Consider the following 72,089-nt stretch of genomic DNA (forward strand, 5'->3'; position numbering starts at 1 on the left):
CAACCTGTATCTAATACCCAAGAAGTTGAATTAGCAAGTATACAGTCTATAACGAAAATACCCGAAGATGGAACGACTGTTCCGTTCTTCCTTTAGCTTCAAGCAATCTCTCTTCCAATGCCCCTTCTTCTTGCAGTAGAAGCATTCGGATTCAGAAGTGGGTTGACTGACCTTCCTCTTTACAGATTTGGCGCCAGTTTGCTTAGTTGGGCTGGCCTTGTTGCCACCTTTCTTAGTATTCCTCTTCTTTCCAGATTTCTTGAACTTGCCCCCACGCACCATAAGCACATCCTGCTTATCACTTTTGAGCGTCTTTTCAACGGTCTTCAGCATACCGTGAAGCTCAGTGAGCGTTTTGTCCAGACTATTCATACTGTAGTTCAGTTTGAACTGATCATACCCGCTATGAAGAGAATGGAGGATGGTGTCTATAGCCATTTCCTGAGAAAATTGCTGATCCAGCCGACTCATATTCTCAATGAGTCCAATCATTTTGAGAACATGTGGACTTACGAGCTCGCCTTTCTTAAGCTTGGTCTCAAGAATTTGCCTATGAGTCTCGAATCTTTCGACTCGAGCCAGATCTTGGAACATGTTCTTCAACTCACTGATGATTGTGAAAGCATCTGAGTTGATGAACGTTTTCTGCAGATCCGCACTCATGGTGGCGAGCATTAGACATTTCACATCCTTGTTGGCATCAATCCAACGATTGAGGGCTGCCTGAGTGACCCCGTCGCCTGCGGCTTCGGGCATCGCCTCATCTAGGACATACTCCTTTTCTTCCTGCATAAGAACTATTTGCAAGTTCCTTTGCCAGTCAAGGAAGTTTTTCCCGTTCAACTTCTCCTTTTCGAGAATTGATCGAATGTTGAATGAATTGTTGTTTGCCATATTAAAAACTTCAATTGAAAAGAATAAACAAATAAATAACCATTCACAGTTTCTCTTAATAAACTTAAATTCTAGCATACATGCATAATTCAATGTTTATTAAGCATTTTATTCAAGTTATGTGTTCCGGCAGGTGTGAATAAAATGATTCCAAGATCCTAAAATCATTGAAGAACTAAGCACAGTTTGTCGACTTAATCCTAAAACATCTTAGGTAAGCAAAAGCCTTTTGCTAATAGTCTAGAAACTATTCTTGGTTGATAGGTACGTCTAAGAACTTATTAGGTAAACCTATCGATTTTGCCACGACATAAAAGGACTCCTTACTTATATCGTTGAGTTCCACCAAAACTAACATGTACTCACAATTATTTGTGTACCTTGCCCCTTTAGGACCAATAAGTAACACCTCGCTGAGCGAAAACTATTACTAGATTGATGTAAAGGATATCCAAGCAAGTGTATATTTTGGCATGGCACCTTTTAACTCAATTTTTAAGTTTGGAACTTAAGGCTCTTACTATGTTGGTTAGATTTTAAGTGAACAAAAATCCTTAATCATGCAATATAATCAAGCCACAATCTTATGCATAATTAAGACATATTTAAAGCAATAAATAACTTAAAGCATGCATAAGATAAAAGTGATCTAGTATGGCCCGACTTCATCTTGAAGCTTTGACTTCAAAGTCCGTCTTGAAAATCTCTGTGGGAGGCACCATTTTCTTCAAATAGGATAAGCTATAATTAAAACTAATTACAACTATTTGATGGTACGCAGACCATATTTGAATTGAAAAACAACTTTGGTACTTTAGACCAATTACATTCAAATTAATGGTACGCAGACCATATTTTCTATCCTATTTGGGCCATACTAGTCACTTCATAACCTAAAAGACAGTACATATACAATATATACCATTCACCCATTCATTATCATGAATGGCCCACATAGCTGGTTAGTAAAACACATTATGCATCACGTAAACATTTGCAGCAATTAATCAAGGGCACCAATAATCTATCAATTATTCAGTCCTTATTAATTCTAATCAAGTTGTTTTAACCTTAAGGATTCGTAGACCTAATCAAGAGTTTATGACTAAAAAGCGCTCCCACTTAAACCAATAAATTCATATGCTTTACTAATTTTAAACATAAAAATGTATTTCAAGTCTAACCGGAAACATACAAATTTAATTAAAATTTAAAGCCCATATAAATTTATAATTGAATCCAAAAATTATAATTTGATTTCAGTCGTATTTAAATTAATTCATGATTTTAATTTTAGTAAAATAATTAGAATAAATAAAATTTATTATAATTACAATATTCAAAATTAAAATCCAAGAAAATAATTTAAATTATAAATTTTAAAATTAATTAAAATTACGTAAACTGAAAATTTCAAATTAAACATTCAAAACGATCTAATCGCAATGCAAACACCCTACGCATTGCACGCCCATGGGCCACACGCACACAGCCATCGCTGGCCATGTGCGCGCAGCCCATGCGCTCGTCGCATAGCTGCTGCATCTACCCATCGCAAGCCATCGCACAAGTTGGTGCTCGCTGCGCGCGCGCCAGCGCTTGCTGCGCGCGCTCCAGCGCTCGATGCACGCGAGCCATCGCTCGCTGTGCGCGAGCAATTGCTCGCTGCGCGCGATCGACGCTGGGCGCAGCGCTCGTGGCACGCGAGCTTGCGCTCGCTGCGCGCGAGGCTGCGCCCGCTTGCGCGAGGCAGTGCGCGTTGTGGCGCAGCTCGCTTGCTGCCCACACGCGACTGCCGTGCCTTGCCTTCGCCCATGCCCATTCATCCATAGCTCGTGGCCCACGACACAAGGCAGGGCTGCTGCCTTGTGCTCGTGCACCATGCCCTTGCTCATTGCATTCGTGCCGCACGGGCGACGAGCTCCCTTGCTCGTCGTTGCATGCCCGCACTATACAACACCCCTTAAGGGTAACACGAAGCGTCCGTTGCTTTGTGCGTGCAAGTTATATGAACGAATCGCATAAAAATTTAAAATTTATATTTAAAATTAATGACAAATTAATAAATTAATATTAATTTCATAATTTTAGGGCGAAAAATCGAAAATTTATTATTCAATTGATTTCCGATTATCATGGATTCAAGCCTAGGTCATAAAAATTTAAAATTTATCATATATTTACAATTTTTATGGTGGTTTTTAATCATAGGTTTCTAATTAAATTATAATTCATTATGAAAATCAAATTAATTCTAAATTATTCTAATTTTCAACTAATTAATCATAATTACAAATTAGATTGCATAATTAACAAGGCTAGGCATTCATACTTGTTAAACATATACAGTAGGTCAATCAAAAATTCAAGATTTATCAACAAGAATCGCAAATATTTAATTTAACATCTTAAATTTACGAAATTTTGCATTCGAAAAACTAAAACCTTCGAAAAGTCATAGTTAGGCTACGAATTTGAGAATTCTAGGTTCGGCAGAAAAATAATATTTTTGTCAAAATTTTAGAATGCCTTTTACATGCGGAATTGACACAAAAATCACTCGATTTGGATGAGTAACGAAGAAACTGCCGAAAAACTGCGTACGTATAATTAAATAAACGCAATTTGCAATTAATTAACAATTACGAAAATTAATCACCCCTTTTAATTCTTGCAAATTTGTAATATTTAACCATGTTCATGCAATTTAGATTATGAAAATAATAAGAGGCTCGTGATACCACTGTTAGGTTATGATACATATGACAATTCATAAATCATGCGGAAACAACCATTAAGCCAGGAATACATATTATTTACACATAATCATATAGCATAATTTAGATGCATACTCTTTGTTGCGTGCCTTCCCTAGCTGCGCCCGAACCGAACAAGAACAAGTCTTTAGGACTCCAAGTTTCGTCCCTCCGTAGATAGTCCACAGCACGTCCGGATCCGCCTTAAGATTGACCAACTAGAATCGCCCCTAAGGTACTATAAATTTTCGGCACTTTTGAGCAAGATGTGTGACTGAATTTTCTCTCAAAAACTCACTTTGAATACTTGAAAACTCGTTATAAATTGTGAACCCAGGCCACATATTTATAGGGGTATGGAAAGAGAATTGGAATCCTATTAGGATACGAATTAATTAAATTAGAATTATAATAAAACTCTTATTTAATTAATTTATCAAATAGAATTAGGAATTTAATCATTAAACGAATTTTGCACGTTTTAGGTTTCGTATGCGAACACAAACACTTACGCGAGCATGACCCGCAAGCGTGCAGCCATGCCCGTGCACAGCCCACACGGCCGCACGGCCCACGCGAGCTACAAGCCCACGCGAGCTGCAGCAATGCTCGCAGCCCACTGCTCGCAGCTGCGCGCGCTGCGCGCGCTGCCACGACCTGCTGGGCCTGGCCTTGCGCTGGGCCTGGCGTGGCCTTGGCTGTTCGTGTGGCGCGCTTGGCTTGCTGGGCGATGGCCTGGCTTCGTGCTGGGCCCTCGTCCGGCAGGCCTCGTCCGATGCTTATTCGTACGATACGCTTCCGATTAAATTCCCGATTCCGGAATATATTTCCGATACGAACAATATTTAATATTTTCGATTCCGGAATTAATTTCCGTTTCGAACAAATATTTAATATTTCCGTTTTCGGAATTATTTTCCGATTCCGATAATATTTCCGATTCAGACAATATTTCCGTTTCCGGCAATATTTCCGATTCCGCCAATATTTCTATTTCCGATAATATTTTCCGATACGTACCATGTTTCCGTTTCCGGCAACATCTACGACTTGGATAATATTTATATTTCCGATACGATCCATATTTCCGCTTCCGGCAACATCATCGTTTCCGGAGTATTCATTTCTTGCCTGTGACGATCTCAGCTCCCACTGAAACCAAGATCCGTCGATTCCGAATATCCATAGTTGGAGTATTTAATGCCATTAAATACTTGATCCGTTTACGTACTATTTGTGTGACCCTACGGGTTCAGTCAAGAGTAAGCTGTGGATTAATATCATTAATTCCACTTGAACTGAAGCGGCCTCTAGCTAGGAATTCAGCTCACTTGATCTCACTGAATTATTAACTTGTTAATTAATACTGAACCGCATTTATTAGACTTATCATTGAATGCATACTTGGACCAAGGGCATTATTTCCTTCAATTTCAGAGTGAAGTAGAGAATCAATTAGGCAAGAAGATTAAGGCACTGCGGTCTGATAGAGGCGGTGAATATCTGAGCTATGAATTTGATGACCATCTGAAAGAATGTGGAATTCTATCAGAATTGACTCCTCCTGGAACACCACAATGGAACGGTGTGTCGGAACGGAGGAACAGAACCTTGCTAGACATGGTCAGGTCAATGATGGGTCAGGCCAAACTTCCATTAGAATTTTGGGGACATGCACTAAATACAGCTGCACTCACTATAAATAAAGCTCCGTCTAAAGCTGTCGAAAAGACTCCATACGAATTATGGTTTGGAAAGCCTCCAAATGTGTCTTTTCTTAAGATTCGGGGATGTGAAGTATACGTCAAACGATTAATTTCAGACAAACTTCATCCAAAATCTGACAAATGTATCCTTGTGGGCTATCCAAAGGAAACAAAGGGGTATTACTTCTACAATACATCTGAGAACAAGTTGTTTGTTGCTCGAGATGGTGTCTTTTTGGAGAAAGATCACATTTCCAAAATGACAAGTGGGAGAAAAGTAGACCTCGAAGAAATTCGAGTCGAACAACAAACTCTAGAGAATGCTCAAGATGACATTCAGGATGAAACTCAGAGATCTTTAGAAGAATCTGGTGAGAATCATGGTCAATCTAGAAATGTTACCCCGCGTAGATCGCAAAGATATAGATCTCAACGGGAAAGGTACTTAGGTATTTTGATGAACGAGAGCTATGACATTCTATTACTTGAAAGTGATGAACCTGCGACTTACAAACAAGCTATGACGAGCCCTAGCTCCAAGCAATGGCAAGAAGCCATGCAATCTGAATTAGACTCCATGTTTGAAAACCAAGTATGGGATTTGGTCGATTTGCCAGATGGCTACCAAGCCATTGGAAGCAAATGGGTTTTCAAACTGAAAAAGGACAAGGATGGGAAACTTGAAGTTTTCAAAGCTAGATTGGTTGCAAAAGGTTACAGGCAAGTCCACGGTGTGGATTACGATGAAACCTTTTCACCAGTTGCAATGCTAAAGTCTATTCGGATAATGTTAGCAATCGCTGCATATTACGATTACGAAATATGGCAGATGGATGTCAAAACTACTTTCTTAAACGGTGTTTTAACAGAAATTGTGTTTATGACACAGCCTGAAGGTTTTGAGGATCCAAAGAATGCTAAAAAGATATGCAAGCTAAAGAAGTCAATCTACGGATTGAAGCAGGCATCCAGGAGCTGGAATATACGTTTTGATGAAGCAGTCAGTGACTTTGGTTTCATCAAGAACGCAGACGAATCTTGTGTATACAAGAAGGTCAGTGGGAGCAAAATTGCTTTCCTAGTATTATATGTCGATGACATATTACTTATCGGAAATGACATTCCTATGTTGAACTCTGTCAAGATTTGGCTTGGGAAATGTTTTTCGATGAAAGATCTAGGAGAAGCACAGTACATATTGGACATCAAGATTTACAGAGATAGATCTAAAAAGATGATTGGACTTAGTCAAAGCACTTATATCAATAAGGTGCTTGATAGGTTCAAGATGGCAGACTCTAAGCGAGGCTACCTACCCATGTCTCATGGAATAACTCTAAGCAAGACTCAGTGCCCAAAAACACTTGATGAGCGTAGACGAATGAATGGGATTCCATATGCATCATTGATTGGTTCAATAACGTATGCTATGATATGTACACGCCCGGATGTTGCGTACGCTCATCAAAGCTACGAGCAGATACCAGTCAGACCCAGGAGAGGCACATTGGACTGCTGCCAAGAATATTCTGAAGTACCTGAAAAGGCACAAAGATGACTTCCTGGTCTATGGTGGAGATGATGAATTAATTGTTAAAGGCTATACGGACGCAAGTTTCCAAACCGACAAAGATGATTTCAGATTACAGTCTGGAAATATTATCGGAATCGGAAAATAATTCCGGAAACGGAAATATTAAATATTTGTTCGAAACGGAAATTAATTCCGGAATCGGAAATATTAAATATTGTTCGTATCGGAAATAAATTCCGGAATCGGGAATTTAATCGAAAGCGTATCGTACGAATTAGCATCGGACGAGGCTCGCTAGACGAAGGCCCAGAACGAAGCCAGGCCATCGCCCAGCAAGCCACACGCATCACTAACACACGCCAAAGCCTCGACCAGGCCCAGCGCAAGCCAGGCCCAGCCGAAGCCATGGGCGCGCGCGGACAGTAGCATGGGCCGAGCGCTGTGCGCTCAGCATGGGCCGCAAGGCCTGCGCGGGTGTACGGTGCTCGTGCGATGCTCGTGTGCGAATCCTAAAGCTATCGGGATTCGATAAAAGATTAAATCCTAAACCTATTAGATAAAGTTTATTTAAATAGAGTCCTAGCAGGATTCTAATTAAATAAATTAGTATCCTAATAGGATTCAAATTCCTTTTCCATACCTCTATAAATAAGGGCCTAGGGTCATTATTTATACACAAGTTTTCAAGTATTCAAAGCTAGGATTTTTAAGCAGAAAAATCAGCCATAACTCTTGCCCATTTAGCCGAAAATAAGTAGTACCTTAAGGGCGATTCTAGTTGGTCAATCTTAAGGCGGATCCGGACGTGCTGTGGACTATCTACGGAGGGACGACACTTGGAGTCCTAAAGACTTGTTCTTGTTCGGTTCGGGCGCAGCTAGGGAAGGCACGCAACAAAGAGTATGCATCTAAACTATGCTAAATGATTATGTGTAAATAATATGTTTTCCTGGCTTTATGGTTTTTTTCCGCATGATTTATGAATTGTCATATGTATCATAACCTAACATTAGAAGCTTCTGGTAAGATCATCTAGTTGAAACAGAATATTCAACATAACATAAATGGAAAGAACCTTGTTGGAGTGACATTGGACATGTCTAACAAAATATAAAAGTCAACACTAGAGAATTCAATTCTTAAGGCTATAAGAAAGGGTACAAGAAATAGGAAAACGAGGAACAAATGAAAGGAATTTACAATTCCGTTTCTACCTATAAGTTTATGTTTAAAGAAAAGTGACCTAGCAATCAAACTTCCTTGGTATCATATACCGCTTGAGGTTCTTACTTCGGTAATAACTCAAACAATGGAAGCTAGGCTACACTAATGGCCTACAGGTGGGAAATGAAGCATGACAATGCTACATTAGTTGTAGGGTCATCTAGTTTGTTTTAAGTCCTTTCAAGGCTGGAACTTAATGGCTATTTTGTTCCATAATCAGCATACCTAAATTTCTGCTTCAAACACAGAAAGACTCACATTCAGAAGAACAAAAACAATGCTTGTTTGTTTGTTTATTTGAATAAAATGGTCATTTACGGGTTGGGTCAATATGCTTGATTAAAACAAACAACTCTTTAAAGAACTTTACTAGGTTCAAATCAACCCCTTGATTTGAGTTCCACTAATCTTTGGCATTGTTGCTTAGACCATATCAATAAGTTAACATTCAAAAGCTCTATTTTGATGGACTTTTGAAAGTTCATTGATTTCTAAATCAATTTAAGACAACTAGTCTTACTTGTTGAAAGTAACAAAAGATATGAACTATTGTTAGAACGCCTAGACAATAGAGTTCAAAGCTAAAGAAAGATTTTATGACTTTATTATTTCACATGGATTTGAGTGAATATAGGTTTATTGACTCAAATGTGGTATAAGTTGAATCTGTTTGGGTAGTTCCAAGATTCAGAAGTATAAAATCCACTTGGCAAGAAATCATATAGATCTAGGTTAGATCATGTTGATGATTACTTGAGACCAAATATGATCATCAATGGTTGTGTGTTGTAATTTCACAATCTAGGTCCATAAGATATGGCATATCTTAGTTGGAATAATCGAAGTCAATTAGTACTTGATTCGATTAATGATGAATCATAAGGACTTTTCCTATAATTTCTAAAACAAAATGCTCAACTACCACCAAACTAAACCAAATTCGTCAAAGCTATTGAAAAGTAATTTCAGAATAACTTTTCATAAAATATATCTAGAGAGTTGCAAAACTCAGTGGGAGCTTAGTGTTTGTCATTCGACAAACTAAGGCCCAAGTATAGATATATGTTTCATTATGATTTATTCAAATGAGACACAAGGGTATTGTTTCTACCACGAATTTTTGAGAACATAATGTTTGTTTGCTCGAAATGATGTCCTTTTGGAGATTCGTTTCCAAAATGACAAGTGGGAGAAAATAGACCCCGAAAGTCTTCGAGGCGAACAACAAACATAAACGGACATTCCGGAGGCTTTTCGAAGTGCTTCAGAAAACCCGAACTTATTCTTTAAGGACTTTAGAAGTGGCTTTAAAGAATAGACTTCTCTTAGAAGACTTTACAAGTGCTTCAAGGAGAACATAATATTCAAAGGACTTTCAAGTGGCTATTGATATTCTATTGTTTGATGTTCTATACCCAAGTAGGCATAGAATTCAAATCACTGAAACTATAAAATTCTTCTATTAGATAGTGAAGAAACATGGAGTTCAGGTCACTGAAACTATGCAATTCTTCTATTAGATAGTGAAGAAACCTACAACTTACAGTCAAACTATTATCATGTAGATTAATGAGTTTGTGACCTGTAAGACAGCTATGACGAAACCCAGATTCCCTAAAATGGTTAGAGGCCATATATAGACTCAAATGTTTTAAATGGTTAGAGGCCATAAAACATACTTAATGTTTTGATGACAAAATTGAAATTTTGTTGATTTGCAAGAATAGTTTCACACCTATTGGTTGCAAGTTTGTTTTAAGGATAAAAACCATCAAACATGAAATTGTGTTCACACACAAAGCTAGATTAGTTGCTAAAGGTTACAAGCAAATTCACGATTTGGAACCTCATGCAAAATCGTAATGCTTAAGTCTATAATTCAAGCAATAATTGCATATTGGTACATATGGCAATTGGATGACAAAACATCTTCCTCAGTCAAATGTTGGAAGAAACTATGTACATGGTATGTCATAGGATTTGTGGATCCAAATAAATGCTTGAAAACGAATGCTAACTTATGAAATCTAAGTACAGATTTAAGCAAGCAATTGGGAATTGGAACTGTATTTTAGTGAAGCTAATAAGAATTTTAGTTTCATAAAATATACATGATTCTTATAGATATATAAGAAGTTTAGTGGGAGTACATAAAAACTTAATTGGTCCTATGTGTATCACACACATATCTCTCTATTGTAAAATAACATTCAAATGCTAATGACTTAGATTTGAGATTATTCATCAATGATGGACCATGGCGAAACTTAGTACATACTGGGTATTAAGATCTATTTACAAAGATCTTATGATATTGTTTTGGATTAAGTAATGGCATTTACTAAATCAAACACGAAAGTCTCCATTGGAGATATTCGACCCATGTGAATAAATCTAAGTAAAGGATGTTTGAACTATGTATAAGCATTTACTAAATTAAACATCAAAGAGTCTAAATGAGATTCTTAACCTATATTATATGTCAAAGAATTTAGCTGAATTTAGCTGAATTTAGTATCTACTGAAACTAGATAAGCTAAAGTTACATGAATAGAATTCAATTGGGAATTATTCTGCAAAAGAATTTATCATGTATGATATAATATGAGGATCGCCAAAAACGTATCGTATGACTTTAGGCATGACGAACATATACCAATCTCTATTGATCTAAGTGAAGATCAACTAGATTGAGATCAAGAATACTTATGGTACTTGAAAAGGTACATAGGAATAGTTCTTGATTCAAGGAAATAAAGATATGCTAAATATTGATGCTACACGCATAAACACTGGCAAAGGATCAAGCAAGACCCTTTGGAGTTAACCATTGATAAGGACGAGCTATAGAGCATCGTGTTTTGAAATGGCAACATGGATTGGAGACCATGAGTTGTTGCGTGGGATATTAAAATATTAATTTCTATGTTCTAAGATACAGCTGGAAAGTATTCCACATATCTGTGAACTGCTTGGATAAGTAATTCCAAACAAAGCATCACTAGCAACCTATAAAGTTGAAGTAGAAGTACTTATTGCCTAAGAAGCAATAAAACTGAGTTGTTTACATTAAAAGTTCTTCACTGAACTTGGCTGGATCACATGTCTGCTGACTTGATGGTTCTTCATTGCAAAATGCGTAGAACCACTATTTAAGTAAGAAAGACTAGATCACATAATAAACAAACTCAAAAGATCTTATCATCCTATCTCGAAAAACATTCGATGAAAGGGATATTAAGATTGGCAAAGCATGATAACTAAACCTATGCAACAAGTGAGAAGCAACACTCACGTTGTAGCACTGGAAATCAAGCATAGCTTTGAATTCCATTAACTGTTTTAGAAGATGGGTTTGAGGCCCATGGTTGTAAAACAATGGGGTTGAACAATTATCATATATGAAATGTATTTTCATATTCCATTTAATCTTGGTTTAGTATTAAATGATGAGTCCCTTCAATTTGACGATATATTCAAGATAGACTGTCAGGACCAGTCCTGTGACTAAGAAATGTCTATCAAGTGAACTTGAATGTCAAAGGTTGAAAATGGTCCCTAGTCGGAGTTTTCTATAAAATTGGACGCATAGAAAACGTTAGACGACTAGAATGCAAGATGACTAGTAGTTCTGTTTCTTGAACTATGTGGACATGGCAATGTCATAATCATTTGCATAGATACTTACTTTGGGAAGACTAGTATCGGACAAGACCTATGAAACTTTACTGTAAGAGATGAAAATCTGTCATAAGTAAATTTCATTAAAATTATTAGACACTAAATCCTCAATACCTGAGTGATTTGAGATTACTTGTTTGAGAACTGGTTGCTTTGACGTTGACCAACCGTCGCACCGTAAAAGGAGGCTATAAAGGCATCGCTCAGGTAATCACCTATCAAACGAAGTCTAATCTCAAGATTGCAAGATTGGGATTGTCCTCCCATAAATCGGGATGAGATGCTTAAAAGTTGTACAAGGCCACTCCGAGAGCTAGAAACTGTGAAATGCATGGCCGTGCTCGGATGAATCATAGGCTATGATTATCTGTTTATTTGATCAGTTGAACTCTGAAACCGAGGAACACCTCTGGACATAATAAGGATGACAACTCTTACCTTATGTTCAAGAGCAAGCATCGAGCGACAAAGGAATTAGGAAATGCACACTTGTCCCTAAGGACAAGTGGGAGACTGAAGGAAATAATGCCCTTGGTCCAAGTATGCATTCTATATTAAGTCTAATAATTGCGGTTCAGTATTAATTAACAAGTTAATAATTCAGTGAGATCAAGCGAGCTGAATGCCTAGCTAGAGGCCGCTTCAGTTCAAGTGGAATTAATGATATTAATCCACAGCTTACTCTTGACTGAACCAGTAGGGTCACACAAATAGTACGTAAACGGATCAAGTATTTAATGGCATTAAATACTCTATCTATGGATATTCGGAATCGACGGATCTTGGTTTCAGTGGGAGCTGAGATCGTCACAGGCAAGAAATGAATACTCCGGAAACGATGATATTGCCGGAAACGGAAATATGGATCGTATCGGAAATATAAATATTATCCAAGTCGTAGATGTTGCCGGAAACGGAAACATGGTACGTATCGGAAAATATTATCGGAAATGGAAATATTGCCGGAATCGGAAATATTGCCGGAAACGGAAATATTGTCAGAAACGGAAATATTATCGGAATCGGAAAATAATTCCGGAAACGGAAATATTAAATATTTTTTCGAAACGGAAATTAATTCCGGAATCGGAAATATTAAATATTGTTCGTATCGTAAATAAATTCCGGAATCGGGAATTTAATCGAAAGCGTATCGTACGAATTAGCATCGGACGAGGCTCGTTAGACGAAGGCCCAGCACGAAGCCAGGCCATCGCCCAGCAAGCCACACGCATCACCAACACACGCCAAAGCCTCGACCAGGCCCAGCGCAAGCCAGGCACAACCGAAGCCATGGGCGCGCGCGGACAGTAGCATGGGCCGAGCGCTGTGCGCTCAGCGTGGGCCGCAAGGCCTGCGCGGGTGTACGGTGCTCGTGCGATGCTCGTGTGCGAATCCTAAAGCTATCGGGATTCGATAAAAGATTAAATCCTAAACCTATTAGATAAAGTTTATTTAAATAGAGTCCTAGCAGGATTCTAATTAAATAAATTAGTATCCTAATAGGATTCCAATTCCTTTTCCATACCTCTATAAATAAGGGCCTAGGGTCATTATTTATATATAACTTTTCAAGTATTCAAAGCTAGGATTTTTAAGCAGAAAAATCAGCCATAACTCTTGCCCATTTAGCCGAAAATAAGTAGTACCTTAAGGGCGATTCTAGTTGGTCAATCTTAAGGCGGATCCGGACGTGCTGTGGACTATCTACGGAGGGACGACACTTGGAGTCCTAAAGACTTGTTCTTGTTCGGTTCGGGCGCAGCTAGGGAAGGCACGCAACAAAGAGTATGCATCTAAGCTATGCTAAATGATTATGTGTAAATAATATGTTTTCCTGGCTTTATGGTTTTTCCGCATGATTTATGAATTGTCATATGTATCATAACCTAACAGTATCTAGCTCGAGTAGAGTAATAAATATTGAGAAAAATCACATGAAAAATGGAATATATCAGTGAATGAATAGTGAGTTAGTTAACTGGGTGTCGATGGTATTCGGGTTTTTTATCTCTCTGTTTGTGATGTCGACTCTTTATTCATGGATTTGTCAATTAGCTGATCTCAATCGTATTTCTGTTCCTGTCAAACATTGATATGGTCATCAATCTCACTAATAATAATTTATTTTGCATACCTTGTTCGCATATGCTTTATGGTGTGGTTTCTTGTTGGTAGTTCAAGAATTCCATATTGTTCAGCCTGTTGGAAACCTAGAATTACTGTTTCGATATCATTTGAGGTTATACATAGGATGTATACAGACTTGTGAGGCCATATAAACTCGTTGTACTAAAAAAAGTGAATTATGTGATCTTTATTTGTCTTGTTAATCCACATGAGATCAATTCTAGTATAACCGAGCACCAATAAATCTACGAAGCTTAGAGAGAGTTTGCTTGTAGTTTTATGTATGGTGTTAGGTACTCTCATGCTTGTAGTTTATGATTGATTTCATAGATGTGTTGGTTTGTGTATTCTATATTGTTTGCCTAAATAATTAACTATATTAGAGAGTTCTATCATGTAATTAGATATTCCATAATATTTATTAGCACATGGTGATTGTTTAGGCCCGAAAGATCGAATCGTACCGAAACATGTAACTTGTTTCCGTAAAATTACCCTAGATTTGTGCAGATGCGAAACATAGATAGCTTTTTTTTGGCACTGTTTCTATTCATTGATTTTTGTGGTCTCGTGGTAAAGCATTGGTTCTGTATTTTAGGAAAGCATTGATTTTTCATTTTTGTGGTCTCTTATGGATGATTTTCAATTGAAATAAATAGATTTTCTCGTTCTAGTTTTGTCCGAAAATCTATCTTATTGCGTTCAAAGAGTTTGGGTTTTTGTAGATTCTAATGGTTGTTTGATCAATGCAGTCATGGCAGGAGTTGCACCTGAAGGTTCCCAGTATGATGCTCGCCAGTATGACAGCAAAATGAGTGAATTGTAAGTTGACTAGTTTGCTGTAATACATAATCTGCGAAAGTTTTATTGTTTTATCACTGATTTTCATTTACTCCATGACAATGAAGGCTTTCTGAGGAAGGAAGTGATTTCTTCACTTCATATGACGAGGTTTATGAAAGCTTCGATAAAATGGGTTTGGCAGAGAATCTTCTTAGAGGAATCTATGCTTATGGTAAATTTCAATCCTACATTCTTTTTTATTGTTTTTGTTTTAGTTATTTGAAAATGGAACTCTATACGTTATCAGGTTTCGAGAAACCTTCTGCTATTCAACAGAGGGGAATAGTCCCATTCTGCAAGGGTCTTGATGTTATTCAGCAAGCCCAGTCTGGTACAGGAAAAGTTTTTCCATATCAGAACTCGTCTGAACTTATAAAAGAATAAAGCCTAGAAATTTGTCCTTCTTTTGGAAATGAAAACTGGAAAATGACATCTTTAACGACAAATTTTATCTGATTTCCACAGGTTTTGGATCTGATCACGAGAAGGACTTTGTTACAGCACTCCAAGCTGCTATTCGATGCATCAAGTCCCCCCAGGAGTACTTGGAACAGGTAGTTAGCTCGTTCATATTTTGATAATCTAGCCTCAAGTGTTTGTCGCAGCACTCCAAGCTGCTATTCTGGACTTCTGGTAGAGATTGATCTTATGGCTATTTGTTTAACTATGTAGGTGGGTACTGTAGTGGAGTCAGCATCAGATTATTTTTCTAGTAGGCTCAATAAAAAGGAGAGGAAGAGCAGAATTGCCGATGAGGTGCTTGCTGATGGCTCCCTTGCTCAATACCTGGTAAGTCACCAAAATTTTACTCCGCTCAAAACTTGAATCTTATTAGTTTGCTGATACATTATACATTATACATACCATTTTGTTCTTACTTTGTTATTCTTGTTTAGTTGTTGTCTTTCAGGCTGGGCTCTCTAAGAATTGTTTCTGTTTTTCTTTATTTCTGCATTATTTGGAAATTAAGTGGTTTCTTACTTGGAGAGTTAGAGTATGAATGATCTTAAACACTGCCTTTTCCAGGTACTTTGTGTGCTCATTTTCTTAAATAACGGCTTCGTTTTTCGGAAAGGATACAAATGTTGCCTTTCAAGCCTTTGTCCATGAATCTTCTTAACACTCCCTCAATCCCTGAATAATGTGACACATATTTGATTTGCGGTCACTATTAAGGAATCAAAAAATTACCATTATTGTCCTTCAGTTTTTAATTTTTTCTAATCTTCACCTTACCAATGTTGTCTTTATGAAATTTGTAGTTATGTCTATCATTAAGGTATTATGGTGCAGTTCAAATTTTATCCACCAGAACTAGATATAGAAACTCTAGAAAGTGGGCTTTTCTTTTTCCCCTTCTTCTCGGAATGTACTAAAATAGGAATGTTATTATTCTAGGACGGATAAAAAATTACCATTATTGTCCTTCAGTTTTTAATTTTTTCTAATCTTCACCTTACCCAATGTTGTCTTTATGAAATTTGTAGTTATGTCTATCATTAAGGTATTATGGTGCAGTTCAAATTTTATCCACCAGAACTAGATATAGAAACTCTAGAAAGTGGGCTTTTCTTTTTCCCCTTCTTCTCGGAATGTACTAAAATAGGAATGTTATTATTCTAGGACGGATATAGTACATGTTTCATTCTATTAGAATCTTCTAGATATCAACCCTTTGTTGTTTACCTCGTTTCTTGTTTTCATAGGTCTTCTCTGCCGTTTTTATGGCTTATAATCTCTTTACATGATTTCTTATTTATGGAAATTTTGATCTATATTGTACATGTCAATCTTAGGTTGATTTCTCCATTGAAATTTCCCATGCATTGGGAGATAAACCAGTGAACAACCATTTTTTGTTATAAAACAGACAAGTACATCTATTGCCGGAAGGGACATTATTTAAAAACTACGCTCTTAAAATTCCTAATGGTTTGTTTTCTTTGGATTCATAAAGGTTCTTGTTTTATTTTGACCTGTGCAGTTTTCAGTGCTGAACCTCTTGCTTGTGATCCATCAACGCTTCCAAAATATCCACCAACCAAGGAGATGGATGCCAAACGACGTGGTGACGAAGCACGAAGGTCAGTAGCAAGCATTATTTATATGTTGTATGATTGGCCCAAGTGTCATGAGAAACTATGTATTTAGCATGTCAATCATCATATCTCTTCTTTTCACTTTCTTATTGGAAGAATGGTCTTAAGTTCTTCTGTTCAGTTCATTCTAAAATTTTGAAAAAGGGATATTTAGTACGAAGTATATATTTTTTGTCAATTTCAAATTAATCTGACTTGTATTCACACCTTGAAAAAATAGAACAGTTTTCTGCCTCTGGCCGGACTTGTAATCAGTCTTCTTTTGTAGATAATTTGTAATGTTATGTTGTTGCAAGTAGCAATGCATTCTTGAGGCCTAAATCAATATGGAATTTGTAGGACGGATATTGTTTCAGCGATGCATGGTGACAAATCCGCTAACTTAAGTGTGGTTGGAAAATGCCTAGAGAAGATTTTAGAGGAGTCTCGTTTTGCGAATAAGTTTGTGCTACCATATAAGGAAGTCCATGAAGACTCCAGTAACACTTTTTTTGGGATGGGTCCTTACATGGATTTCCCCTATAGAATATTATAACCGTAAGGTCTAGATGTTGGTGCTCCGGTATATCTTTCCGGCTTCGATACCATATTTTTGTTTTTTGATAATTTCTGTAACTTTTAACATTATGGAATTTTGTTTAAATTGAATGTCACTATATTTGCATTTTGTGTTTTGGTAGTATTAAAAGCTGCTTATTTTATTTAATCTGTAGATTAAATAAAATCAGCAGCAATTTTTTTAAAATATCCAAAAAGTCATTTGCGTCGCTCTTTTAGTAAAACAGCGACGCAAATGACTTTTCAACATTTTTTCAAAAATGTCATTTGCGTCGCACTTTTAGCTATTGTGCGTGGCAAATGACTTACTTTTTTGGCGCTCAAATTGTCATTTGCGTCGCACATTTAGCTATTGTGCGTGGCAAATGACTTATTTTTTTGGCGCATGAAAAGTCATTTGCGTCGCATATTAAGCTAATGTGCGTGGCAAATGACTTTTCAACATGGTGCCTGAAAAGTCATTTGCCTCGCACATTTTCTTAATGTGCGACGCAAATAAGGGTCATTTGCAACGCACAAATGTGCGACGCAAATGACTTTTAGTCATTTGCGTCGAGAGCTTTTGCCACGCACAATGTGCGACGCAAATGCACTTAAATGTGCGATGCAAATGACCCTTTTTCCACTAGTGGTTACTGAGTCTTCGGCTCACCGTTTTTTGTTTTCTGTTTTAGGTACTGCAGGGATCAATGGAGACGAGTAGTGGCGAGGAATTTCACTTTAATATTATCCACCTAGCTTATGCTTACAGTTTTAATGGTTTAATAGTTTTAATTAAAGACTTTTTAGGTACTTTCATTTTGATAATATAAAGGATTATATATATATTTTGGAGTATTTAATAGCATATGATTGATGTTTGCCTTGTAATTTCCAAAAAGGAAGTTACGGCAGGTAATGCCCCGACCGAATTAGGTTAATTCCGCTGCTAATTATGCTTTAATAATTGAATTAGAGGTCGGGGTGTTACAATTTGGTATCAGAGCCAGTTTCTGGACCATAAGTGCTAAACCTTACGGGTTTTCGCACGAATAGAATTCATTAGGCTTTAAGTAAAGAATTTTAAGGAATGAGTTAAAAAGAATGTTCTAAAATCCTGCTAATTTAAAATGAATATGAGCGTGAGTGTAAGAACGGGATCAAAGGGTTTATTTTATATTATTATTTCGCTTCAATCTGATAAGATATGTTATGCAGAATGTCGACCATTGATGCTATCAACGGAGCTCGCAACGAGCATCATGTTCACGATGATAACGACATTACTCACGAGGAGTATGTCCATGTTAATGGCCACGAGGAAAGGATGGAACGATTGGAAAATGTGAGTGCAATGTTGGCCGAATTAGTCCATGATTCTCGGAAAAAGAAAGATGTTAGTGGGAACTAGAGCGCAACGATGCTCAAGAAATTTTCGTCGCTCAACCCACCGTCCTATGATGGAAAGCCCGATCCAGTTGAGTTCGAGGATTGGATAAGTCGCATTGATCAGTTGTTTGAAACCCTGCAATGCCCTGAGAAATGGAGAGTTGATTTCGCAGTATTTTACTTGACGGGTCAAGCAGGATTATGGTGGAAAATTAACAAGGAACGAAAGAATGGGCCTGGATTTGGTTGGAACGAACTACATAAGTTAATGAGAGACAAGTTTTATCCACCATCCTTGAGGAAACAAAAAGAAGATGAATTTCTACACTTGCAACAAGGAACAATGAGCGTGTTGGAATACGCAAATAAGTTTATGGAGTTGTCAAGGTTCGCGCCAGACTTGGTGTCGACAGAGCAGTCCAAGATGAACCGTTTCGAACGAGGTCTGCACCTTAAGTACCAGGATAGGTTGTCCACTCAGAGGTTTACTTCATACCAGGATATGGTTGATATTGCAGCTAATGTGGAGCGAGTGGTACTACTTCGAGAAGCGAAGAATGTTGGGTATAAAAGGAGAAATGATAACCAGAGCCAAGGAGGAGCAAAGAAGCCTAACCAAAGTTACCAGGGAAATCAAAGGAGGAATGATGGTAATCAAGGAAATAATAGGGGACAAGGATTTCAAGGAAGGAACAATCGGTCGCAAAGATGTGCCAAATGTGGGAAAAGGAGTCATGTTGAGAGTGAATGTCGTGTTGGCACAAATGCTTGTTACCGATGTGGAAGTCATGATCATTACGTCAGAGATTTCCCAAATCAAGTGACGTCAACCATAAGAGGACCAGTTCCAACTAACAACGATCGTGGTCGTAACAACAACAACGCCTCAGGTTCAAACCGCAACCCACCTCGACCACCGCCAACTGGAAGAGTTTTTGTGATGAGACAAGATGAAGCAGATGAGGATGATAATGTTATCACCGGTACCTTTTCTATCCATTCGTTACCTGCCCATGTTCTTTTTGGTTCTGGAGCTTCACATTCCTTTATTTCACCATTGTTTGCTAAATGTTTAAGTTTGAAACCATGTTGTGACTTTCATGCTATTAGTGTTTCCCTACCTAGTGGAGAAATTGTGAAATGTAGAACCATGTATAAGGATTGCCCTATTGTAATAGAGAAAGTTGAGTTTCGAGCAGACTTAATAGCTTTTGACCTATCTGAATTTGATGTAATCATGGGAATGAATTGGTTGACTAAGTATGAAGCTAACCTTAATTGTTCGAGGCAAAGGGTGACCCTTAAAACGCCAAATGGAGATAGAGTTTCATTCCATAAGTTAGTAATAAAACCAACGATTCAAATTGTCCATGCTTTGAGAGCACGTAAAATGATCGAGAGTGGTTTATCGGGTTATCTGTGTAGTGTTATTGACTTAAATACCTCCGGACCTACCATTACCGACATACCTGTTGTTTGTGAGTACCCACGTGTTTTTCCAGAAGAAATACCTAATATGCCCCCACCAAGAGAATTAGATTTCAGCATTGAATTAATTCCAGGATCCACCCCTATTTCTAAGGCACCATATAGAATGGCACCAGCCGAGTTACAAGAATTAAAGAAACAATTAGATGAGTTACTTGAAAAAGGATATATTCGACCTAGTGTTTCACCTTGGGGAGCCCCTGTCTTGTTTGTGAAGAAAAAGGACGGAACTATGAGGTTATGCATAGATTATCGAGAGTTAAACAAGATTACCATTAAGAATAAGTATCCTTTACCCCGTATTGATGATTTGTTTGACCAACTTCGAGGTGCAAAAGTGTTTTCTAAGATTGATTTGAGGTCAGGTTACCATCAACTTCGAATTAAATCTGAGGATATTCCAAAGACAGCCTTTAGAACTAGCTATGGTCACTATGAGTTTGTTGTGATGCCTTTTGGGTTAACCAATGCGCCAGCTGTATTTATGGATTTGATGAACCGTATTTTTAAACCATACCTTGATAAGTTTGTAGTTGTTTTCATTGATGATATTTTGGTATATTCTAAGAGTAATGAGGAACACGAGGAGCATCTGAGAAAAGTGTTAGATATGTTGATTGAAAACTAGTTATATGCTAAGCTGTCAAAATGTGAATTATGGCTTAAGGAAATATCATTTTTAGGTCATATTATCTCTGAGAAAGGTGTATCTGTTGATCCTGAGAAAATAAAAGCAATTGTGGAATGGCCTAGACCAACTAATGTATCTGAAGTACGAAGTTTTATGGGTTTAGCTGGATATTATCGAAGATTCGTTCAAGACTTTTCTAAGGTTGCCTTACCCATAACCCGATTAGTTAGAAAGAATACCAAATTTGTGTGGAATGATGATTGTGAATGTGCATTTCAAGAACTTAAGAAACGTCTCACCACTGCCCCTATTCTTACCCTTCCATCTGGAACTGACGGATTTGTAATTTATAATGATGCTTCTAAGAATGGGTTAGGATGTGTCTTGATGCAAAACGGAAAAGTTATAGCTTATGCTTCACGCCAACTCAAAATTCATGAACAAAATTACCCTACCCATGACCTCGAACTTGCAGCTGTTGTTTTTGTCCTCAAAATTTGGAGACATTATTTGTATGGAGTTTCGTGTCAAATTTTCACCTACCATAAGAGTCTTAAGTATATTTTCACCCAAAAAGAACTCAACATGAGACAACGTAGGTGGTTAGAACTTCTTAAAGATTACGATCTTGATATTCAATATCATCCCGGAAAGGCTAACGTTGTTGCAGATGCATTAAGTCGGAAGTCTCACCTAAATTCTATCCTAACTTTTTCCCGAGCCAACCAATATGATCTACAAAAGATGGAAATTGAGTTTATCATGAAAGGAAATCCTTGTTTGAATGTGTTGGTAATGAAGCCAACTTTGATTGATGAAATTAAGGAAGCACAATGTAAGGACTTGCAATTAGAAAGAATAAGGAGTGAAGTGGAAAATGGGAAGTCACCTAGTTTTGTCATTCAAGAAGATGGCACGTTGAGGTTTCAGGGAAGATTATGTGTGCCAAATGATGAGAAGTTGAAAAAGAGAGTTTTAGAAGAAGCTCATAGTTCACCATACTCGATTCACCCTGGAGGAGATAAGATGTATAAGGATTTAAGACAAAGGTATTGGTGGAGCAACATGAAGTAAGAAGTGGCAGAATATGTGGCTAAATGTTTGACGTGTTAGAGAATCAAGATCGAGCATCAAAGACCAGCAGGTTTGTTGCAACCTCTGGATGTGCCAGAATGGAAATGGGATTCAGTTTCAATGGATTTTATCATAGGTTTACCAAGATCAACCAAGGGAATGAATGCTATTTGGGTTATTGTTGATCGATTAACGAAGTCAGCGCATTTCTTAGCAATGAAGAGCAATTCAAGTTTAGATCAACTTGCTGAACTATATGTGAACACTATTGTGCGATTGCATGGAGTGCCTAGTTCGATTGTTTCTGATTGTGATACGAGATATCAATCAACCTATTGGAAAGAATTGCAGAAAGCTCTTGGGACGAAACTTAACTTCAGTACTGCATTTCACCCAACGACTGATGGACAAACAGAACGCACTAACCAGATTGTTGAGGATATGTTGAGAGCATGTGCTTTAGATTTTCAAGGAATTTGGAAAAGTTTCTACCTATGGTTGAATTTTCATACAACAACAGTTATCAGGCCACCATTGGTATGGCACCGTACGAAGCTCTTTATGGAAGGAAATGTCGAACGCCGTTGTGTTGGAGTGATATTGATGAAGCACATATTATAGGACCAGAATTGATTCAAGAAACAACTGACAAGATTCGTTTAATCCAATCAAGAATGATGGAAGCGCAAAGTAGGCAAAAGAGTTATGCAGACCAACGAAGAAGACCTCTAGAGTTTGAGGTTGGAGATCACGTGTTCTTGAAAATTTCGCCAACGAAAGGAATAATGAGATTTGGTCAAACAGGAAAGTTGAGCCCAAGATACATCGCATATGAGATACTAGAAAGAGTAGGTGCAGTAGCATATCGACTAGCTTTACCAACCGACTTGGAAAAGGTGCATAACGTGTTCCACGTGTCGATGTTAAGAAAATATGTTCCTGATCCTAGCCATGTGATTACGCACGAACCCTTGTTATTGCGAAACGATTTGACTTACGAGGAGAAACCAATTGAAATTCTAGAACGAAGAGAGAAACGAATTAGAAGCAAAGTAATTCCAATGGTTAAAGTCTTGTGGGCCAATCACTTGACATCTGAAGCCACATGGGAAGTCGAAGCGCAAATGAGATCGAAATATCCCCAGTTATTCGTTTAGAAACGATAATATGTATGAATTTTAATATGCTACTTGAATGATTATGTTATAATGTTATTCCGCCATGTTTGTCTAGCGAATAGAACGAATAAGTATGAATTGTATGATTTCTATGAATGGCTAGTTCGACTGAGCTCCAGTTTCGAGGACGAAACTTTTTCTAAGGGGATAAGAATGTAATACCCCGAAATTTTAAATTCGATTTATTAAAATTAAAAATATTTATTGACTTGATTTCGTTTTAATTAAATTATGAATAATCAAATTTCGTTATTTTAATCTTTTTTACGATTTATTTTAAACGATAAATTTATAAACGAATTTTTTATTTATTTTCGTTAACGATAATTTTTTTTTATAAGAATTATTTTTACTTAAACATTCCTATTTTTAGCAATTTCTGAAATTTTGCCAAAATTGTGAATTATATTTTTAAAAAAAAAAATGTCTGCTTTATTTCCTTGCTCCCCACGCACAAACTAGGAAGACAAAAACTTCCTTCCTTCCCTCAATTCAGTCCAAATGCAGATGCTTGGACCCCAAGTACACTCCCTTGTTCATCACACTTCCCATATACAAATTCAGAAAATTAAGGTGGAATTTCAACAACAAACAAAACACAATTTCAATTTCAATCTCACTCCTTATTTTTGGTGATTCAATCCAACCAACCACCATCAACCACCGTCTTCCACCACCGCAGCCACCACCGTGCACCACCATTCTCACAACCACCTCAACCACCCTGACCACCGTCGCCCCAGCACCACCGCACACTCCACCCCTCGTCCCGGCTCTTCTCCTTCGACACTCCCCTGTCCCCTCTCCCTTTTCTCTTTGCAGCACCACCGCGACAACCACCACTACCTCCAGCCACCCTCATCATCTCTCCAACCAACCTCCGCTCCTAAAAATCCGGCGATCCGCCGCCCAAAACCGCCAAGAACCACCCCAACCTCCCCTGTTTTTCGGCCACTTCGCGCCCCTTTCTCCCTCTCTCCCTTCGTTCTGCCACCACCAAAACCCCACCACCCTCACCGCCCTCCGGCGTCGAGCCACCTAAGCCCAGTCGCCACCTTTCCCTCCTCCCTCCTCCCTTTCCTCCTCCTCGTGCGTCTCCTCTCCCCTCCCCTGTTCGTGCCTTCATTTGAAAGAAAAAGAAAGGAATCAGTTTCATTTGAAACTTGATTTTATCCTCCCTCAAACCTAAATTCAGATTGGGCCATTTTATAATTTGGGCTTTTTGGGTGAGTTAAGCCTGATTTATAATTTTCAGAATCTAATTTATCAATTCTTAGGATTTAATAATTTTTGTAAAATGTATATTTACTAATAAAATTGTTTATTATTTTCAGGTTTTATTATCGATTTTATGAGAATAGGATTCTAGTGTTATTTATCCAAAATGAAATTTAAACAAATACTTTCATAAAAAAATTGATTTAAAAACTTGTATGTATTTTGATTAAAAATCCGAGTAACAATAATAATATTTCGTTAAATTTCGAAATTACATTTTTATTAAAATTCGTTATTTATAAATCCATTACTTATAAAATTTATGATTTATAAAATATTGATTTTATAATTATTTATCGATTTTAGTACTAATTCAATTATTTACTACTTTTTAAAGAAATTGGACTCAGAGCTCAGGACGAACGAACCCAGGCAAATCCCTAGCGAATCGCGGAGTTAGGTAACGGCTATTGCTAGTACCCGCAATTCCCTTATAAATGCGATTATGAAATTACAACGTTATGATTAATTTATTAAATGAATGTTTTGACATGTTTTATGAATTGCGGGAAATGAAATATGATTTTATTGAATTATTTATTATGATATGATTTGATGAAAATATTCCTTATATTATGATTGATTGAATATTCTTATAAAATAATGTTTATAAGAAACCATGACAGGAATGATAATTTATTTTGATCGTATGATCCAAAGGAAATATGTTACTTCAACCGAAGTAAAAAGGCTAAAATGTAAAATTAAACGAAACATGATAAATGAAAGTGAAATACCTAGCCCGTTTGGCAGTATATGTTCACAGGTTACGATTCTCGGTCATGCATGTACCCATGGGGCATCCGCCCATTGAGCTAAGGCTCTCATGTTTTCGGGCCAAGGCCCCATGTTTATGGACAACGGTCCATCGTGGAAGACGTTCCACCATGTCATACTTGCCACGGCTAGCATGTGCACCCTAAAGTTATGAATGAATTAAATAAAGGACTTTATAAAATGTTTTAAATTATTCTATTCTCCCTGTGTTATTAAATAAAATGAATTGAAATGAATTTACGTTGCTAGAATAGCTCGTTACTGAGTCTTCGGCTCAACGTTTTTGTTTTCTGTTTTAGGTACTGCGGGGATCAATGGAGACGAGTAGTGGCGAGGAATTTCACTTTAATATTATCCACCTAGCTTATGCTTACAGTTTTAATAGTTTAATAGTTTTAATTAAATACTTTTTAGGTACTTTCATTTTGATAATATAAAGGATTATATATATATATTTTGGAGTATTTAATAGCATATGATTGATGTTTGCCTTGTAATTTCCAAAAAGGAAGTTACGGCAGGTAATGCCCGGACCGAATTAGGTTAAGTCCGCTGCTAATTATGCTTTAATAATTGAATTAGAGGTCGGGGTGTTACATCATTTCTTTCCTTTGACGATCTCATCTCCCACTGGAACCAAGATCCGTCGATTTCGAATATCCATAGATGGAGTATTTAATGCCATTAAATACTTGATCCGTTTACGTACTATTTGTGTGACCCTACGGGTTCAGTCAAGAGTAAGATGTGGATTAATATAATTAATTCCACTTGAAATGAAGCGGCCTCTAGCTAGGCATTCATCTCACTTGATCTCACTGAATTATTAACTTGTTAATTAATACTGAACCGCATTTATTAGACTTAATATTATATGCACACTTGGACCAAGGACATTATTTCCTTCATCACGTACTATTTGTGTGACCTTACGGGTTCAGTCACGAGTAAGCTGTGGATTAATATTACTAACTCCACTTGAACTGAAGCGGCCTCTAGCTAGGCATACAGTTCACTTGATCTTACTGAATTATTAACTTGTATAATTAATACTGAACCGCATTTATTAGACTTAGCATTGAATGCATACTCGGACCAAGGGCATTATTTCCTTCAATCACGACTTGCCCGAATAGGCTTCCATTGTTGGGAGATGATCGCCTCTTCTATGGTTTGGTAGAGGCGTTCCGTACACATCACAAATAAATAGGGCGAAAGGGGGTCCCCTTGGCGAATGCCCCGGCTAGGTTTAAAACTGTCGGAAGGCTCACCATTCCATAAGACTTGCAAAGAAGCCGTACTAACACACTCCATGATTGTGGTGACTAGGCGAAGTGGCATGTGCATTTGATCGAGGGTATATTTGATAAAATTCCAGCGTAGACGTACGCTTTCTCAAAATCTATTTTTATTGCCATATACCCTTTGGTTTCTTGCTTCCTTTTCATGGTGTGGATGACCTCTTGAACAATGACAATGTTATCAGTAATCTGGCGACCCGGGACAAAGCTTCCCTGGGTATTCGAGATGAGTTTCGGCAGCATGGGTTTTATGCGGTTTACAATCACTTTCTTGATTATCTTGTACACTACATTACAAAGGCCGATGGGCCTGAATTGGGCCGCATATTCTGGATGTTCAATCTTGGGGATGAGGGTGATTATTGTCATTCAAGTGTGGTGGGATACCCTTTCCCTCAAGGACATTTAAGACTTAAGTGAATACATTCTCTTTGATCAGTTCCCAAATTTTTTGGAAAAATAGGGCTTGGAACCCAACAGGTCCCGGGGCTTTCAGCGAGCCCATTGCCTTGACCACTTCTTCAATTTCCAAACGTGTATATGGACGTTCGAGGGTTCTCCATACTGACAAAGGGAGTTCGGGGAAAACATCCATGGGGATGTTGTATTCATCATCACCACCTTCATCTGTGAACAGCGTAGCAAAGTAGTTAGTGACATGCGTCTTAATCGACTCCTTGTCATGTATCTAGGACCCATCATCACCCTTAATAGCTACAATTTTGTTGCGCCAAATTCTCACTATTGTGCTCAGTTGAAAAAACGTGGTATTTCGATCACCATTCTTTAGCCATGTGACTCTCGATTTCTGGTACCAATATAGTTCTTCCTCCTTTAGAATGTCATCCAGTTCTCTTCGAAGTCTAGCTTCAAGTTTTAGGAGGCCTTGATGGGCATTCGAAACAAGGGCTTTCTACACCCCTTCTATTCGAGCGAGTAACGATCTCTTCCTACGAAAGATGTTGTGAAAAACTTCCTTACTCCATACTTGCAAATCCTCCGATAACTTTTTCAAGGCATCTCCCAGTGGCTCTGCTCTCCTCCATTTGCTAGTGACAAATTCTTGGAAGTTTTCATGGGTAAGCCAAACTGCTTGAAAGCGAAAAGGTTTGTTCATCGATTAATTGGAGTGGTGCGAATCCATTTGGCGAAATTAACAAGGGACAGTGGTCGGAAGAGATGGCTGGAAGATGTCTCACTTTGGCTTGCTCGAACCGTAGCCCCCATTCTGTATTGCAAAGCGCTCTATCAAGACGGGCACTCTTCCTAGTTTCAGGATTAACACCACGGGCCCAAGTATGTGTTGCTCCTACAAATTCAACTTCTAACAGTTCCATATCATTGACCCAACTATTGAAGGCAACAGACCGTCGAGTAGTATCTGGACAAGAAGTGTTTCTTTCACTTGGGAAGCGGGTATCGTTAAAATCGCCTGCAATGAGCCATGGTTGATTATGATTCGACGCGAATTCCTTTAGTTCTCTCCAAAGATCTCTTCGACGAGTCGGGTCCGGGCTCGCATATACAACCGTGAAATACCATGGTTCTCCTTCCACTTTCGAGATATCCAGAGTAATGTATTGTTCATGTTTGTGAATAGGTTCTACAGTGACTTGTTCACTTTTCCAGTAAATCCAGATTCCCCCGCTAAATCCTCGAGCGTCCACTCTGGTATGGCCAGAATAGCCTAAAATTCGAGCAATTTTTTGGGCCTGCTCCCCTCGCATGTGGGTTTCAACCAAAGCCAACACAACGGGTTTGTTTGTTCGAATGATTTCTTTTAGCGAAGTAATAAAAGAGCTACTTCCCGCTCCTTGAACATTCCAGATCATGCATGATATTGTAAGTGAGTCAACAACAAAATTAGGTATGCGGCGTTCCATTAAACTTGTGATTGAGGGTAACGAGGATACATACGCTTGGCTTATGAGGCGCATAAGGCGAGAGACTTTATTGGGTAGCATCAAACTGACTACCAACTCCGGCTGCTCCGGGTTCTGATCCATCCAAGACTCCATTCGCACTTCGAGAATGTGGGTCAGGTGGTTTGCCGTGATCAAGTACGGCATGCTCATTGGGCGTCCCACAAAGAGGGTCTTCTCTGTTGGGACCCTTAGGCCGATCACATTCCTGTATAGGTAGGATATTGGAGCGTCCATCTAGTTGGTTCGAGTTTGATGGCTGCTTCGGTTCATTGGGTGAGTGGATTTGTAATTGCTTCTGTGTGGCGGCTGAGAGGTTGATCACTGTCAAGTCATTTTCTTTTCCTCGGTGAGTACTTAATGAGGAGATTAGGGTTACAACTTTATCATGCCTCGAGTTGGACTCTCTTAGAACTCTGTCACCCAATAGGAAATATAATTCCGTGGTTATTTTTTTTATCAGAAGATTGTATATATAGTGTACATGGATTAGGGTTTGTAGGGCTAGGTTAGTAATTACTCCCTCCATCCCTTAATACTCGACATGTTTTGACTTTTTGCACTATTCACATAATTCACTTTGACCCTATTTTATTTCTAGTATATGAAAACAAATGTTAGTATATAATATATTGTTGGCTTCATCTTAATATATACTTTCAACATATTAATATTTTTATTAGTTTTAATAATATGTAGTTAACGAAATTGGTGGTTAAAGTTGTGCATTGGCAAGCGTGTCCGGTCAAAACAGGTCGAGTATTAAGGGACAGAGGGAGTAACAAACTAATTACATAAATACATAAATATCTACACATATATACATAGTCTAACACGTACACCTCCGCAGTCAAAGCGAGACGTTGGCGGACAATTAGACTGTCTATGAAATCATCAAAAAGTACGCACGGAAGTCCTTTAGTAAAATGTCAGCAATTTGATGACGAGATGGAACATGTTGAACCCGAACCACTCCTCGCACAACTTTCTCACGGACGAAATGAATGGCCATCTCAATATGCTTAGTGTGTTGATGTTTGAACTGAGTTACCTGAGAGATAATTGACACTAACATGATCACAAACCAATGTAGCTTTCTTGATCGGAACATCTAACTCCAGTAATTGTCAAAAAAATAATGGAGATCCGCATGGATTTGGATAGTTAAAAGTTTTTAGCCCTTGTGCTGCGTTAGATTAATTAGTTGTTCTATTATTATTTTAAAACTAACCATATAGATTTGATACTCTTTTTTTTTTTTTTTTTTTTGACATAGATAGATTTGATACTCGGAAACCAATTTACACTACAAGAAGTTGTATTATTAACGACGGGAAATCCCGTCGCGAAAGGCCAATAATCGTTGATTAACGACGGGATTTCTTGTCGCGAACCCGTCATAAAAGGGGGCCGTCGTTAATATAAAATCCCGTCGTAAACCCGTCGTAAAAGACATTTGCGACGGTTAATCCCGTCATTGTTTGGTTGTAAGTCCCGTCGCAAAAGACTTTTGCGACGGGATTTTTGACCCGTCGTAATTAGGTTATCGTTAAAGATACAAAATCTTGTAGTGTTATCCAATACTTGTAACGAAGTGAGATTGAATTTATCCAATACTTGTAACGAAGTGAGATTATTCAAGGCAGAAAGAGTAATGATGGTGTTCTTTTTTTTTTTTTTAGGATAGGAGTAACAAAGATTTTCATGAAAAAGTTTGGGAAATGAAGTGAAAGATGGATACGTGTACACATATTTTAATTTTATTTAAAGGTGGTGTACACTAAATGTTGTATTTTGGAGTAAAAAATCAACTCAAAATTAATGTTTAAAAGTTAAATCGATATAATGTAAAATTTATCTATTTTTTAGTGATAAATTTTTTGATTTTAATTAAAAATATTTGTTCAAAAGGTTTACCCATATATTTGTTATTTTTTATTTATTTATTTATTTATTATGGAGTAGTATGGATTAGGAAACAAGTAGTAGGTTTACTTAATAATTATATATTACTCCATCACAAATTCTTATTTAGAAGGTATTGTGCGCACAAGACCTTTTGTTACTCCGTTAATAAAATAGGAAAGTGAGTATTTAAGTTAGTTAAAAATAGAAGTTAGAAGTTATGGTGTAGAAAGAACTCTAGAATTATAATAGTTGGAGGAAACTATAAATTGTGGTAGTTGAGATGAGATGAGATGAGATGATTGAATTGTGTATAATTAAAAGGAAGCATTGACTGATGGGAGGGGGTTACTTGAGAGAGATTCCTTCATCATCATATTCATATTCATATTCATATTATTATGCACCGCCGCCTATGGCAAAACAAGAGACACAGTCGTTGCCTCAAAAGCAGTACCCTCAACAAATAGAGCAAGAGCGACAACAACTCCCGTTACTCATACAACAATGGCGGATGTATGAACTACAACTCCGGTTGCATAAAACACTTTCCGGTCAACATACTCATCATTCTTCTTCTTTTTTCTCATACAATGTACGTCAATAATCTTCGTCTTTCTCTGACTATTAATTAATCATACCCCGTATACAATTTTTTATTTTTTTTTATTTACTAGATATGTTTATGTTTTTGTGGTTGGTAGATACACAATGAAGATGAATTTTTGGACGCCTTTTCGAAACCTAAATTACTCAAAAACGATGATTGCGAGTCTTCTAAAGGTGGTGTTAATATTGTTAATGAAGAAGATAAAAAGGATGAAGATCAGATATTGGACGACGTGCGTCCATATGTTTTATTTCCCCGTTACTAATTCAGATTTCTAGAGGAAAATATATCAGATTACATTGTTTTTTTTAATGTATCCCGGTAAATGTTTTTTATATTTTTTCAATTTTAATTCAGCTATTTTAGTTTTTTTGACAACTACTGTGCTTCAGTAGATACATTGGGTTAACCCGGATTGTATCAGGGTAATCGTCAAAGTGCCCCGGCCTATTGAACATATGTTTGAACCATTATAAACAAGTACATTCTCTCACTTCTATAAGATTTTTTTTTTGTTCTATTATGAGGAGTTCCTACCGAGTTTGATATGGTTATACTTGTTATACGGACTATTTATAAGTAAAGAAATAGGATAAACAATTTATCTTTAACAAATGCATATGTTTTCAACTAAAAAAATAACAAATGGATATGTTTTCAACTAAAAAAAATATCCTTGTATATATTCTCAAGTGTATAAGTCCTCAATGGACAATGGGTATCATGTACTCGGTAACAACTTCTATTTGATATTAAAATAAGGGTAAACAGATCTAAAAGATTGCTCATTTTTTATCAAAATTACATATAACCATGCAAGGTCTTATTAGATTCCCACTGATTTTGTCGTTTCGTAAAATCTTAGCAACAATAATATGATATTGTTGTAATACACAATACTTTTTCATGATGACCAATATTTTTTGCAATAACTTTTATCGTTGCTTAAGATAGATTTAGTTAATTGAGTTGATGTTGACTTATTTATAAAAAAAAAATATAGATACAATTTCCTGCTAATGGTAGATTGTGAAAGAGGAAGTCTTTGTCACAAGTGACTTGTGTTCATATGGACACAAGTGAGTATCAATACAGAATTTGGAGTACCAATATAGAATATGTTAGTACAAATACATATTATGTGAATACCAATAACACAATATGACTTGTATTGGTGGTACTTCTAAGCAATTTTACATTTTGGTACTGACATATTATGTGTTGGTACTCAAGATGATTGTATTTGTATCCCTTGTGTCCATATGGACACTTGGGGTTTAGAAACCCTCAATTGTAAAATAGCAGCATATTTTGAGAACTTTAACGTTTTATAACATTTAACCGAAAATCGGTCAACATAAGCTGATTAGTAATTACACAAACATTTTTATAATTTTTGATGAGAGAAATGGGTTGCGATTCTTATGAAGTAGAGTAACATGGACCGAGCCAAGAATCTCATGAACGAAATATGACAGACTTAATCTAGTTCGAATCCAATCCAATTCATTCAAATCAAAACCAAAGAAATGATTTCTGTTCCTATCTCATCTGCACTCGTTGCTGCTCCACCCTGTAATCCAGTTCAACACCTTGATAAATGCTCATCCATGGCGGAAGTCAAGCAACTTCACTCTCAAATCATCCGTCTTGGCCTCTCGTCTGACAACGATGTAATGGGAAGAGCTATCAAGTTTTGTGCTTTATCGAAATCTGGTGATTTAGTTTATGCCTACCAACTGTTCGATAAAATGCCTCACCCAGATGCTTTTATATACAACATCTTAATCAGGGGTTATTTGCAATGCCATTTAGCTAGGGAATGCTTGATTTTGTACTTGCGAATGTTGAAGGGCTCTGTTTTGCCTAACAATTTCACATTCCCTTCCCTTGTTAGAGCTTGCTGCATTAATGATTGGGTTGAGGAAGGGAGGCAAATCCATGCCCATGTTGTCAAATTTGGGTTTTTGAATGATGGGTTTTCTCAGAATAATTTGCTTTACATGTATGTTAGTTTTGGGTCTTTGGAGGAAGCTCGGCGAGTTTTCGATAAAATGCTACAAAGAGATGTTGTCTCTTGGACTACCTTGATTAGTGGGTATTCTCAATTGGGTCTTGTAAATGATGCTTATGAGGTGTTTAGATCAATGCCTAATAGAAATTCGGGTGCTTGGAATGCTATGATAGCTGCATATGTTGAGCATAATCATTTTCATGAGGCGTTTGGTTTGTTCAATGAAATGAGGACTGAAAATATAGAGTTGGATAAGTATGTGATAGCTAGTATGTTATCTGGTTGTACAAAGTTGGGAGCTCTGGAGCAAGGAAAGTGGATTCATGGATATGTGAACAAGAATGGAATAGAGATGGACACAAAACTTGCAACTACAATAATCGACATGTATTGCAAGTGTGGGTGGTTGGAGAAGGCTATTGAAGTTTTCATTGGGCTACCTTCAAAGGGGATTTCCACATGGAACTGCATGATTGGTGGACTAGCAATACATGGAAGAGGAGAAGTTGCTATAGAGGTTTTCAAGAATATGGAGAAAGAGATGATCGCTCCTGATAACATCACTTTCTTGAATGTTCTGAGTGCTTGTGCTCATTCGGGGTTGGTTGAGACAGGACGCCATTACTTCAAACATATGACTGAAGTTCATGGACTCGAACCAAGAATGGAGCATTACGGGTGCATGGTTGATTTATTAGGTAGAGCAGGATTGTTGGAAGAGGCTAAAAACATTGTTGAAGAAGAAATGCCTATGGAAGCTGATGCAAGGGTTTTGGGTGCCCTTGTTGGAGCTTGTAAGATCCATGGAAACATTGAGCTAGGAGAGAAATTCGGAAAAAGATTAATCGAATTGGATCCTGATAACAGTGGTCGATATGTTCTATTAGCCAACCTCTACGCAACTGCAGGCAAATGGGATGATGTTGTTAAGATCAGGAGGTTAATGAATGATAGGGGAGTGAAAAAGGCTCCAGGTTTATCAGTGATTGAAATGGAAGGCATGATTAGTGAATTTGTTGCAGGAGAAAGGGATCACCCTGAAAGCAGGGAAATATACTCCAAACTTGATGAGATGTTAGAAAAAATAAAAAGTGTTGGGTATGTACCTAACACTGATATTGAAGAAGAGGAAAAGGAGAAGCCTTTGAATCATCATAGTGAAAAGCTTGCCATAGCATTTGGGCTGTTGAAGACTAAGCCAGGTCAAACTATTCGCATCTCCAAGAACTTGAGAGTTTGTAGAGATTGTCACCAAGCAAGTAAACTCATTTCCAAGGCTTTTGATCGTGAAATCATTGTCAGGGATAGAAATCGTTTTCACCATTTCAGGAATGGTCAATGTTCTTGCAATGATTTCTGGTAAGATCGATAATATTTGCCTGTTTGGTTGACAGATGACATGACATATGAGAATTACGGTCCTGTTCTTTTGGACTTTTTTGCAGTTCCATTCAGTTCAGTTAAGCTCAGCTCCATTAAGTTCAGTTCAGTTCAGCTCAGCTCCATTAAGTTCAGTTCAGTTCAGTTCAGCTTCATTCAATTCAATTCAGTTCAGTTCAAAAGAACGATTCATCTTTCTTTGTAATTATTTTTATTCTTGATATTGCAATTAAAATTGACATTTATTACTTATATATATACTACCTCCGTTCCTTAATGTTCTTTACGCTTACTATTTGCACGGACTTCAATGCAATATTCAACGACTTATATATCCATTTCCGTATGTGAAAAAATTATAAAATTTTGATATTTTGAAAATACATAATGAGACCAATCTAACAAGATCTTACATGATAACATTTTGATGTATAGAACAGTGGGAATCCACGGTCAAAGTTTTCATACTTTGGACACATATTCCCAAGCGTAAAGAACATTAAGGAACAGAGGTAGTATATAATAATTATTATTATTGTTATTATTACTTAAATATTACTATTATTATATTAATATTATATGTAATTATTGTTATTAATAAATAATTATGATTATTGTAGTTATTATTTATTATTATGAGTATTGTTATAAATATTAACATTATATTTATGATTTATTATTAATTATTAATTATTAATTATTTTATTATTAATTATTTAATTATTAATTATTTTATTATTAATTATTTAATTATTTATTATTTAATTATTTATTATTTATTATTTATTATTTATTATTTATTATTTATTATTTATTATTTATTATTTATTATTTATTATTTATTATTTATTATTTATTATTTATTATTTATTATTTATTATTTATTATTTATTATTTATTATTTATTATTTATTATTTATTATTTATTATTTATTATTTATTATTTATTATCTATTATCTATTATCTATTATCTATTATCTATTATCTATTATCTATTATTTATCATCTATTATTTATTATTTATTATTTATTATTATTTATTTATTATTTATTATTTATTATTTACTATTCATTCGGTTTCATTCAGTTCAGCTCCATTAAGTTCAGTTCAGTTCAGTTCAATTCAGTTCAGCTCCATTAAGTTCAGTTCAGTTCAGTTCAGCCAAATAAAGTTCAGAAGAACAGGGCCTACATTCCAAAAGAACTTTGTATTTCATAGGAATTTAAATCCTATGTCAAATTCCTTAAGGTTGCGTTTGGAACACGAAATTCATTTCAAATCATGGGATTCAATTTTTGGAATTGAAATGTTGGAATTCAATTCCTAATTTTGTGTTTGGGAAACATTAGAATTTCAATTCCAGGATTTCAAATGTTAACATGTTGTTTGGAAATTAAAGGAATTTCAATTGAAATCTAGAAGTTAGTTCTAAAGCTCTGCTCAGAACATCCAAAACATTACCTCTTGTGTTTTTATTAATTATCCTACCATGATAATCAAAGAAGAAAATTTGTTTGTGCGTATTCTTGCCCAACTTGTTTTATTTTCTTTATTTTCTATCTTTCTCACTTTTCAATAATTTAATCACTCTCATCCAAATCAGATCCACATGATTTGAATTAAAATTGATTTTTTTTTAATCAACAACAATTAAACAAACCAGTTCATGAAATTATTTTATTAATCAACAAGGATAATCAAAATCATATTGTTAACAAGATTCAAATTTGGGGAAAACCAAACCCTAACTCTTTTAGTGATCTTATTACTTGCGATTTCTTACGGTTTCACGTGAATCTTGATGTGGACATAAGTATCAAGCCGGATATCTTGAAACAGTAGTCGTTGGCGGCGGCGACGGAGCGGCGGCGGCGACGGAGCGGCGGCGGCGACGGAGCGGCGGCGGCGACGGAATTGTTAAGCAGCAAAGAAATTGCATGAGAAGGGAGATAAAAAAAAAATCAAGGTACGTGTGAAGAAAGAGAGAGAACTAAGGAGGGAGATGAAAGAGAATTTAAGGATGGTGAGAGTTTGTTGGATGGTTAGCAATGGTGTCGAGGAGAGAGATAGGGCATAGGTGAAAACTGAAAAGATGAACCAGTGTGAAGCAGAGGAGAGAGAAAGGGGAGAGAAATATGGAATTTCGAATGACATGTGTTCAGTTGTAATTTCAAATGATTTATTTGGTTCTTAATTTTTGAAAGCTTGGATTTGGGCCAAATACAAATCCAAATTCTTGGATTAGCCAAACAAGTTATTTGGCCCAATTCCAGAATTTCAAATGAAATTCAAGATACCAAACAGGCCATAAACTTGTTTGGTAGACAAGAAGAAATTTGCACATCAATTTCCCATATTTTAAGGGAAATTTTACATTTTTACATTATCGATCCCTCCACCTCAAAATTCCCATGATTTTTCGATAAATAAGTTTTGTATAAGATCATTCTATACTCATAAGACTGTTAATATTAACAAGAAAACCATAACTACTGTAACACAAAAATCATACTAGTAAATATTAACCCCAACACTTTTATTAAGACATTAATTTATTAGAAAACATAACTAAACGAAACTATTTGTATATATAAAAAAGTGGAGCGCTAAAAGCCGCCCCATATTACTCAAAATCATCCATTATTTTACCTATATATCCTCCTTTATTTACCCTCATTTATCCTCTTACCTTCCCACCCCAAATCGGACCACCACCGGCTAGAACCCCCGTCCACCACAAAAAATATAAAAAACAAAAAAAACATTAATATTTGACAATACTCCAGAGTCTAGATTTTCATACTCAAGATAGCGAGAATATTTGCAGCAGTTTGATTAACATACTTGTCAATGCACTAGTTTGATCCGTGAATATATGAAATTATATATTAGTAAAAACTATAAATAAAAAGTTTGATATTTGAAAATATACATTAAGACTAATCTAACAACATAAGTATTACTAAGTACATAACAACATTTAATTTATATGTATTACTCCCTCCGTCCCAATTTATTTTTTACGTTTTTCGTTTCTAGTGTTCTATTTTAACCTTTACACCTAAAACCATATTGTCCATAAGCTATATGTGTCCAAATTATAATGTAATCAGACAACCATATTGTCAAATACTCTAGAATAGTGTTTTAAAATAAACTCTCCTACCAAAAAATAATGTCAGGTTCAGCCGTTTAGGGCTAGGTTTGACACGTGTGATGAATAGGGAGGAAAATAATTTTGTCTATGTACCCTTATTTGTTTCATTTTTTTTTAATAAATAAGACACCGAATAGGGAATAACAAATTTATCCATCATTAATTTTTATTAATTAGGAAAATATCTATAAGTTATATGTGTCCAAAGCATAATGTAACCAGACAACCAAATTGTCTAATACTCTTAGAGTTTTAAAATTCAAAAAAGTCTCTTATCAAAAAATAATGTCGGGTCAAGCCGTCTAGGGCTTGGTTTGAGGCGGGTGTAGATACACGGACGGGGATGAAGCGAGGTTAATTTTTGCATACGAGGCCGGAATTAGGATGGGGATGAGTATGTCACATATCGTGGTGACGGACATGTGAATGAGAATTTTAGACTGTGTTGAGGGACCAACACCACCCCGCTTCGAAGATATCTCTAGCTGAATAATGTATATGGTGGGGTAGGTGTTAAATGATCGGGTAATGATTTAGATGATATATGAGTTAAATGGGTATGACTATTGAAGTAAAGAACGGATGAGAATAATATGTTTGACATGGGTTTGTTATGAAAGGGGAAGAACGTAAATTTATCTACGTGCGCTTATTTTTCTATTTTGAATTTGTTAAATAAATAAGACATGGAATGCGGCAGTAACATACCGAGCAATCATTATTTTAATAATAAAATTATCTATAAGCTCTATTTTGATGATAATTGTCTATAGTTATAGTTTAGATATACAAATTTAATATTCATATCATAAACCGTGCATCGAATGGGGCGAGTTTGAATCGATTGGATTTGAGAACACTCACCTCCTAATTATGTATGTCACTTTTGAATATTTTCATCAATATTATAGCTAAAACAATCAATTTTAATACTTCGTAATAAACTTATGTCAATATATTTAAAAGTTAGTTGAAAGGAAAAGCAGATTATTTATCGAATATAGAGATGTCAGATTACCAGTTGGGTGGTTTTGGGAGATCCCCCGTGCATCCATCCCAAGTGGGCGGGGTTGAAGAAAGTTTGGTGGGTGATGGGGTTAAAAAATGAATTTGTCGTCGGTGATGGGGCAATGTCAAAGACTCTAAAATAGAGTTTTTAAAATTCAAAACTCTTACAAAAAAAAAAGTTGAACCTAAGGAAGGGTTTGGTCATGAGGCGGGTGTGGGTATACCGGGGGGTGATGATAGGGGATAAATTTTATTTTATACCTCCCGAGACGAGGATTGGGAGTGGTGGGTATCGTTTCTATCGTTGATGGAGAAGACGGGGAAAAGAATTGTAGAAGGATACGCGTCTGCGGAGACCGCCATATCTAAGTGAATAAAGTAAGTGGTGTATGTAGGTGCTAACTGCTAAGTGAGCAGGTAATGAGGTTGATGGGGTGACCTTGCGAGTATTAAGTAGGTATTACTATCCAATTAGTAAAGGTGGACGAGATAACTTTATGCTTGACACAAGTGGGAATAATTTTTTTTTATATATATATCTACCCTTATTTGTTTTAATAAATAAGAAACTGAATGAGCAATAACAAATTTATCCATCCTTAGTTTTAATTTGAAAAATATCAATAAGTACTATTTTGATGATATTGTCTACCAGATTTCATATAAATTTATATTTAGATGATTATATGGTGCATCGCAGGGGTATTATACTAGTTTAATAATAAATATACGAAATATGTCCGTCAATATATATATATATATATATATATATATATATATATATATATATATATATATATATATATATATATATATATATATAATTGTAGGTCTGAAATTTTGAGTAATTTAATTGATCAATTGAAATTAAAATACGACACAAGAAATGCAAACTTTTGTATCTGCTCATTAAATTTCTTCGAAATAGATAGAAGCGTGTATCGGTCTTCCATGATCATCATCATGGAACTGAAAGATTGGCTATGACATTGTTATAAACAGAACAATGTAGATAATACGGATTTTTCATGAAATACCCCTGAACTTTGGCGAAATTCACCAAATGCCACTCGACTTTCAGAAATTCATAAAATACCCCTGTTCCAAAACATAATACACCAAGTACCCTTATGACGTCATCAATCCTAATTAACCCATTTAACTCACCCATTAACCCATTTTTTCCCAATTAATCAACTAAACTCCTAATTAACCCATATTTTTCTTTTCTCTCTCCCCCGCCTTTTCTTCCTGTTTCTTCCATGGATCTCCCACCTCTACCATGATGGTCGACTTTCCAGCCGCCACCATCGCCGCCAAGCAATAATAACAACATCAGTAGCGACGGTGGAAGCAGGCCGGCGACTGATTTTCTTTGGTATTCGGCTGCACCACCAACTCATTTTCTCTCCTTCTGTTGCGACAAGTCCAACTCCATCAACCCCATGGTGAAATCTCGTTACAGAGAATGATGGAGTTGCCGAAGAAGATTGAAGGCGGCCATTGTTGACTACTTGCTGCACAAGCCACGACATTGTAAGTGGTTCAAATTCTACAACAAACACCAAAACAAAGTTCGTTTGATCGGGAAAACAACAAACACCAAAACACCAAAACACAGTTAGGGAAATCAAAGCAAAATTTTGTAAATCTGGAAAAAAATCGATCAAACAACCTTGTTCGTTTGATGTTCTTTGTTCTTCAATTTTCCTGTCAATTTTCTTGTCAATTTTCGTTCTTCAATACAAGAGAGGCTCAATTTGGGGGAGAATTTCAAGGGAGAAATAACCTTGTTCTGTTTGATATTCTTCGTTCTTCAATTTTCTCTGAATCTCTTCGAATTTCTCTTCAAATTTCTGTTTCAATTCTTCGAATTTTCTTCAAAATTCTTCAAATTTATCTTCGAATTTATCTTCGAATCTTTGGGCTTTGTTAAATTGATGAAATTTGTTAAATTCATTCAATTGATTTGACTTTTTGTGTGATTAAATATGATGGAATTTGGTTTGGGTTCAATGAAAAAAAAGTAGTCATGATTTGCTGGTGAGATGATGGAAGGAGGAAGGAGGAAGGAAGAAGGAGAGAGAGAAAAGAAAAGAAAAATGGGTGGGTTAGTGGGTTAATGGGTGGGTTAATTAGGTTTGTTAATGGGTGGGTTAATTAGGTTTGTTAATGGGTGGGTTGATTATGGGTGTTAATTAGGGATTAGTTGAGTTAATTAGGCGTTAATTGGTGGATTATAGGTATGATGACGTCATTAAAGGTATTTGTTGTATTAAGTTTTGAAATAAGGGTATTTGGTACATTAAGTATTGAAATATGAGTATTTTATGAATTTCTGAAAGTCGAGGGGCATTTGGTGAATTTCGCCAAAACTCGGGGGTATTTCATGAAAATCCGTAGATAATATATACAAAGTAGAAGTACAAGCTAACTCAGTTTGTCCATTATGACTGCGGAGTTCTGATGGGATCCGGTGCATTAATGCGGTTATGATCGCACCCATATTTTCTCTCATTTGGCATGGCTAAAATACACTAACAGAGGACTATAACAGATGATTAGATAAAATTGCTCCAATATTATATTGCTCTACAGTTTCAGTCTATACTATTTCCGGCTCGCTCAAAAAAAAAATGGTGAAAACAATACAAGTTTGATTTTAACCGTGCACACCATGGTTAAAATTCGTCGTCTGAAAATTAAAGGCACTTTTAGAGATGATTTAATTTAAAATTTTGTAATGTTACAATAAGAAAGTAAATGGAGATTGACTATAAGATTTTGGACTACTTCATCTATCACCAATTGATTTTAGGATAAACACTATTTGAATTAGATGTGGTCAAACTCGATCTTCTCTTATCCATGCTCGTGTTACTTGTTTGAACAATACTCTAATACATGTGTATATCTCACCAAATTATCAATTCACACTCTAAAAACACGGACAACAATTTTCATAGTGTAGATCTACGGAAATTTAGTATGTTTAATTTATTAAATAGGACTAAGATGTTTGAAAAGGCTCTTGCATTTTTCCAAGTCAAAAACATAGTCTTATTCCTCTTTGATTCAAAACTTCTCCGTACACACCAATAAACTAAAGAGTAAAGAATAGGGTAGCTTTGAGTTCGATACTCATGAATCACGATATTTAATGATCAAATCGGGTATTCCTTCAATAAAATTTGATCAAATCAATCGGGGGAAAGGATCGAGCTAGTATTCACGTTATCAAGATCGAATCAATCAAATACTCAGTTGTGCAATTGCATACAATGATAGAATCAATTAAATAATGGATTACAAAATGACAAATAAACTCATGTCGAAAAAATAAACAGATCCCCTAACTGTAATGTGTACGTAAAAGCATGTAACGAAATCGTCTAAACATCACCATATTTTCCCTACTTAATCACCTAATTAAAACGACTAATACTGTTCTATTATCTCAATCTGTACACCAGAGAAATTAATCAACAAATCAAAAGTAATAATACCCATTAAATCATTAGTCAGTGAAAAATTATTGATGAAATCACCAGCAATTAATCGGCTGTCTTAATTCCAGCTTGAGAAAATCCTTCTCCTCATCTTCAACACCAGAAACATCTTCGACACCAGAAGCAGCAGCCGCTTGTTCATGATGTTGTTCCACGATCTCACCATGTTCAATCTCATAATCATCATCTGCATACTTCGCAACAGCAACCATTTTTTCTGCCTCTACTTTCTTCCACAGCGCTAAATCCAATTCCAAGTCCAAACAAACTCTCTTACTACTACTCGATTTCTTTAATATCGGAACCTCCGATACGTCGTCGCTCATCTTCCTCTTCTTCCCACCATCATTGCTTTCGCTGCTTCCAGAACTACCCTCTGTTGTCACACCGCTCACCGCCGCTGAAACAACACCGCCGCCGCCAACAACGACTATATTCTCTCTGTGCCGCCTCATATGACCGCCGAGTGCTTGACCAGTCGAAAACTCAATGCCGCAAAACTTACAAGAGTGAATCTTCTGCTTTGCCGGCAAACCAGACTCATCGGGAAAATCAACGGAGTTCGGTGACTTGGCCTTCTTGTGACTAGCACGGTGTCCTCCTAACGCCTGGAACGAGGGAAACTTACGGTCACACGTCTTGCACGTGAACATACGTCCGGCTACTTGTTGTTCAGCGTTCCCAACGACGCCAGTGAAGGAAGATACGGCGGCGCTATGAGCGGATAGAAGCATAAGACAGTTGGCCATGGCGGAAGTCTCGATATCTCCGGCGGCTCCTCTTTGGGTTTGTATCGTTGTCGTATTCATCACGTTTAGGTTTAACTTTTCTTCAAAATTAGAGAGAGAAAATAAGAGTAATTGGGAATTTTAATTGTAGTAATACAGAGCAGTAAGCAAAGATTATGAAGTAAATTGGTGAGTTGAGTTGTTGTGTGCTGCTGCTCCTTATATAGTGCGGCTGAATGGAATCAACCGACTTTGGTGTGTTGTGAAGTTGAGGCGAAGGAGTGTTTTGTGTGAAGTAGGGAATTTACAATATTATCCTTTTTGACTTGGGCGTTAAGTTAACACAATAGGTGAGGGGTTTTGGATTTTGCTGACTGGTTTCCTAGTCGGTAACTAAATTCTATTGCTAATCAAACACAGTAATTACTTATACTCATAAGTTTACTTAGATGTTTTTTTGTTAATTAATATTAATTTTATATATGGTGAAATTAATACTCTCTCCGTATTTTAGTAAATGATACACTTACCATAAATAGACATATTTTATTAAAGGGATACACTTTTCTTTTTTGACATGTCATAAGCCTCACTAGTCACTACCAATTACGGAATATATTAATATTTTTATATTTCTTGTGGGCCCCACACTTACTCACACTATTCTTTTTACTACAACTAGATTAGATCACGTGCACGCACGGATTTTGATCATTTTTTTCTCAAAATAATTAACTGAATATCTCCCAAACTACTGCATACTTATAACAATTTTAACATACTCGTTTTAATTTATTCATCTAATATGCATCTTTAAAATGCTAATATGGTAATTTGACCAAAGTATTGAGTGATATATTTTCCATTATTAATATAGTTATTTGACTAAAATATTACCAATTTAGAATAATTATTATTACGTCGTATCTATTATTGCCATAATTTATAAACTAAATTTAGTTTCCAAAGATAAATAGTTTATAAAAAAGGTAGATAATAAAAATAAAATAAAACAGATACACTTTTTTGGGGAAATGGTTTTTGGCGAGAAAAAATCGCACCAGGAGTTGACACGTGTCATTCCTGGTGTCTCTTTTAGTATATAGTAATAGATAATTAAGTAATTCACTCACTCCCCCATTTTAATCGGAGTATTTTTGGGCGTGTCAGTCAAGAAAAGATACGCCATCCGTTCGTAGCTTAAATATTGCACCATGTTGAATTCACGATTCTCAACGCACAACTTTGACTCGTTATCTCTCAAGTTATGCATAAGTAAACATTTTTAAAAATTGATATTTAGATAGTATATATATCGATACGAATCTAATAAGATACTACGCGGTTACATTTTTTTTTTACATACATATTACAAAAGATAGTCAAAGATACAACGTGAATAGTATAAATGTCAGTATGGTTCCGTATGGTAGAACAGATAAAGTCTTAGTATTGATTAATTTTTATTTTGTGCATAGAGTTTTATGATTTTTGTTACTTTCGGGATCTCTATCGATAATAAAATCATAATGTCAGACATGTACACACACGTAAAACGTAAAACGTAAAACGTAAATCGTAACTTATAAGAATTTTCTTAACTCGTAAATCATACTCCGTAGCGCGCTACCAGTTTTTTCTCTTAATTGTTATGGAGTACGGCGTATGACATTGTAGTATGGAGTAGTGTAGTACAGAGTGTATCACGTATAATATTGAATATGTACATGTACTTTTATAAAGCGGTTTATGTATAAGATCAATTTATAACAAAATAATTGTACTTTTTAATTAAATAGTTACACATCAGATGAAATAGTAACCTTCTATCAATTATACTTTAAATCAAGTAGTTATATTGTCTATTCTAATTAATAGTTACATTTTGTCATCATATTTTTATGTTTGTTTTAATGTTGGTATTAAAGGTCTTATCATAAACTCTTTTCAATTAATATGTGAAACAAATCTTGGACTACATAACTACTCGTGGTCAGTTGCAGAACTATGTTGTGTCACAGTAAATTATATACCAACCATTAAAACTGCGTGCCGATCAAAATATATCCTTTAATATAATACATAGGGAGTATTTTTAGGCGTGTCAGTAAAGAAAAGACACATTAGGATTGATTAATTTTTATTTTGTGCATAGAGTTTTAAGATTTTTGTTTCTTTCGGGATCTCTATCTATATCAAAAAATCATAATGTCACATATCCATACACGTAAAACTAAACCGTAGCTTATGAGAATTTTCTTAACTCGTAAATCGTACTTCGTAGTTTACGGTACGTTTTTTCTTTTAATTGTTATGGAGTACGGAGTATGACAGTGTAGTATGGAGTAGTGTAGTGTACTGAGTGTATCACGTATAATATTGAATATGTACATATATTTATATAGAGCGGTTTCATGTATAAGATTAATTTATAACAAAATAGTTTTACTTTTTAATTAAATATTTACGTATGAGATGAAATTGTTACTTTCTATCAATTATACGTATTTTCAATCAAGTAATTATATTAACTATTCTAACATTTACATTTTGTCATAATATGTTTATGTTTTTTTTAATACAGGTATCAACTGGCTTATGCATATGACGGTTTCACAGAAAATCTACTCATAAACCTTTTTCAATTAATATGTGAAACAAATCATATACTACATACCCCTCTCTCGTAGTGATTGCCTCTAGTGTTTTTCAATCCGTTTCTTGTAGTGATTATTTATAGTCTAATTAAAACTATATATTCTCGTAAGTTATAATTAACCCATTCATAAATCTCATATCAAATTAAAAATTATATCTATTCGTATTCAGTGGCAGATAGTAAAATAAACTCATATCAAATAAATAAAAGTTGGTGAAATATATTAACACAAAATATAAGTGTTTTAGTGGTTTTGGATTCCCTATAAGCTAAAGCGCCTACTTTTCTTTTTATCTTCCTCGTTTTTATTATATTGTCATTTTCTTTTTATCTTCCTCGTTTTTAAACTTATTAGTTAATTGTAATAAGAAGTAGTAAGTTAACTTTTTATTTTTTAATTTATTGAAAATTGCAGTTATTCCATTATTTTTTTATTGTTTCATTGTTAACTACTCTATATATGTTTGTATATTTAACTTGGGAATAGTTGAAAGAATTAAATTTCTTATTTATGTTTGAATAACTACATATATTGTACAGAATATTTGGTAAAATTTGAAGAGCAATTCTAATACTTTAGAAGTAACTTGATTGTAACTTGAATACTTATCACTTTTTGGATAAATTTTTTTAAACTCATGCATTAGTTATTGATTGGAACTCCGTAATGAGTATGTGAACGGGCGACATGCAATCCATAAAATCCTGAATCCGACACTGCTCGTAGTAGCAAGTAAACTAATATTATATGTGTTGTTTTTCTTGATACTGGTATTATATGCACGCGATGCCTGCAAATATATATATATATAAAAAAATGATGTTGAAAAAATTGTTCACAAAGTTTCTCTATAGAAAAATTAACATCAAAATAATTTGGGATATTTGTTTACGGAGTATATTTATTTGCTTACGAGGTATATTTGTTTGATTAAATTTTTAAAAAATAAATAAATTAAAATATGATTTATTTATGAAAATATGAAATGTGGCATAATAAATTACTTGATAGGAAGATAAATGAATTATGTGATTAATAAAGAGTATATTTTTCTGTGAATATATGATTAAATGTTTGATTGTGACTTTCTTTTTTGTTTTTGACTTTTGTCTGTTGTGATTAAATCTGAATGAATAAATAATTTTCTTTTATGCCTTTTTATTTTATATTACAATTATTGGTAAATATTGTTACAAATTTGATTGACTAATTTTCTTTTATGTCTTTTTATTTAATTTTATAATTAATGTCAATATTATTTGTAAGTAGCATGAGCGTTTTAGTCTATTCTATAAAAGGACACCATAAGATTAGTTACAATAATGACCTCAGAAATTCACTGATAGAATATAGATACTAAGATAACATGCATCTTATTATTCTTCACATTCAAGAATATCAATTTTGAATAAGATCAAATTTGTAAATAATTGGAAAGATTAAGAAAAGTTGTAATTAATGATGAAGTTGGGTTAACATTAGCAATTGAGACCAAACCGTAAATCAAACCGTATTTTCATGGTTTAGTTTGGTTTACGATTTGAAAAATTATAGTGTGGTTAATTTTTTAGCTAAACACGGTTTTACGATCGTTTTGTGTTTGGTTTGACAAAAAAAAACTCAAACCAAACTGTAAAAATTATTAATAATATTGTTTACCGTTTAAACCCCTAAACCATATAACATATAGTTCAAAATTTTATTGCATAATGTAACACTGTTTAACATATTAAAATATACTTTTTGGAATTAAAAAAAATTAAATATACACTTTTTTCTCCCACAATTAAAGTTTCTATCTTCCTCCTCCAACTGACCAACTCCCAAATTTTACTGTACAAACATCAAAATCGCAAATTAAATTGTAAATTTGTCAAAAAAATATAAATTTTAAATCAAAGTAGACCAAGCCGTATTAACGCAGTTTGATATGGAGACTAACACGATTCGATTTGATTTGAAAAAATGACAAAGCATAACATTACGGTTTGGTTTGAGTTTTGTCCCAAATGGCACCAAAGTGGACCATGATCACCCTAAAATACAATAAGTAGATGGATATGAATAGAAAGTCTGATGTGAATATTGTGAATCAAATTAGCTAATTAGTGAGGGCATAAACGTGGATTAATACAAATTCATCTAGAACTGTTCAACTAAAGGAAGCAATTTAAAAAGAAAAAATAGTCGTCCGTAGCGTAGTTAGTGATAGGGTGTGATTACATAAGTGCTTGAGTAATCCGTAATAGTACGGCACAATTTTGATGGCGTTGGAAGACCAATCACAATACAGTGTTTTCAACGGCACCCCAATCCGGAAAGAGTCCTGTTTCTTACTATCACTACTTCCTTCTTTTTGTCTCGTGCCCCTCCTTATACTTTATCATTTTCTTTCTTTTTTTTAATTATTTCTTAATTACCATCCAAAAAATATTACTGAGTAACTAAATGACGTTTTCCAGAATAACACGTCTTTTATTCCGTTGATCGTGTTTCTAGCCTTTTTAATTGCGATAATAATATTCCATTTTTATTATTATGGCGTCATCTTTTCACACTGCTGATTATATGTGGCCCATGTAAAAACAAAGCGCGTACGTAGTCACTGGTCAATTCCTTCGCTATCTACTCCTACTTTCCTTAGCCCCCTGCCTTGATTTGCCCCTTAATTAAGAACATCTATAATCACACATATTCATGACATCACTAAGCTATAATTTATGAGACTAATGATAAATCTAAGCATAAAAGGCTAATTTCCTATGTGATACAATTGACTACATTGTATTTGACCTAGTAAATCGGTTATACCTCTACTATATTCTCGAGTGTACATAGAAAATATATGTTAGGACAATTTATTGTCGTGTATTCAGCACGCAAATGCTCGTTATATGTTATATGTTTGATAGTTGTTTTATACGCACACATCTCATACTCCTGGCGTGATACATATAAAACACAATATGTATTCCTGATGTGCACTTTACTTAATTATGTTTATGAAATGTGTGCAATTAGATATGCTGTCAATTTGTCATACCTATACGTATTTATTATTTTATATAATCACGCACATCATCTACTATATACACGTTTCTTGCGATATAAGTTATCTACATAAGGAATAACTTGGAGATATGTATAAAATTGTGGATATTGTTCGATATTCAATTTTTTAATTTAACACATCATCGTGCATGCTTGTGTATAAAACTTTCAATTCGTGTATTCTACATGTCAATGTTTGTGTATAAGCTTCGAATATGTATATTCTAGCTACACACCAATAAATTCTTACTCCCTCCGTTCTTAAATATCAGTCCTGTTTTGACTTTTCAAGTCGTTTCAACTCAATATTAAAACGTAAATATCTCCAAATACGTATGTTATAAAAATATAAAAATTTGATATTGTTAAACTACACATTAAAACGAACAAAATAAGATCTCACATGAATATGTTTTAAAATACGTATCGGAAAGAAATTAAAAGATTCTCTTCAATTATATTGTTAATTGTATCAATATTCTAAAAGGGACTAATATTCGAGAACAGAGGAAGTACATATAAATCAGACAATGAAATGCATGATGCGTAAAATAAACGCCCTAATTAAGCCTCGTACACATTCTTTTTCCTTTCTTAATTTACAATTACTCCATACAACTCATTAGCAATTGTAAAAAAAAATTGATATATAGAATACTAAGCAAAAATTGAAATATACGTATTTGATAAGTTGATATATACCCACTTTACCTAACTAAGCCTCGACTGTAACGTACTTGTAAGATTGTAGCTGACCTAGGTTTACTAGTTCTCTACCATAATATGTTATATGTGTACTTAACATGTTTTAATCGTACGTAGGTCGTTGCATATGAAGAATGATATAAATATATCAAGTCAAAGGTTTAAATTTCTTAAAATAGTATATTTATATTTTAAAAAAATGGTGTATAAAGTTAGAACTAATTAAAAAGGTTGCTGGTTTTCATTGAAATTTCTATATATAGCCCCACAAAATCGAATCACGCGTTACCATCTCTACAACAATTCTTCATTGTAAGAAACTATGTATTGGCCGGCAAGTTATTGTCAAGAAACTTCTCTAACTATTTCTTTATATTCTCGATTAATTTCTATTCACACTCTAATGCATGCCTTCAAAGTTAGGAGCAAGATTTGGTTTAGACGATACTATATATCATTGAGAGTTGTCAAACGTTTGTTACATCTAACAAGTAACAATCATTCCTTATTTTAAAATACAATAGATATAATGTACTCACTCCGTCCCAAAAATGAATAAAGTAAGAGAAAGTGAGTGAAAATTGTAAATATCGTGGGGGTAAGAAGGGTAAGGTAGTATCATGACCAAAAATAGAATAAATCAAAGTGTAAATAATATTATGAAACGGACTAAAACGAAAAGTGTAAAAATCATTTTGAAATGAGATAGTATGTTACAAATTAAAATTGTAATAAGCTACTCTGTAGTTCTACATACGAAATATTGAACATATAACTAGGCTACGTCTAGTTTTGCGGAAAATATTTTGAGTGATCTTTGATTTTTCAAGGAAAAACAAAATTCTAACTATAATTTTCTCCTTCGTTTGGTTTCTTACAAAACAATTAAGAGGAAAAGATAGAGGATATGGATTTACATGACAGGTAGAGAGAAGATAGAGGTAACAAGGGAAAGTGGAAAAGTGTTACCATTCCTTTCAAATGGAAAATTAAAAGGTGTCATGAAATTGATTTCAACCATTTAAAGAGGTTAAGACTTGATCCTTTAACCTTTATTTAAAATTTACGGAGTACATATTTAACTTTTACAGAGTACATAGAATAATACAAAACACATATTTATTTCGACTGTTAATATTTTATTTGTTCGGGCTGCGAACTTTTGGTGCTATTGCTTGTTTTGTAAAATACATTAAATAGGCTAACGCCTTAATAATATATATCTTCGTTTATGTGTTAAAAATAAAAAAAATACAAAACACATGTTTTATACGATTTACTACATAAAATACTTCGAATTAGGGATTGAACCATGAGTCATGAGTAATGACCCACCCGACCTTTAGAAAATCCACGTACTATTGGGGCCATTGTGATGGTACTTGGCTGGTTGCCTTGGTAAGGCAATTTGTTTGCAACAGAGAAACTTCGTTGTTGAATTTATTTTATATTTATTGCCTTTTGTTGTTGAATTAGTTGAAGGTTTAACTCACGCGCTGCGGGGCTAGGTATGAATGTAGGAAGAGTCTAGTCAGCAAAAAGGTACGTACTGCAAAAGAGTAGAAGTTGAGGTTTCGTGGATGCCACGTTTAATAGCCGTCAGCCACCCGGACCCGGCCTTCTCGTTCTCTCCAAAATATAAACGGAGTGGAATCTTTTCACTTGTCAGTGTATCTATGCGGTGCGGCGCCAAGTCGTAGGCATCAAGTTGTCTCTTCTACTCGCATTCACATCACTTAACACAACCCTTAATTTTTTTCTTAAATAATCAAATTAATTATTGATAAAAAGTCATACCACATCTACATAAAGATTTGAATCTAACAAATATATGACAATCGAATTAAATAAAAACTTCCTTTCACCATAGCTACGATTATAGTATATCAACCATTCTGTATATCCTCTTTTATATCGCTGTGATTTACAGCCTTCTTCGTCGAGGGGGCCTATAGATCTGTTGTAGCCGTGACAAATATGATTTCCGTTTGATTCGTCTGATTGTAGTCGAAAGATTGACCTCCTCTTGGATCCCGCACAAAACTTTACCAAAGAAACAACCTGAACTAAACTAAACACACAAAACTTAACTAGAACCAAACCCACCATAGGAGTACTTACTACACTAAAAACTATGTAGTTTTGTTGAGATCTAACGCAAACAAAGCAGAATTGAAGAGAACGGGTTGGAAATAACCAAATTTCCGAAGAAATTTGGCTATTTTCGCCATACAATCCCTAATTTTTGAAAACCCTAAAAAGAGAAAATAGGAGAGAGAGGGGGGGGGGGCAGGGAACCAGGGAGCCGCATACACAACCCTTTATTAACTAATTCCTTAATCAAACTTTACCCGATTATTTAACTAAAAATAATACTCATCCTGTCCCGTATTACTTGTTACACTTTCTTTTTCGCCCGTCACACATTACTAGTTACACTTCTACATTATAAATGACCCATCAATTATTATTTGGCACATTTGTCAGAAAATACCTTATAAAATTGAGATTTTGTGAAAAACTACCTTATAAAAAAATGTTGTAATTAACTACCTTATAAAAAAATATCATGTCGTAAGATACTACCTATTGTTGATTTTTTTTACCATTGATTCTAGATTTTGGGATTGACTTTAATGAGTGTATTGCACGTGGTATCTAAAGGGAAAAAGGATAAATAAATGGAACATAAGAACCACATGGTAAAGTCAATCCCAAAAGTTTGAGTCAACGCTCATAAATCGGGAATAGGTAGTATTTCGGTGTTAAAACAATGGTCTTCGAATTGAAAGCCCTTTCGTTGATGTGGAAGATCTTACTTGATTGATTGTGTGGAGTCCAAATATACATGCACAATGACAAAGTTACTAGCCTCGGGGGTGTTTCCAAGGAAAGCCCCTCCAATACCTAAGTAAGCACTTGTTCGGATCTAGAGAGAGTTCTCTAGAGAATTGTAAGTGTTAAGGCAATAAATTGGGCGTACCTTGGTATATGCACTTTGGCGGCATATGCATAGTATTTGTGTAATGAATGCCGCTAGAGATTTATTGCCAAATGGGCCTTGGGCCACTTGGATAGGGCATGAAGCCATTACTGGGTGGAAGATTATGTTATGTTTGGCCTAAGTGGGATTTTTGGCAGTAGGCCCAATTGGGAGTCAATTAGGCACCCAACAACATGTCCCCCCCATACCCGTTTCATTTAAGATTAAATGAGCGAGTATCCATATGCATCTGGGCGATTATTGAAGTCCAAAAGTCCCGCCATTTAATTCAAAATGTATTTTGAATTTGTGAAGTTATGACAAGTGTTGCTGGGTCTTTGGCTTCTTCAGACCATGTGGTGTGGGGTTTGAGGGTGAGTTTAAGCGGCTTTGGGCTTATTTTTCTATAAATATCCAACTTAACTCTTCCTTTCAAACTTTATTTCACGCCGGTTTCTTGAAATCCTCTTAAACTTTGGCGAATTCGCTCGTTTGAATTTCTTTAGATCTTCGACTCATCGTTGGGATTTTTGTTCGGGAACTTGCGTTATTCGACTCATCGGCGAATTCCGCTCCCGGAGAAGGTAATTTCTTTGTGAATTTCTTAATTTTCTCTCTCCTTCTTCATCTCCGCCACCGTCTAAACCCTAGAGCTAGGTTTTCCGGCGATGGCTAGAGATAAAGCACAAAAGAAGTTTGTGGTTGAGTCCTCCAGTGAGAGGGAATAGAGTGAAATTCCTTTGGAGAGACCGAGGAAGACTCCTCAGAGTAAGGACACTCCGAGGGGCGCAGCCGCTAGTGGATCTGGGAGTTCTTCTTGTGTGGAATCGAGCAGACAAGATGGTTCTTCGGGGAAGTATAGTGCTTATCCTTGCTTTTTGGAGGAGGCAAATCCGGAATCGAGGCTTGCGCCGATTCTACATGATGTCTCCGAACTTGGTGGACCGTTGAATAAGGATCCCGACGGCGTCTGGTTGGTGAAGGCAACGAAGGGCCACTATCATCGGGTGGCCGATGATCTATACGGCATTCAATACTCCCAAGGGTATTGGTGCGAGCTTCCTGATCAAGAACATCCTCGGGTGAACCACCCTCTGAAGGGTTTTATTGAGGTCTATACTCACCATTTTGAGTATGGTCTTTGATTCCCCCTGGATCCCTTCGTAGTGGATGTTCTGGTTTCTTATAACATTTCGTTGGCTTAAATGAACCCAAAATCTATGAGGCACATCATCGACTTCCGATGGGTGTACGATTTCATAAACTTTCCCTTGTCCGTGGCCGTTTTCAGGGATCTACATGAGTTGCAAAAGAACACTGCTGCTGCGGGTGTTAACGGGTATGGTTGGCGGAACATCGTTAACAAGAAGTCGAAGAAGGTTCATCTTCTTACATTACGGCCCATGCCTATATCTCCTCGGATCACAATTGGAAATGGGAGTGGCTTCTTGTTTGGGTTCCCACGGATCCGAGGCATCCTTACTTCTATCGTCCTCCGAAGTGGTTTGTGAAGCCAGATCCGGATATGGCTGGGGTGCATGCTCCCGATAGGAGCAGTAGGACCTATCATGATCTTTTGCTTTGGTTCTTGGCCCAAACCGAGGGCTTGAAGCGTCCTGAACTCGAGAATTGACTTCCCAACTTGAACTACGTACATTTGGAGGTCATTCTTGTTGCTGCCGGTCTCAGCAACATTTTTGATAAGGTTGAGACTACCTTCGGCTGAGACAGTGTTTCAGTAGTTTGATCTCCAGCTTTGTTTTCTTTGTATCTGAAGTTCATTTTGTTTTCGTGCAGAGACTGGCCTTTCCAAGCTTGATCTTGAGGTGCTCGGCATTACTTTGGATTTGAATAAGATTCTCTGCCGAGCTCCTGACTACAAGTTTGGGAAGGGGAATACTCGAAACCCGAAGCTTGATCATCACCAGCTGTCCGAGGAACTATTTTCTCGGGTGAAGGACGTCAGAGAAAATCCTTGGGACTCTAAGGATCTAGGGGACATTGTTCCTTTGAACGTCGTGCTCCGTCCTCTTGTGACGGCTTTGGACCCGGTAAGTTTTTTCCTTTGTAATTTCTCGTGTTTCAATTAATTACTTGGCGGCCGACAACTGATGCTTTAACTCCGGTCTTTTTAGGGGCATGTGGCTTCTGCTGTGCCGCGCGTTGTTCCTTCAGCCTCGTCTCCTGCTCAGTTGGACCTTTCCGTCTCCAAGGCCCAGGTAGTTAATTGTTTTCTCTCGTCTCTTATCGGCTTTCCTTCTTCTTTTTATTTTGATGTTCGTATCATCCCTTCTTTCCCCTCAGGAGGAGAAAAGGAGACAAAAGAGAAAATATGCTCCTGAGGAAGGGTCTTCTCCGATGCAGAGGAAGAGGAGAGAGACTTTGCAGTTAAAGGAGAAGGTAAAGCCTAATCCTAGGGTACTTAAGTTTTTTAGGTAATGACCTTCTCTTTCCGAAGCTGTGATTCGACAGGTGGTTGCAAAGGATCCTACCCTTGCTTAGGCAGGTGAGCGTTATCTTGAACGTCAAATGGGCCCATCGAAACATCTTCGGGACTGCATCCCCTTTCTTGAAGCCAAGGTGAGGAGCGTGGTGGGGCACGTTGTTCAGAATCCGGTCGACCAACCGATCGCTTAGAGGGTGTCAAATCCTTATCCTCTGAAGCCGGTTTCTTCGGTTGGAGTCCTTGTTGAGGATGTGACCCATGAGGAGCTCCTCGAGGCTACCGATCCTTCTCCAATTTTGGATGATCAGGCGGCTCTCGAGGGGGGAGAAGTGTCTGTCATAAATCTGGAGGACGATCCGGAGACTGTTGAAAAGGTTTCAATGGGTCCCTCGGCTGCTGAGGAGGGAGTGCAGGTGGTTGTTCCTGCGCCTGTTGAAGGGGAGATGCAGGCTGTGAAGGAAATAATGCCCTTGGTCTAAGTATGCATTTAATGTTAAGTCTAATAAATGCTGTTCAGTATTAATTAACGAGTTAATAAATTCAGTGAGATCAAGTGAGCTGAATGCCTAGCTAGAGGCCGCTTCAGTTCAAGTGGAATTAATGATATTAATCCACATCTTACTCTTGACTGAACCCGTAGGGTCACACAAATAGTACGTAAACGGATCAAGTATTTAATGGCATTAAATACTCCATCTATGGTTATTCGGAATCGACGGATCTTGGTTTTAGTGGGAACTAAGATCGTCAAAGGCAAGTAAATGAATACTCCGGAAACGATGATATTGCCGGAAACGGAAATATGGATCGTATCAGAAATATAAATATTATCCAAGTCGTAGATGTTGCCGGAAACGGAAACATGATACGTATCGGAAAATATTATCGGAAATGGAAATATTGCCGGAATCGGAAATATTGCCGGAAACGGAAATATTGTCAGAATCGGAAATATTATCGGAATCGGAAAATAATTCCGGAAACGGAAATATTAAATATTTGTTCGAAACGGAAATTAATTCCGGAATCGAAAATGTTAAATATTGTTCGTATCGGAAATGAATTCTGGAATCGGGAATTTAATCGGAAGCGTATCGTACGAATTAGCATCGGACGAGACTTGTTAGACGAAGGCCCAGCACGAAGCCAGGCCGTCGCCCAGCAAGCCACACGCATCAACACACGCCAAAGCCTCGCCAGGCCCAGCGCAAGGCCAGGCCCAGCAAGGCATGGCGCGCGCGCTCAACGAATGGGCTGCGAGCATTGGGCCAAGGCGCCGTGCAGCTCGCGTGGGCCGCGAGGCATGCGCGCGGGCTGTGCGGTGCTCGTGCTCGTGCTCGTGTGCGTGCTATACGAATCTTAAACCTATCGGAATTTGTGCTATGATTAAATCCTAATCCTAAAAGATAAAATTAATTATTTAGAGTTCTAAAAGGATTCTAATTAATTAATTAGTATTCTAACAGGATTCGAAATCCTTTTCCATGGTTCTATAAATATATGCCTAGGGTCATAAATTTATACACGAGTTTTTTTTAACAAGTATTCATACAATAAAAGCTGTGATTTTTGAGCAGAAAAATCAGTCACATTACTTGCACATTTAGTCGAAAATAATAGTACCTCAAGGGCGATTCTAGTTGGTCAATCTTAAGGCGGATCCGGACGCGCTGTGGACTATCTACGGAGGGACGAAACTTGGAGTCCAAAAGGCTTGTTCTTGTTCGGTTCGAACGCAGCTAGGGAGGGCACGCTTCAAAGTGTATGCATCTGAATTATGCTAACTGATTATGTGTAAATAATATGTTTCCTGGCATTAAGGTTTTTCCGCATGATTTATGTTTTTAATATGTATAATAACCTAACAGTGGTATCACGAGCCTCTTAATATTTGCATAATCTAAATTGCATAACATGGTTAAATTTTACAAATTTGCAAAGAACTAAAAGGGGTGATTAATTTTCGTAATTGTTAATTAATTGCAAATTGCGATTATTTAATTATATGTACGCAGTTTTTCGGCAGTTTATTCGTTACTCATCCAAATCGAGTGATTTTTGTGCCAAATCCGCATGTAAAAGACATTCTAAAATTTTGAAGATACGTGTTACCCTTAAGGGGTGTTGTATAGTGCGGGCACGCGACGACGAGCAAGGGAGCTCGTCGCTCGTGCGGTACGAATGCAGCGAGCAACAAGCTAGGCGGCACACAAGGCTCGAAGCCTAGGCGTGCATGTTGGGCGATGGGCGAGGGCAATGGGCAAGCACATGCGACGAGCAAGATGCGTGTGGGCAGCGATGTGCTGCGCCACGACGCACCAGGCCCGCCGAGAGATAGGCAGCCACGACACAACACGAAGCTGCGCGCAGCGTAGCCAGCAAGGCTGCGTGTGTGCGTGGCAGAGGGGGAGTGTGCGTGTGGCTGTGCAAGCCGTGTGCAACGATCAAAGCCGTGTACAAATAAGCAAAGAACTAAACAACGATGAAAAACAAAGAGATGATGGTAAAAACTAACCTTGAGAAATGCAGATGATCGGTCGAAAGAGTGATAGAAAGAGATGAGACTATGAGAACGAGTCAAGAGTGCTTTGCTTTGAAGAATATGGAGCTCGGGTAGGACTGAGGAGGAAACGGCGGTAGTCTGTAGTTCTGTACTCTGAGATTGACTAGGGTTTGAGAGTGAAATATTGGAGAGTGGAGACTGGAGAGACTAAAGAAGACTCTAGATCTCCTAGAGGACCTAGATGAACGGTTTAGATTAGTTCTTTGATTATTTTATCTCCCTTTATATATATATATTTTTTTTTTGTAGGAAAAACATTTAAATATATGAGTAAAAGTGTTGAAATAAAACATTCATATTTTCAGAAAATTATATATGTTTAAATAATTCGAGTCTCACGAGCTTCTCGAGTCGAGTATCGAGTAACTCAACTCGACTCGTTAGATTTTCGAGTCGATCTCGAGCTCGAGTCGAGCTCGCTCGAGTCGAGCTTTGACCGAGTTTTGACCGAGTCGAGTTTGTGAGGGGGTCGAAAAAGCACGAGGCTAATGCGTGACCTCGTCCCTCGTGGGTGTGACGCTTCTTTTTGTCAAATCAAGTGTAATTGGATTTCTTGTGAGTTTACACCCAATTGACTAGTAATATAGGAGTCGCCATTCAGTTTTTAACGACAATGAGAAAAACTGACAAAACCCGGTTATCGTGACATAAAGGGAGTGCAATTATGTTTGATCACGACGGCCGTAGGTTCCCTTGTGATCCCTGGTGGTGGGGATCGCTCAACGTACACCCGCAGGGTAGAGATTGAGGGTTCGGGGGACTGTAACTACCGAGAGGAGTACTCGCTCTTCGATAACTCCAGAGGCAGGATATCCTTACTAGCTCAGCATAAATAATTGAAGGGACATGCGTTAACTATTAAACTAATATGAGTTGATTTTATCAATATGCAACATATAGTACTAGATCGAACGCGATTATCTGATTTAGATTGTTTTAAGGGACCTAGCATGATAATCCAATTTCCCAAAAATATCATATTTATTAAGCGTGATCGAGCAATCAGATTTTAGTTAGTTTAACAGTTCATAAAAGGGCGAGGAAAGCAATTAAACCATTGAAAAGGGACACATCACGACGCACCCTTGAGAGGTGCATCACGGTTCTCAGAAAACTAACCACTTTGACTTTGCTATTTCTCCTTTTATTTAACGAATCTCAAATTATGGGACGGGATACGCTCTGTTCGATTTATGGATCGATTGCGACAGAACGCGGGATGAGTTTTGCAGCGTGAGGCTTAGGCTTAGGGGTTTAGAGTCAATACTCAGAATATAATTGTGTGTTGTTGTGTTTCACGTCGAACTTAAGGGTCTATTTATAGGAAAGAGTTCGTGGAAAGATAGAATTGCAGAACTCTAATCCACGAGGAATTAGGAAAAAACACGTACCAGGTATTTTCAGCGCCCAGGCCTGGGCGCCGAAGATTTCGGCGCCCAGAGCCAGGCGTTGAAAATAGGGTCTGGGCTGTTTTCCTTAGTCAGATTCGGATTCCTAGAATCCGGAGTATTTGAGATTTAATTGAGTCCTTTAGTGCGTATTAACCTTGTGACGGGATGCGTTTGGGCCCGTTACGAACTCTAGGCTCGTTAGGATTTTAATTAATACGTGATTCTTACTTTCGAATCATATCAGGAATAGGATTCTCTCGCAATTTCTATCTCATTTAGGATTTATGTTGGAGTGCAACACCTAATTCTGACAGGTTTCTATCTTTTATGACTTGCCACTTTTAACAACTATCTATTACGGCAGTTACTATTTTTAGCAGGTTTCCATAAATAGCAGGTTTCGGGTGAAATGAAAAGGGGAATTGAGATTCGTTATTTTATAGGAGATGCGTTGTCAAGTGAAGATTTACGTTCTCATCATCGAACCTTCCCTTTCGGGAATGGGGACAAAAGTAGGTGTCTATAGTTAGCCCCCACTTTGACTGAGTCTTGGAATAAGACGATGGTCAAAGTACTAGACAGAGTGCGCCACACAAGCCATGGTGACCTGTTTTTGCGAGGGTCTCACGAGCCCCCGAGTGATAACATTTGACTTAAGGGTCATCACTTGAAGTGTCGACATATCCCTCACGTGTCATTGGGATTTGTCAACGGATAGTATAGAAACTCCTTCACTTTGTCATTGGAAGGATCTAAAGAAGTGTAGAAACTCCCTCACTTTGTCATTGGGGGTAGCTACAGATGTTTTCGAAATCAAAGCTATAAAGTGTAATTGGGCCTGGCCAAGCCCAACCACGAGGTAAAAATGTTTTTAAAGATTCTCATTTTCAAGGCTAGTTAAACGAGAAAACCCCCTTGTTTTTATGGGACGTAAAACGAAGGAAAATCCAGCACATCGTTCTTTTTTGGAAAAACGGAAAACCAATCCTTTAATTTTTGGAAAAAAGGGAAAACCAATTTCATCGTTCTTTTTTGGAAAAAACGGAAAACCAATCCTTTAATTTTTGGAAAAAAGGGAAAACCGATCACATCGTTCTTTTTTGGAAAAACGGAAAACCAATCCTTTAATTTTTGGAAAAAGGGAAAACCGATCCTTTAATTTTTGGAAAAAGGGAAAACCGATCTTTAATTTTTGGAAAAAGGGAAAACCCATCCTTTAATTTTTGGAAAAAGGGAAAATCGGAAAAAGTTATCGCTGCAGCGACTAAGGACCTGCGCGGTTAGTGGCGCAGACCCCGCCGGCTAAAGATGGCGAGCCTGTCCGCTAAGGGTGGACACCCCGTCCGATAGAAGTGCACGAATCTGTTTTGAAGTTTGTTTGCTTTTTTTTTTTGAAAATAAGGACCTACGCGGCTTGTGACGTAGACCCCGCCGGCTAAAGATGGCGAACTTGTCCGCTAATGGTGGACACCCCGTCCGGTAGAAGTGGACGAATCTATTTTGAAATTTGTTTGCGCTTTTTGAAAATAAGGACCTACGTGGTTTGTGACGTAGACCCCGCCGGCTGAAGATGGCGAGCCTATTTTGAATTTGAAGAATTTTTTTCGAAAACTGAGGACCTGCGCGGCTAGTGACGCAGACCCCGCCCGCTGAAGGTGGGCGAGCCCTGTCCGCTAAGGGTGGACGCCCCGCTCGCTGGAGGTGAGCGAACCTGAATTCATCTTTTTGATTTGGGATTCGCGTGCCGCGGTCTTGCCTGATTGAGGTGGACAAGTCCCTATTTCATTTTTTTTCTTGTGATTTCTCTTGAGAATTTCTTTTCATTCATTCTTGCAGGAGCGAATTCTTTCGAGGGATGCTCGGATTTAGTTGCAACCTGAATGTGGGTTGACAACGTGCTTAGACGGACCATTGTCTTGTGGTCATCTTCTTTCATGGTTTTGAGCTAGTCTTTATGGCTCAATTTTGCCATTACCTGGGTCCTTGATTAGGGGACTATGTATAAGTATCAACGGCAACTTTTGTCTTGAGGTCGTAATCCGGTTTTATCTTTTGAGGTTATCCAAACACGGGACTTCGTACAGTGTAGTCTGGGAATACCGTTTTAACTTTGCACATTTTCTTTTGAAATATATATTTTCTTTCGAGCCCCCAAGCACTCGTGCTTGACGGTCATTTTTTGTCAAAGAGGTTCCTACACATTTTGTAATGTCTTTGATCGTGTTTGGGATCGTGCTCGTAAGTGCGAGCGATCTTTGTAGTGGTGTGCTACTTTGACAAAGTCGTTAGGTGCGACTTTCGGCAATTTTCAAGTCGAATGAGTATGGCAGGGACCACTAGAAGTTAGGGCCTTTTTTGAGCCTGGGTACATTTTCGGCGCCCAGGCCTGGGCGTTGAAATAATTCACGCCCAGGTGGGGCGTTGAAAGTGTTGTTTGGGCTGGTCTTTTGATGACACAGTTGGCCTTTTGTTCATTCGTTTATTTCACTTGGAAGTTCTATCTATTATCTTTTCTTTTGTTTTTTCTTTGTTTTTAGAACGTGATGATTTTCTTGAAAAGCCGTAGCCGATTGGTGGACTACGGTGCTTGTCGCTTTGGGGCGATTATTTTAAGGAACTGTTGCTCTTAAGGCGTACAGTTATTGTGATAGTTGGGCGAGTCTATATGGCCCTAGGAACATACCTTGAGGCGTAAGACTTTGACAGCTCTTGTTGTTGTATATTTTTCCTTTTGAACGCGTTCGTAAATGTTCGATACTTAGAATGATGATATGTATGTGCGAACGAGCGTTCATAGAATGGCCGTTGTGTGCGGTCCATTAATCAGTTTGCTTGAATCATTTTTTTTTGAGCGATGACTGATTTTGAATAGTTTGCTTAGAAGCTTGATAGGGTTCAGGCCCATTCACGAAGTGGGCTCAAACATCGTACCCTTTCGATTGTTCAACATTTGCTTCGAGATTTTTTTTTTATTTTGCTATGGTTGTTTCGTAGCTTGGAGCCTCCAAGTATGCATGTTGGGATGCTTCCTTTTGGCGTACGATTTTTGTAGGTTCTTTCGAGAAAGATGCCTTGGGGTTCCGCTCGTGTAGGTGCGAGCTATCCCTTTCGTGGTAGGTAATATTTTGCTACCTTTAATCCTTAATGTAGAAGTCGTGTGGCTTGCATTTTGGGCGATAAGTAGTCTTTGCCTCTTTTACACATGCTCTTTGGTCGTGCCTACATTAGTGCAATATGCCTTACTCTTCTTTTAGACTTGTACCGTGGGACGGTTGAACTTATGGTGCGACGTAGGCTTGTGTGGCCTAACGGCGTGTCTTAGAACATTCCTCCAGGGGTTGGGATATCTTTATTATTTTTGCATTGGAGTACTTCATCATGCCTCGTTCAGGTGTTCGAACAAGTGTAGCACCTTCTGCGTGGGTTTGCACGGCTTATTACTTCGTTCGATGCGGGGATTCATAGGTGTTTCTTTCTTATTTTTATATCTGGGCAAAACTTGGCTAGCAGAAAGAATCAGCGCCCAGGCTGGGGCGTTAAAGATATCGGCCCCCAGCTCTGGGCGTTTGAAAATGATTTCTGGGTATATTTTGACAGTTCTTATCCTTGATTTTTTCTTTCGCTTTTGCTTTGGAACGAGGTAGACTGTGTAACGGGCGTTTGTAGGGCGAGCGTTATGTGCAGTAGTTTGATCGGAGTTTTGGTGACTCGCGATTTTCAGTTACCCTTGTTAGTGGGGTGACTTTATATATTCTAAGTAGCGCTTAGAATTTGGGAGGGGTTGTAGCCATTCTAAGGTTCGTTTTACATGTTTAAAGCTTAGGATTGTGCCCCTATGACGTGTGTATAGCATTAGCGTCGAGAATTTGCGATAAAGTCGTCATTTCGGGCATTTTTAGAGTGTTTTTCTCAAGCCCCCAATTGTAGCTACGGGATTGGCTTGGTGCTATAATGCTTGGCATACGTTTTTATGCATTCATGGTGACACGGATCATGAATAGTTTGAACCAGACTCGTTTGGTGCGAGGTACGTTCGAGTAGTGATTTGCTACTTCTCTTGTAAATGTCGTATTGTGCGACATTGCCATGGTCAAGGTAGTCACATGTTGAAGTGTGCCTTGACCAAAAGCTAGGTGCCTTTCTTTACCCATAATCATATTTAGAAATCTTTTTGACTCACTTGCAACATTGGGATAAACGCATACTTAGATTAAACCAACGACACTTTATTATGTTCGAAAAAGTCTTTGAAAATTATTTGAAAATTATTTAAAATCCGAATCCTACTGTGTACAATCCGAGGTGTCCTGAGTAGGTTGACTTATAGAAGGGTTCGTACAGGATTACATGAGTGAATCAAAATACTGTTACGATTCTTGGAATGCTGTCTAAGGATTTGCTGGAAGCCAAGGTGCAGGCGTCAAGATATACTTGTGCCCGTATTGCACATGTTTTGGGCTTTTAGGGCCATCTTTTCCAGAATTGCGGGAATATAAACCGTTTTCAAATCGACTTAGATTTACTTGGTGTATGTCTGCACAAAAGGTCAAGGTATACTTAGTTCTTTCCCTAGCTCTTTCATTTCAATTTTTTAGCCCCCAGTTGCTATTATGTCTTCCCATTAATGATGCTTTCAGATTTCGATTTTAGATGCCCGTGTCATATGTTTGAGTAGGGTGAGCCTTGGTTAAGTGCCAAGTCCTATTGACAATGTCTGATTTTTTTTTTCAAAGGGGATTCGAAAGCATTTGAATTACTATGGACGGGTGCCCTGAGTTCGAAGGAACGATGGGGCGACGCCGTAGAACAATCTCTTTATTGCAAGCTTACTGCCTTTACTACTTGTTGGCGATTATGACTGTGTCTAGTGGTGAAAGAAGGTCTTTAAGCGAACGACTATGTCTAGTGGTGAAAGAAGGTCTTTAAGTGAGTTAGTTCGCTTTAGGGAGGGTCAAATTGAGTACTTTAGAGGTCATGGACGCTTGTGCTAGCCCCCATTCAATTGAGGCAAAGCGATCTTTTGAGTCTTGGCAAGTGCTTAGGAGTGTGAGTGCTCCTTCTGGCAAGGGTACGTGCACTTTATTATTTTTCGATGTGTGCTCATTTTGGCATCTTGACGACTTGGATTCTTTCCTTGACTTGAATTTTTCTTTCGACTTGGATTGCGAGTAATTAAATTTCAATAAGGGACTCTATTTCTTATTCTTGTATTTCTATAGGCTTTAATATTTTTGCAAATTGGTTGGACCGAATCATGGATTGCCTACGTATCCGCTTTAAATAGATTTAATTTGGAATCAGGTCTTGCGTAGTTCTTAGCCTAGAAAATGGTTTCTTAGAATGCCGATTTTAAACAAGTACGTTCCGAGGTGGAAACATATTATTTGAAATGGTAGAATAAGTGAAGTTTATTATTATTTAAATCTGCTGCCAAAAATTTGTTTTATATATTTTTTTTTGAGTACATGTATTTTTTGGTGGTACGTATATCTGAATACGTGCTGTACCCCTCCAAGTGTTCGTTATTTTTCCGTGCATGTGCGGATAAAATGACGAGCACTTCTGGACAAAATTTTAGCAAGCAGAGAGATTCAGCGCCCAGGCTGGGGCGTCAAATTTTTCGGCGCCCAGGTGTGGGCGCTGGAAATGTTTCCTGGGCGGATCTTTTTTGGTGCGCTAAATGCTTCTTTTCCCTTTTTAGACTAACTTTAGAGGCGCTTTGCAAAGTTTCTTTTTTACATTTTTTTTTTTACGTTGAGCGTAGAATGTACTCTTCATTTGTCTCTTTTTTATTTGTGACTCGAGACGGCTTGAAAGATGGGTTGAATGAGATAGGATAAGTTGTATAGGTATTAGTCGAGCATGAGGATTACATCAACCAAGGCCAATGAATAGCATGGGGACGGCTTAAGGGTATATCAACAGGATGTATCCAAACAAGTTATATGGTCATTATGCTAATGGTGGTGTAAGAGCAGGTTTGGACTTTGGAAATGATGGGCATGACGCACGTGTCAATGGCCGTGCGTGGTTTGCGGTTGATAACAAGTTCAAAAACAAGAGTTGAGGTAATGGTTTCTTGGGTTATGGCAATGAGAACATGGATGGGTTAAATGAACTGAACAGGGACCCCAGAGCGAAGGCGTCTAAGAGCATAAGGTTTGGAAAGGGTAGACATCGTAGAATTTTATGATTTGGATTGGTTGACTCAATTCTTTTCCTTCGTTTACTTGGGTAGATTTCGCACTTTGGGAGGTACGGGCTAAGTATTTCATGGCTCTTTTCGCTCTCCCTTTTCTTTTTCTCTTTTTTTCTTTTTGCTTGGGATTTCTCCCCAACATAAATCCTTCAATCAATTTTTTTGGTTTGGGATAAAAGGTAGATGGTTGTGGTCTTTGAGTCACGAGGCGAGACTGAGTGAGCCTCGTTTGGTAGGCCTATAATGGACCTTTAATTTTAGTAGGCCTAGGGCGGACCTTTAATTTTAGTTGGCCTAGGGTGGACCTTTAATTTTGTCTTACTTTGCAAGCGTATTTATTCGTTTCTTAAAATGTGCAAATAGCATAGATTCAAAATGTTGTTTTTACCTTTTTGAAATTTAACGAAAGAATTACATCGAAAATAATTTTTTTTTCGTTTCTTTTCAGACTCCAGTTTCTGGGATTTAATTGGAAGTTGTGATTTAGACTCGAACTTTCATTAATCTTTCTGATTATAACCCGTGTATGAATACAAGGAGGTGGCCTAGACTCAAAATAATGACGTGGCGTAAGCCTATAACACTTGACCAAGCGACTCTCAGACTTAGGCTAATTGGACCATACCTTTCGTTGGTTGACACTTTAGATTTTAACCCTTGGGTGTTCATTTGTCATGCGCCATTTTGCTTAATGTTGGCAAGGTAGTTAGTTGGGGAGATCGAATTTTTATTTTTGCGAGACTAGAATCATTAGTGCGGCTTCCCTCTTAGCGTGTATTGCTTTGCCCCAATGGTAGACTTACGGTATGCCGATTTGGGTATTTTCATGGTTGGTCATGTTGCATTCATGGAAAATCTTTTAGTCCGTACTTAGTAGTATTTCAAGGAGTGAGTGACTCGAGAGGACTATGATAGTCGTGACCCAATGTGATCATAAGCCTTGAGGCAATTAATTCTTGCTAATGGTATTGACACCTTAGGTTCACTTTGGGGGTTGTGCGACTATGGGGGAATGATTTCCAGAATGTGACTGTTTCCATTTTGCAAATACTATAATATATTATTTTTATTGGTGAGAGAGAGTATTGAGACCGTAGATTCTTAGCAAGGGATGACAATTACATATGGGTGCTTATTGATTTAAATGTTAGGAAGGGAGACTCAATATGTTTTAACCTTTTTATTTGCAGAATGACACCAAGCATTAGGACCGATTCTATGGATAAGATAACTAAGACTTAGGATTTAGATTGTACTTTGGCATAGCCTAGTCTAGACTCGGATTTATTTTTTTATTCGAACATTATTTTCCTTTGAAAGCTTCGTTTGAACATTATTTTTTGAATACTTTACCCATGTGACATTCATAGTTATTAGCATGTTCGGCTTTGATGCCGAGCATTGTCGTCGTAGGAGGCCTAACAACGACACAAAGAGTTATATTTTTTTTTAATATAAGTCGCTTTTGGAATCGAGTGCTTTTTCATACGCCCTCGTAGCAATTTTTTTTCACGAAAAGTTTTTAGCTACGCATTTTCTTCATGCGTGGGCACCGAGGCTGGTGTGCCTGACCAGAAGGCCAAGCAGCAACTTCAGCGCCCAGTGTCGGGCGTGAGAAATTCTGGCGCCCAGCCAGGGGCGTTGAAAATGCGTCCCTGGCTGGTTCTCGTTTTCTGTTTGCGTCTACTTTTGTTTACGCGACTTCGATTTTGCGTGCTTGCCTAATAACGTCCTTTACGCGTTGTGCAGCGTTTGTGGGATTCATTACAGGCCATCCCGAGCGTCGCTTATTTTTGTGGCGATCGTTCGGGTTTGCGGAACACGTGTTTCGGCATAACTCTTTGGCAAATTGGTTTATGAATGTTTGGGAAATTTTTAAGGTCGTTGGTTTTTCTAGGACAGTTTGTCACACACAATCATATATTTCGCTACACATAACTAACATTTCATCATGAGGCAATAATAATATGTCATGTAGTTTATGATAGGCTTCTATGGGTAGTTATTTGCGCCTGGCTTGGTACCGCTTCTATCGTAGATCCAACACATGCCCCGGTTGAGGTAGTGTCTTCAGCAGACGAATTTCGCTCAAGAGGCCAACCCGCAAGTGCAAGCCAAGGGGGCATGCAGGCGAGAGGGACCTAATGGGCGAGCGATTGGGTTCGGGATAGGTGTACTACCTGCACAAGTACCGAGTGGGCAACATGCGCGGCGTGTGCACCCCCCTATTGGCGAAAAAAGGTATCCTTAGTCCCAACTCCTGAGGGAGCCGAGATTCGTTATGCGTTCTGTCCGTTCACATTAATATGCTGATTTTCAGGTCGTCCCAACTTGATTGGGAAATAAACGCGGGGTAGGATCGTTTCACCCTTCGGCTATTTTGATTACCTACAAGCACGAGTATTTCCTTCACTATCCCCAGTGGAGTCGCCACTTTGAGGGGGTCGAAAAAGCACGAGGCTAATGCGTGACCTCGTCCCTCGTGGGTGTGACGCTTCTTTTTGTCAAATCAAGTGTAATTGGATTTCCTGTGAGTTTACACCCAATTGACTAGTAATATAGGAGTCGCCATTCAGTTTTTAACGACAATGAGAAAAACTGACAAAACCCGGTTATTGTGACATAAAGGGAGTGCAATTATGTTTGACCACGACGGCCGTAGGTTCCCTTGTGATCCCTGGTGGTGGGGAAATGTTAAATATTGTTCGTATCGGAAATGATTTCCGGAATCGGGAATTTAATCGGAAGCGTATCGTACAAATTAGCATCGGACGAGACTTGTTAGACGAAGGCCCAGCACGAAGCCAGGCCGTCGCCCAGCAAGCCACACGCATCAACACACGCCAAAGCCTCGCCAGGCCCAGCGCAAGGCCAGGCCCAACAAGGCATGGCGCGCGCGCTCAACGAATGGGCTGCGAGCATTGGGCCAAGGCGCCGTGCAGCTCGCGTGGGCCGCGAGGCATGCGCGCGGGCTGTGCAGTGCTCGTGCTCGTGCTCGTGTGCGTGCTATACGAATCTTAAACCTATCGGAATTTGTGCTATGATTAAATCCTAATCCTAAAAGATAAAATTAATTATTTAGAGTTCTAAAAGGATTCTAATTAATTAATTAGTATTCTAACAGGATTCGAAATCCTTTTCCATGGTTCTATAAATATATGCCTAGGGTCATAAATTTATACACGAGTTTTTTTAACAAGTATTCATACAATAAAAGCTGTGATTTTTGAGCAGAAAAATCAGTCACATTACTTGCACATTTAGTCGAAAATAATAGTACCTTAAGGGCGATTCTAGTTGGTCAATCTTAAGGCGGATCCGGACGCGCTGTGGACTATCTACGGAGGGACGACACTTGGAGTCCTAAAGGCTTGTTCTTGTTCGGTTCGGGCGCAGCTAGGGAGGGCACGCTACAAAGTGTATGCATCTGAATTATGCTAACTGATTATGTGTAAATAATATGTTTCCTGGCATTAAGGTTTTTCCGCATGATTTATGTTTTTAATATGTATAATAACCTAACAGTGGTATCACGAGCCTCTTAATATTTGCATAATCTAAATTGCATAACATGGTTAAATTTTACAAATTTGCAAAGAACTAAAAGGGGTGATTAATTTTCGTAATTGTTAATTAATTGCAAATTGCGATTATTTAATTATATGTACGCAGTTTTTCGGCAGTTTATTCGTTACTCATCCAAATCGAGTGATTTTTGTGCCAAATCCGCATGTAAAAGACATTCTAAAATTTTGAAGATACGTGTTACCCTTAAGGGGTGTTACCCTTAAGGGGTGTTGTATAGTGCGGGCACGCGACGACGAGCAAGGGAGCTCGTCGCTCGTGCGGTACGAATGCAGCGAGCAACAAGCTAGGCGGCACACAAGGCTCGAAGCCTAGGCGTGCATGCTGGGCGATGGGCGAGGGCAATGGGCAAGCACATGCGACGAGCAAGATGCGTGTGGGCAGCGATGTGCTGCGCCACGACGCACCAGGCCCGCCGAGAGATAGGCAGCCACGACACAACACGAAGCTGCGCGCAGCGTAGCCAGCAAGGCTGCGTGTGTGCGTGGCAGAGGGGCAGTGTGCGTGTGGCTGTGCAAGCCGTGTGCAACGATCAAAGCCGTGTACAAATAAGCAAAGAACTAAACAACGATGAAAAACAAAGAGATGATGGTAAAAACTAACCTTGAGAAATGCAGATGATCGGTCGAAAGAGTGATAGAAAGAGATGAGACTATGAGAACGAGTCAAGAGTGCTTTGCTTTGAAGAATATGGAGCTCGGGTAGGACTGAGGAGGAAACGGCGGTAGTCTGTAGTTCTGTACTCTGAGATTGACTAGGGTTTGAGAGTGAAATATTGGAGAGTGGAGACTGGAGAGACTAAAGAAGACTCTAGATCTCCTAGAGGACCTAGATGAACGGTTTAGATTAGTTCTTTGATTATTTTATCTCCCTTTATATATATATATATTTTTTGTAGGAAAAACATTTAAATATATGAGTAAAAGTGTTGAAATAAAACATTCATATTTTCAGAAAAATTATATATGTTTAAATAATTCGAGTCTCACGAGCTTCTCGAGTCGAGTATCGAGTAACTCAACTCGACTCGTTAGATTTTCGAGTCGATCTCGAGCTCGAGTCGAGCTCGCTCGAGTCGAGCTTTGACCGAGTTTTGACCGAGTCGAGTTTGTGAGGGGGTCGAAAAAGCACGAGGCTAATGCGTGACCTCGTCCCTCGTGGGTGTGACGCTTCTTTTTGTCAAATCAAGTGTAATTGGATTTCCTGTGAGTTTACACCCAATTGACTAGTAATATAGGAGTCGCCATTCAGTTTTTAACGACAATGAGAAAAACTGACAAAACCCGGTTATCGTGACATAAAGGGAGTGCAATTATGTTTGACCACGACGGCCGTAGGTTCCCTTGTGATCCCTGGTGGTGGGGATCGCTCAACGTACACCCGCAGGGTAGAGATTGAGGGTTCGGGGGACTGTAACTACCGAGAGGAGTACTCGCTCTTCGATAACTCCAGAGGCAGGATATCCTTACTAGCTCAACATAAATAATTGAAGGGACATGCGTTAACTATTAAACTAATCTGAGTTGATTTTATTAATATGCAACATATAGTACTAGATCGAACGCGATTATCTGATTTAGATTGTTTTAAGGGACCTAGCATGATAATCCAATTTCCCAAAAATATCATATTTATTAAGCGTGATCGAGCAATCAGATTTTAGTTAGTTTAACAGTTCATAAAAGGGCGAGGAAAGCAATTAAACCATGGAAAAGGGACACATCACGACACACCCTTGAGAGGTGCGTCACGGTTCTCAGAAAACTAACCACTTTGACTTTGCTATTTCTCCTTTTATTTAACGAATCTCAAATTATGGGACGGGATACGCTCTGTTCGATTTATGGATCGATTGCGACAGAACGCGTGATGAGTTTTGCAGCGTGAGGCTTAGGCTTAGGGGTTTAGAGTCAATACTCAGAATATAATTGTGTGTTGTTGTGTTTCACGTCGAACTTAAGGGTCTATTTATAGGAAAGAGTTCGTGGAAAGATAGAATTGCAGAACTCTAATCCATGAGGAATTAGGAAAAAACACGTACCAGGTATTTTCAGCGCCCAGGCCTGGGCGCCGAAGATTTCGGCGCCCAGAGCCAGGCGTTGAAAATAGGGTCTGGGCTGTTTTCCTTAGTCATATTTGGATTCCTAGAATCCGGAGTATTTGAGATTTAATTGAGTCCTTTAGTGCGTATTAACCTTGTGACGGGATGCGTTTGGGCCCGTTACGAACTCTAGGCTCGTTAGGATTTTAATTAATACGTGATTCTTACTTTCGAATCATATCAGGAATAGGATTCTCTCGCAATTTCTATCTCATTTAGGATTTATGTTGGAGTGCAACACGTAATTCTGACAGGTTTCTATCTTTTATGACTTGCCACTTTTAACAACTACCTATTACGGCAGTTACTATTTTTAGCAGGTTTCCATAAATAGAAGGTTTCGGGTGAAATGAAAAGGGGAATTGAGATTCGTTATTTTATAGGAGATGTGTTGTCAAGTGGAGATTTACGTTCTCATCATCGAACCTTCCCTTTCGGGAATGGCGACAAAAGTAGGTGTCTACAGAATTCGAGTAACTCGCGAGTTCTGTAAGCTCATAAGCACCCCTAGGCATGGGGCATGGGGCCTCGTAGCTCGATGGGGCTTGGGCGCAAGCCCAAGTGCCTCGTCTTGCGACAATCGATGTGTTTCGTTTTAATTTTAGATTTTCAGTTCGGAAATAATTTTAATTAATTTTAAAATTAATAATTTAAATTGTCTTCTCGGATTTTAATTTTGAATATTATAATTATTATAAATTTTAATTTATACTAATTATTTTACTAAAATTAAACCTTGAATTAATTTAAATTCGTTTAATTCAACTGAAAATAAATTAAATAAATGGATTCGATTATAATTTTATATGAGCTTTAATTTTTAATTAAACTTTTATGTTTCCGGTTAGACTAGAAATACATTTTTATGTTTAAAATTAGTAAAGCATATAAAGTTATTGGTTTAAGTGGGAGCCTTTAGTCATAAACTCTTGATTAGGTCTAAAAATCCTTTAAGGTTAAACAACTTGATTAGAATTAATAAGGACTGAATAATTGGTAGATTATTGGTGCCCTTGATTAATTGCTGCAAATATTTATGTGATGCATAACAATGTGTTTTACTAACCAGCTATGTGGGCCATTCATGATAATGAATGGGTGAATGGTATATATATTGTATATGTACTATTTTGCAGGTTATGAAGTGACTAGTATGGCCCAAATATGATAGAAAATATGGTCTGCGTACCATTAAATTTGAATGTAATTGGTCTAATGCACCAAAGTTTGTTTTTCAATTCAAATATGGTATGCGCACCATCAAATTGTTGTAATTACTTTAATTATAGGTTATCCTATTTGAAGAAAATGGCTCCTCCCACGGTGAAATTCAAGACGGAGTTTCCAATGCATTTTCAAGACGGACTTTGAAGTTGAAGCTTCAAGATGAAGTTATACTAGATCACATTTATCTTATGCATGCTTTAAGTTATTTATTGCTTTTAAATATTTCTTAAATATGCATGAGATTGTGGCTTGATTATGTTGCATGATTAAGCCTTAAGTTCCAAACTTAAAAATTGAGTTAAAAGGTGCCATGCCAAAATAACACTTACTTGGATAACCTTTACATCAATCTTAGTAATAGTTTTCCGCCATAGCGAGGTGTTACTTATTGATTCTAAAGGGGTAAGGTACACAAACAATTGT

The 72,089-nt window shown here is 37.3% G+C and overlaps 3 protein-coding genes across 3 annotated transcripts; 2 read left to right on the forward strand and 1 right to left on the reverse strand.

Moving 5' to 3' along the window:
- The first annotated feature begins 30,624 nt into the window (after positions 1-30,624).
- On the forward strand, positions 30,625-31,450 carry LOC130464413 (uncharacterized). Its single transcript, XM_056833962.1, has 2 exons — positions 30,625-30,942; positions 31,052-31,450. Exons 1-2 carry the CDS (start codon positions 30,685-30,687, stop codon positions 31,220-31,222), a joined length of 429 nt encoding a protein of 142 aa, XP_056689940.1. The 5' UTR covers positions 30,625-30,684; the 3' UTR covers positions 31,223-31,450.
- Positions 31,451-32,278: 828 nt separating this feature from the next.
- Positions 32,279-34,637, forward strand: LOC110804010 (pentatricopeptide repeat-containing protein At5g66520-like). Its single transcript, XM_022009557.2, has one exon. It carries the CDS (start codon positions 32,487-32,489, stop codon positions 34,332-34,334), a length of 1,848 nt encoding a protein of 615 aa, XP_021865249.1. The 5' UTR covers positions 32,279-32,486; the 3' UTR covers positions 34,335-34,637.
- Positions 34,638-41,800: 7,163 nt separating this feature from the next.
- Positions 41,801-42,955, reverse strand: LOC110804005 (zinc finger protein ZAT12). The gene has a single exon (XM_022009552.2). It carries the CDS (start codon positions 42,834-42,836, stop codon positions 42,063-42,065), a length of 774 nt encoding a protein of 257 aa, XP_021865244.1. The 5' UTR covers positions 42,837-42,955; the 3' UTR covers positions 41,801-42,062.
- Between the last annotated feature and the right edge of the window lie 29,134 nt (positions 42,956-72,089).

Source organism: Spinacia oleracea, chromosome 6 (assembly GCF_020520425.1).
Source record: "Spinacia oleracea cultivar Varoflay chromosome 6, BTI_SOV_V1, whole genome shotgun sequence".
Classification (NCBI taxonomy): Eukaryota; Viridiplantae; Streptophyta; class Magnoliopsida; order Caryophyllales; family Amaranthaceae; genus Spinacia; species Spinacia oleracea.

Bases quoted from the DNA above. Each gene is read 5' to 3' on its own strand.
- LOC110804010 (XM_022009557.2), top strand. From the start codon at position 32,487: ATGATTTCTGTTCCTATCTCATCTGCACTCGTTGCTGCTCCACCCTGT.
- LOC110804005 (XM_022009552.2), bottom strand. From the start codon at position 42,836: ATGAATACGACAACGATACAAACCCAAAGAGGAGCCGCCGGAGATATC.
- LOC130464413 (XM_056833962.1), top strand. From the start codon at position 30,685: ATGGGAGGGGGTTACTTGAGAGAGATTCCTTCATCATCATATTCATAT. The intron at 30,943-31,051 runs GTACGTCAATAA...TGTGGTTGGTAG, and splicing joins CTTCTTTTTTCTCATACAAT to ATACACAATGAAGATGAATT.